Source organism: Quercus lobata, chromosome 6 (assembly GCF_001633185.2).
Source record: "Quercus lobata isolate SW786 chromosome 6, ValleyOak3.0 Primary Assembly, whole genome shotgun sequence".
NCBI classification, from domain to species: Eukaryota; Viridiplantae; Streptophyta; class Magnoliopsida; order Fagales; family Fagaceae; genus Quercus; species Quercus lobata.
The window spans coordinates 48913748-48985836 of NC_044909.1; the positions used below are offsets into that span (position 1 = coordinate 48913748).

General features: G+C 34.8%; 4 protein-coding genes and 1 non-coding gene across 14 annotated transcripts; 2 read left to right on the forward strand and 3 right to left on the reverse strand.

Moving 5' to 3' along the window:
- Positions 1–975: 975 nt before the first annotated feature.
- LOC115993712 (chaperone protein dnaJ A6, chloroplastic-like) lies at positions 976–10792 on the reverse strand. The gene is made up of 4 exons (XM_031117668.1): positions 10562–10792; positions 8544–8701; positions 1572–1713; positions 976–1388 (listed from the first exon to the last, which is right to left on the reverse strand). Exons 2-4 carry the CDS (start codon positions 8648–8650, stop codon positions 1263–1265), a joined length of 375 nt encoding a protein of 124 aa, XP_030973528.1. The 5' UTR covers positions 8651–8701; positions 10562–10792; the 3' UTR covers positions 976–1262.
- Positions 10793–17760: 6968 nt separating this feature from the next.
- TRNAY-GUA lies at positions 17761–17848 on the forward strand. Its single transcript is given in 2 exon segments — positions 17761–17797; positions 17813–17848. It is a non-coding gene; the product is annotated as a tRNA-Tyr (tRNA).
- A 721-nt stretch (positions 17849–18569) lies between these two features.
- On the forward strand, positions 18570–22424 carry LOC115995355. 2 transcript variants are annotated; one of them, XM_031119879.1, is made up of 2 exons: positions 18570–19576; positions 22295–22424. In XM_031119879.1, exons 1-2 carry the CDS (start codon positions 18715–18717, stop codon positions 22345–22347), a joined length of 915 nt encoding a protein of 304 aa, XP_030975739.1. In that variant the 5' UTR covers positions 18570–18714; the 3' UTR covers positions 22348–22424. The 2 variants fall into 2 exon arrangements, 1 of the variants encoding a protein (XP_030975739.1); XR_004093330.1 differs by lacking the exon at positions 18570–19576 and adding an exon at positions 20920–21261.
- A 1001-nt stretch (positions 22425–23425) lies between these two features.
- On the reverse strand, positions 23426–27344 carry LOC115995354 (monoacylglycerol lipase abhd6-A-like). Its single transcript, XM_031119878.1, has 4 exons — positions 26637–27344; positions 24285–24377; positions 24104–24171; positions 23426–23901 (listed from the first exon to the last, which is right to left on the reverse strand). Exons 1-4 carry the CDS (start codon positions 27261–27263, stop codon positions 23739–23741), a joined length of 951 nt encoding a protein of 316 aa, XP_030975738.1. The 5' UTR covers positions 27264–27344; the 3' UTR covers positions 23426–23738.
- Positions 27345–38904: 11560 nt separating this feature from the next.
- LOC115994351 (pentatricopeptide repeat-containing protein At4g39952, mitochondrial-like) lies at positions 38905–46884 on the reverse strand. 9 transcript variants are annotated; one of them, XM_031118463.1, is made up of 9 exons: positions 44319–46884; positions 43861–43973; positions 43565–43709; positions 42710–42864; positions 41452–41537; positions 41252–41347; positions 40498–40610; positions 40239–40352; positions 38905–39199 (listed from the first exon to the last, which is right to left on the reverse strand). In XM_031118463.1, the coding sequence occupies exon 1, from the start codon at positions 46855–46857 to the stop codon at positions 44524–44526; it is 2334 nt and encodes a 777-aa protein (XP_030974323.1). In that variant the 5' UTR covers positions 46858–46884; the 3' UTR covers positions 38905–39199; positions 40239–40352; positions 40498–40610; positions 41252–41347; positions 41452–41537; positions 42710–42864; positions 43565–43709; positions 43861–43973; positions 44319–44523. The 9 variants fall into 9 exon arrangements, with proteins under 9 accessions (XP_030974323.1, XP_030974322.1, XP_030974325.1 ...); XM_031118462.1 differs by having other exon boundaries at positions 41252–41351; XM_031118465.1 differs by lacking the exons at positions 41252–41347; positions 41452–41537 and adding an exon at positions 39276–39334.
- Between the last annotated feature and the right edge of the window lie 25205 nt (positions 46885–72089).

Consider the following 72089-nt stretch of genomic DNA (forward strand, 5'->3'; position numbering starts at 1 on the left):
AGTTGTCTTATTATCATTCAAAGAAACTAAAACAAGTGGACCATATCATGCAATCAAGAAAAACACAAGGCACATGGGTTCAAAGTTTACTGTACAAAAGCTGAAAAGCATCATTCAGAAGAAAAAAAAAAAAATATTAGAGAGAGAGAGAGAGAGAGATAACGGGCTTGAGAGTTTACACTTGAGTTTAACTGTTGAGAATTGGCGTGAGAAGAATAATACGGCTGGAATAAAAAAAAAAATAGATATTTATAAGAAGGTTTAGAGGTTTAGGGTTTGTAGGGTTTAGAGATTTATGGTTTGTGAAGTTTTAATTTTCAGTTATATCCCTTGTAAATTTTTGTAATTACTTACTTTTCTTTTTTAATTTAAAATATATTATGTATATAAAAGGTATTTGACAAATGTAAAATAAAATAATTATTTATATGTTATACGAGTTAAACGGGTTGTGTTAAGTGGGTCATTTCGGGTTTGACACAAATAAATTGACGTGTCAAACGTGTCTATTGCGGGTTACGCGAGTTGACCCGCTTATGACACGTTTCTTATCGTGTCGTTTTCGAGTTGACCCGTTTATGACCCAAACCCATTAAGGCCCAACCCTAACCCGAAAAAAACCGTATTGGGTTCGTGTCGTGTTCGCGGGTTGGGTTGAACATTGACACCCCTAGTCAAAAGCAGCTTACTGTGTCACATAAACATTTATATCTGACCTAATACTACTTTGGCAGTTTCAATCTCCAACCATCTCATACAACATCCTAATGCCCATTTTTTCAATCTCAGTGCACTGGATAAAGATCCCCAGACATTATCAATAAGTTTAGTGACTAGAAAATGATAGTATGTGATCCACCATAGGGGAAACAATTGGTAATATGTATAAATTATATATACATATAAGGAAGCAGGGGGAGAAAATATTTTGATCAGAAAAATACTCATATCATTAACAGAGTCTCATTCTGAAAGTCTCTCCTGCAAAGTCTATAAGGTCTAAATGTTCTCCTTTTTCAAAAAAAGAAAAAAATGGGGAGGGGAAGCCAAACTCCATAAACAACTCCAAAGCAACATCAGTCAAATTAATAAGGATAGGGATGAGATAGTAATGAGTTGCATGGCATAATATTGAAGTATTTGCTTTGCTAATAAACATGGAGAAGTCTACTCTAATTGGCCTGATCTCTCTGCATACAGTTAATCTTAAAGCCATTAAGTGACAACTTGTATAACCATTGCAAAGATGAATTGGCAACTATTCAAGCAAGAACATAAAAGCAAAGAAGTTCATAGAACAATCTGCCAAAAGGGTAAAAATTGTATATACCGCTTTTAATTTCAGATTTACTGGCATTTCTTGACACCCCAAGAAGAGAATAGAAATCCTGTACATAAAAAGATATTAGTACCTTAATCTGATAAGTAAAATAGAGCATTCCTTCTAATAAAATTTAAATAAATAAATAGGGAAATATAGATACCCTATTTTTAAAATAAAAATAAAATTTTGAAAACTATTTAGCCCCAACTATCATTTCAAAGAAAAAACAAAACAATTTTACACTCACAGAATCTGCTCTAACTGTGAAACGTGCACCCCTACGACGTTGTGAAGTTTGAGATGACCCTGGATACGATACCACAGGGAAGGAACCACGAGAAAATAAGCTTGAACTTGGTGCCGACAAAAAGCTTATACTGCTTGTAGTACTGCAAAGAAGTTGATATAAGCACATCAAACATTTCCACAATTTACTAGATCTGAAAATGTTGGTAACATTTTCTGACAAGTAAATAAAATTTAATTTGAAGAGAAGACCACATGTACATGGAGAACAAATACTCAGTAAATTGTAAACAGCCAAATAAAAATATCAGAGAGCATTGCCAATACTCAATTTCCATCACAATAAGTCACCAATATCTGATACTAAACCCAAACAATAAATCTCCACAAAAATTAAAATCACATCAAATTCAAACAAGAGTCTCAAAGAGAGAAAGAGAGAGAGAAGAGATCAGAACCAGTTTACAGTTATAAAACACAGACCAGGATAATCACACATAGAAAACAAGCTGATCCACATTCTAACATACAAGCAATTATCACTCAACAATTGGAAATTGTGATGGAATCTTATTTTATAAGGAATTGATAATCAAACCAGAAAATCTCATCAAACCGAAGTTTTATCAAAATCTTGTCAAATTCAAGGAGTTGTCAATCTGGAATCCTATTTTAGAGAAGATGAAACAAAGACTAGCATGCTGGAAGAGGCTTCATTTATCTAAGGGGGGTAAGGTAACACTTACCCACTTACTTCCTTTCCATTCTTCCTTTACCTAGGAAGGTTGCTAATTGTATGGAGAAATTACATAGAGATTTTGTGGAGTGGAACTAGTGGAGATTCTAAATTACTGAAATGGGCTAAGGTTTGTCATCCAATGCAGGTAAGGGGGCTAGGTATAAGACGTTTGAGAAGTTTTAACTCTACCTTGTTGGGCAAGTGGTTGTGGAGGTATGGTTTAGAGACAGATGCTTTATGAAGGAGGGTTATAGAGGCAAAATATGGGCATGTTTAGGGTGGTTGGTTCATGAAAAATGTGACAAGTGTGTATGGTGTTAGTCTCTGGAGGTTTATTAGAAGTGGCTGGTTGAACTTCTCTAAACTCCTACAGTATGATGTGGGTGATCTACTAAAGTGAATTTTTGGAAGCATGTGTGGTGTGGGGATATTACCCTCAAAAAGGCTTTTCCTGAACTTTATTGTCTTAGTAGGGTAAGGGACTCTTCAATGGCAGAGGTTATGTGTTGGTCCAGTGGGAGGATTCATTGGAATTTTCAATTTCGTAGTTCACCGCAAGATTGGGAGGAAGACTCTTTTGATCAGTTTATGGACATTGTTTACTCTTCAAAAGTGTGGAGGGTTGGCCCTAACAAGGTTTGTTGGAAGCCAACAAGGTAGAGGTTGAGGTTAGAGGTTTCTATCTTTCTTTCTACACTCCTACTCTTTCCTTCCCATGGAGGTTGGTGTGGCAATCGAAGGTTCCTCCAAGGGTGGCTTTCTTTTCAAGGACAGCTTATTTAGGTAAGATTCTACATCAGTCTACCTCTCTACCATTCCATTCATGATTCACGTGACACTTACTTTTATATCCATTTCTTTAACCAACTCCCAAACACCAAGTCAAAAAGATACTTTGATGAAGTCTTTGTCTCATTCCCACTCTCTCCTCACTCTCCTGTTACCAATGTTGTATCATAACCAAACAACAAATCCAACTCAATTTAACGCGTATATTGATTTTTGTGGATTAGCGTGTTGGGTTATAGGTGGGATCCTTTTGAACAGAGGGAATTGGAGGTGACACAGGCATTGAATGAGGGAGAGTTTCTGGGGCTTGAGGGGAAGAACTCGAAATGGGTGGTGAACTTAATGAAAAGTTTCTGTAAAATTGTGGGTTTCCCCATTGTAAAACATGAAGATCAATGTCTGGCTTTGTTTCGTCTTCTAGAACAGGACTGCATTGATGTGGTTAACGTTGGGAAGTCTAAAGGGATAGGAAATACAAGGCAGAAAGGGCTCAGGGAGCTCAAAGGATTGATTTCTTCAATTAATTATGATGGGGTACATTCTAAGGGAGGGACAGAGTTTCTTCAGATGGTACAGGGGTGTAGACTAGTTTTAAATGAGTTTAAGGCTTTTATCTTGGAATGTTAGGGGATTAAACAATCCTCAAAAGCGAGAGGTGTGTAAGAATCTTCTCAAAGAGTGGAAGTGTGATATTGTTTGCTTTCAAGAAACTAAGCTGTTTTCTTTAAACTCTTCTGTTGTTCGAAGTCTTTGGGGTAGTTCGTTCATTGACAGGGTTGCTCTAGATGCGGTCAACACTGCAAGAGGGATCTTACTAGTCTGGGATAAGAGTCTATGAAAAGATTGACAATTCTATAGGTCAGTTTTCGATTAATGTTTTACTTAAGGGGGTTGTGGACGATTTTGTATGGGCTTGTTCAAGAGTGTATGGTCCTAATGATGATAGCCAACGGGGTGCGTTGTGGGAGGGGCTCATAAGGATACACTCCAGATGGAATATAGCCTGGTGTGTTTTTGGAGATTTTAAAATCATTCGATATTCGAGTGAGAGATTTGGTTGTAGGCTTTCAGTCCGGCTATGTTTGCGTTTTCAGATTTAATTGAGGCTAATTACCTTGTGGATTTACCACTTGAAGGGACTTCTTTCACTTGGTTTAGAGATTCGAGGACAGATTGTATGTCAAGAATTGATAGGACCTTAGCATCGATAGATTGGGTAGATCATTTTGGGAATGTGTCTCAAAGGGTACTCCCCCGAGTAGTCTCTGATCATTGCCCACTTTTGGCGGTTGCTAGTTGTGTCAAGAAAGGTCAAAGTGCCTTTAAGTTTGAGAATATGTGGTTGAAAGAAGAGGGATTTGTGGATAGAGTTCGGCAATGGTGGAATGGGTATTGTTTTCTGGGTTCTCCGAGTTTTATTCTGGCTCGTAAATTAAAAGCTCTTAAAGATGAATTGAAAAAGTGGAATAAGGAGGTTTTTGGGGACTTGGCCTTTAGGAAGAAATGCCTTTGATCTGAGCTATTGGATTTGGATGCAAGGGAGGATTTGTTTGGTCTTTCGCAAGAAGATCAAACGCATCGTGGTCAGATTAAAGGAGAAATTGCACTTTTAGCCTCTTTGGAGGAGACTTCTTGGAGACAAAAGTCCCGGATATTGTTTGTGAAGGAGGGTGACAACAATACTCGCTTTTTTCATCGGGTAGCAAACTCGCATAGAAGAACTAATCATATTCGAGGTATAGAGGTAGATGGGGTCCTTTATGAGGATGAGGAAGAGGTGCGGTCTAAGGTGGTTCAGTTTTACTAGGGCTTGTACACGGAGCCAAATTCTTGGCGTCCTTCTTTGGACGGTTTGGAGTTTGCTTATATTGAGGAGGATGAGCGGCTTGTTCTTGAGAGGGCTTTTTCTGAGGAGGTGGTACAGGTCCTCCAAGAGATGGAGGGTGATAAAGCCCCAGGTCCTAACGGCTTCACTATGGCCTTTTTTCAAAAGTGCTGGAGTGTAGTGGAAAAGGATGTTATGGCCTTCTTTGATCATTTTCATAGAAGCTCAGATTTTGAACGGTCCTTGAATGCTTCTTTTCTAGCTTTAATCCCCAAGAAGAATAATGCCCTAAATATCAGAGATTTTAGGCCTATCAGTTTAGTGAGCAGTGTGTATAAGTTGCTATCTAAAGTGTTGGCTAATAGATTGAGGACGGTGTTGGATAAACTCATTTCAAAGTCTCAAAATTCTTTTGTTGGTGGTAGACAGATTTTAGACTCTGTGCTTATAGCTAATGAATGCCTAGATAGTAGACTAAAATGTTAGATTCCAGGAGTGGTGTGTAAGTTAGACATTGAGAAAGCCTATGATCATGTAAGTTGGGATACTTTGTTCTATTTTCTAGAGAGGATGGGCTTTGGGGGTCGATGGAGAAGTTGGGTAAAGGCTTGTGTTTCTACTATTCGTTTCTCAGTCTTGGTTAATGGTTCTCCTGCTGGTTTTTTTGGTAGTTCTAGAGGCCTTAGACAAGGTGATCCGTTATCTCCCCTCCTTTTTCTTTTGATTATGGAGGTTTTAAGCTGGATTTTGAAGAAAACTGAGGACGGTGGCCTTATTCAGGGTTTTCATGTGGGTACTATTAGCTCTACTAGCATTCGTATTTCCCATCTTTTATTTGCTGATGACACCATTCTTTTCTGTGATGCTTCTAGGGAGCAGTTGCTATCCATTAGGCTGATTTTGTCTTGTTTTCAAGCTTTTACTGGTTTGAAGGTGAATGTGGGGAAAAATAAAATTGTTCCTATTGGGGAGGTGAGCAACATTCACAATTCGGCTAACATTCTTCATTGCAGGGTGGGCAATTTGTCCATGATCTATTTGGGAATGCCATTGGATACCTCGTATAAGACAGCCTCTATTTGGAATCCGATTCTAGAGAGGATGGAGAAGAAGTTGGCAAGCTGGAAGCGGCTTTATTTGTCAAAGGGTGGCAGACACTCCTTGTTGAAAAGTACATTGTCAAGCCTCCCGACCTATTATCTTTCCCTTTCTACTGTTCCTAAAGCTGTGGCAATGAGATTAGAACGTATTCAGAGAAATTTTTTGTGGGGTTCTTCAGCAGAGTGCTTCAAATACCCTTTGGTGGCTTAGGAAAAAGTTTGCTTACCTCGTGAGCTGGGTGGGTTGGGAATTCGAAATTTGGTGTCGTTTAATCAAGCTCTTCTGGGTAAATGGCTTTGGAGATATGGTCATGAAACTACTCATCTATGGCGGAAGGTTATAGCCACGAAATATGGGGTGGGGAAAGGGGGTTGGAGCACTAGAGTTTGTAGAAGGGCTCATGATTGTGGTTTATGGAGAAGTATTCGTGACGGGTGGGAAAGTTTTTCTAGGCATGTGTCTTTTGTGGTGGGGGATGGTTCTTGTATTCTTTTTTGGCATTATAAGTGGACTGGGGATAATTCTCTCAAATCTCTTTATCCTCAGCTATTTGTGTTTTCAGCCAATAAGGAAGCTTTTGTTTCTGAAGTGTTAAGTCCTCTAGCTGGTGATAATGATAGAGTATGGAGTCTAAGATTTTATAGGGAATTTAATGATTGGGAGTTGGCGGCTTCCTATTCCCTTCTTCACTTCATTCAATCTAGAATTCCTAGGGGTGGAGGTAGTGACAATCTTTCTTGGTGTCTTAATGGAAGTGAGAAGTTTGATGTTTGGTCTTTTTACCTTAATATTCGAAACGCAACTCTTACTTCTTTCCCTTGGAAAGGCATTTGGAAAGCAAAGGTTCCTAAAAAGGTGGCATTCTTTATGTGGACAGCAGCTCATAGTCAGATCCTTACTTTGGATAATTTTATGCTCCAAGGCCAAACTTTGGTAAATCATTGTTGTATGTGTTGCTGTAATGAAGAATCTGTGGATCACCTGCTGATTTCTTGTCCGGTTGCTCATTCTCTATGGATGTATATGATTCCGCTGTTTGGGATTGATTGGGTCATGCCAGGTTCCGTTATAGACTTATTTTTTTGTTGGTATCAATGGCTTGGGAAACATAGTTTTGTTATTTGGAATCTAGTTCCGGGTTGTTTAATGTGGAATGTTTGGGCAGAACGGAATCGACGTTCTTTAGAGGATATGGCGAAATCATTGGATCAGTTGCTAGATTTATGTAGACAGACCCTCTTTGATTGGGCTTGGTGTTAGGGCCTCTCAAATTGTTCTACTATCTCGGATTTTCTTTTGTCTCTTAGGATAACTTAATGCCTGTTTGCTGTTCTTTCTCCCTCTTTTCTTCTTGTTCACTATCGTGAATCTTGTATTTTGTTTTAGCTTTTTCTCTTTTAATAAAATTTTTTTCTTACCTATCAAAAAAAAGAGTTGGGTTGTAATTTTATTTGGAGTCTTGGGTTGGTATGTGTTTTGATTGATAATTTTTTCAATCCATGTACCCAAACCAGACCCAACATATATATAAATTTATTTTATTACCTATATTTTATAAGTTTAATTTAATTAATTTAGATCTATTTTGATAGTAAGTTTTAGTTTAATTAATTTTGATATTTTTTTTATAGTTAATTTTAATGAGTATAAAATTTTGGAATAAAATTTAGGCATATTATATGAATTGTAATAATTTTTTTTTTTTTTTTTTTTTCCGATAAGATGAATTTTAATAATTTATTATAAAACAAATGCTTAAATAGTTGATGAAAGCCTAATACAAGTGTAAGACCAAAAACAAGTTGATTCAACCACTAAATTCCGTTGTGCTAACTTTAATGGTGCATCTAGAACTCCTTCATTATACTTTGAAGACCTCTTTGTGAAGATTCTAAGAAGACTTTAAGACTACAAGATTTTATAAAGGAGAATCTCAATTATGACAATTTCTATGTAAAATTAGGAGAGTGTAGTTAATTTTCATCAGCACATCACATACTCAAATTCTCTTCAAATTAGCTGCCAGTTATTGTTTCACACTTTTTTTTTTTTTTTTGATAGGTAAGAAAGATGTATATTCAAAAAACTGCTAAATGCAAAGTAGCACCAGCATATCAAAAGTACAAGAAAAGATAGAAAAGCAAAAACATAAAAAAATAAAATAAAAAAAAAACACTAATTACAAAAGAAGAAGAGAGCTAAGGAATAAAGGAAGAGAATCACTAAAAATTCTTTTTATAGTGGAATTTGTATTCACACTTAGCTAGTAGCCTAGTACGTTTCTTCTATTTTGTAGTGGAACCTTAACTTTGAAATTCTTTTTATAATTGGTATGTTACACATGAACCTAGTTGCTCTTGAACCCACGATCTCATCCTCCACCTTGCACATACAAGGGAAGAGGATGCCATTTAAGCTACTTTTCAAGAAATATAATAAGAAAGAGGTTTCTATACAATCCAATTATCTAGGAAGTATAATCTATTGATGATAACTTAGACATATAGACTGATACTCACCAATATCGGGATGTTGGAATCTTGTTTGTGACATAAGACCTCAGCATACACTGAGGGCGAATTCCCCATTGAGCAACCCATGTACTTCCACAAGGTGAAATTGCCATCAATTTTGTTGGCTAAAAAGAACTATTTATGAGTTTACGCCTGATGAACTTCTGCCAAAAGCATAACATATAAGTCAGGATATTAGTTTATAATACATCAAAAGAAACTATACTGGTTAATGAGAGCTTCTAATTTAAGAAACAAAAATTGATTTAATGGATGAAACTCAAAAATAGGACTAAAGGATATATAATACCCAGCATGATTGTGTAGGCAACACAGCCCCCTTAAATAGCCCCATACAGAAGTTTGGACATGCAAGGACTTGTGCAGTACAATTTGCTTGCTCAATAAGCATATCAATACATGGCACACATTCATGAGACTCACTACGACCAATTTCTTGACTTTTTTTACAATTTTAAAAACTCAACTTTTTGATAGGTAAAAAATAATAATATTAATAATAATAACAAATAGTTGGGCTTGTCACTACTTGAACCCCTACCCTTGGACTTGCAAGGTGATGAGCCACAAGTGCTTCCTACCACTAAGCCAACCACGTGTAATTTTAAAAACTCAAATTGCAAATGAACATGTGTAAAATATTGTTCCCAGTCAAAGAAAATAGAGCTTAAAGAGAGAGCACGAACACAAGAGCAGAAGATTTCATAAGTTTATTCAAGCACATAAAATTTTTAAAGGAAAAAAAAATGATTTAGCACAAGTCAAAACGTAATGAATGGTTGAACAATAATGTCCTGAAATTTCTTGTTGTACCAAATTTTTTTTTTTAATTAAAAAAATATAAAATTTTTGGGCATGTCAGAAAGCATCTTCAACAAAGGATACTTCTGCTGCCATCTGGTTTACATTGAAAGAGGGTAAGATTGGTAGGTGAGCTCCCTGGGTTGACATTTTTACTCAAAATGAGCAAGATTTGATGAGTCATTAATCCCACACCTAAACTTTCGGGATGCAATCTCTGGTTTCCTATGAAGTGGAGCACATCTATGATTTCATGATTTGCACAAGATTAGAAAGGCAGCAGATAGACGTGACCTTTTATTTTATTATTAGGAAGTGCAATATAAGTCTTCTTAATAATCAGACTAGCAGCACACGTTTACAGAAATACACTGATTTTTCTTTGTCAGCTCATCCTGATTCAAAAGCTAAGAACCATGGGCCGCAATTGTAATCTAACTTCTGAAAGCCAAGATATTTGGCAAGTTTACAGTATCACAGGGTTATATATTGTCTACAGAACTTGGAAACAGTCCAATCTGAGTTGAGCTGCAACTCCAAATGGCAAATATAAAAGAGAACTAAATAATTAATCTTCGTTCCCCAACTTCGAAACACTCCTCTTTTCTTTTCTTAACAGCAAACACTATGTTACTTTATACGCAACGGTATTAACATCCACCAAATCACAATCTAATTTACTTAACAAGTGACCTAACATACTCACCCAATGTATAATTACATTTCCCAGTCATTTGGTATCGTCAATTTTCTCCATTTTCGAGTACCAGCTCCCTCCCATAAACAACAAAGTGCATCCAAACAGGGCCTTTTAACACATATTTCTCTCAAAGAACTAACTCTATGAGTGTCCTCCACCTACTAAGAACTAAAAACTCCTACTTAGTTATCATTCTCAAAGAAAATTTCCATTTCAAACCATGCCAAAAGTCCTTATCCACTAGGGTTTCATTTCACATCCACCATTAACAGAACCAAACAATTAATTGAACAAAAACAATGACAATACGAAGCAACATACTGTTTCTCAATTCAAAGAACAAGCATAGCATATCGATATCAATCCAATTCAAGCAATACAACACAATACAAAACAGAACAAAAAAGCAAGCATTTATTCGAAGTTGCGAACTTTTCATGTGCAGTAAAGCAGTGTAGAAGAAGTTAGGGCATTTATTCGAAGCTGCAAATGGAAGACGAACCTGTGTTTGGCTTTGCTCTTTGTTTCGTTGAATCTCAGTAACTCTTAGGTCACAGACTCTCTCTCTCTGAGAAGTGAGAGGGAGAGAGTGTGTTGGGGTTTTGGTTGCGGAGGAGGATGAGGCTCTAGAGAGCTCTAATTGGAGAGCAAAATAAGGCTGATAGTGATAATATTGTCATTTCAATGGGGTTGGGTTTTGGGTTTTTAATGTGTTGCTTTCTGCGACCTAGTTGTTTCGTGTTTCTGCGGCTTCTCTACCGTTCGATTGTGATCTTGGGTTGGAGATCTGACTTCTCTCAAACTAGTCTGTCAAAATGTTGATATTTTATTGGACCAGAGGTGGACAGGTCTAACTTTATGATATTTTATCTGCTGGTTCTAAAATAAAATAATAGAAATCTTGGATCAAAAAAAAAAAAAAAGAATAATAGAAATGTAAAAGATTTTTGCAAATTATTTCTATTGTGAACTAGTGATACCAAAGAAGCTTGTTTTGGTTCAGAATAATAAGGATGGTGACAACTTTTTTGACAATTGCTCGAAGTGGTGGGTTTTTATTTTTCATAATTCTATAGTTACAACAAATCTTGGATATATTGAAAATATCAAAGGTGTTAATTGATCTATAAGGTTATTGACCGTTGAAATAGTAGCTTATGATTAAAATAAATAAAAATGGTGTTAATGATCTACGATTAAGTTTGTAGCAGTTTTTCAAAAAAAAAAAAAAGTTGTAGCAAAGTTGTTATTTGTAATTTTATTGAATCGGCATCTCCCATGCATAAAGTACTTAGAGGTCTAGGAGGGAAATGATTCGAACTGCGGGATTAGCAGCATGTTATAATAATCTCTGAAAAAAAAAAAAAAAGTCAAACCCAAAAATAGGAAAGTTGAGACCCAAGTATTGTATTGTAAGTGTTTTGTTACACATATGGCTAGAACATGAGATACCACCTCTTGTAATAAAGTAACTATAATACTAAACTAAATAGTCCGAGCTCCTATAAACTTTGATGTGTGGCTCAAGGAAGGCCCAAATTTTTATTAAATTGTATACACAAAGATTTACGCTAATCAATAGTGTAGGGATGTTAAGCCCAGCGATATATATCTCTATGTGTATATTGGGCTGGAGGTCCAGCCCAATTCGAGGACATTAAGTGGTCTAAAGAAGGGCGAACATAATCAGAGGAGTTTGTGTTAGTAAGTGAAGAGGTTAGTTTTGATCATATGGGTCCATGAGGGTAGTCCGATGATGAATCCCTCCCCGACTAAGCAAAGCTGAGGTTCGAAGTGGTAGTCTATCATCCAGAGCAGTGTTCCAGGAGATTCTATTGATATGGATAAGCATCACAGAAGCACAGAATAGAGGAAAGTCCTAAAATATCTAGAGAAAAAGCTGCTACCTCTGTATTGAATGTTCTGCATCTAACCAACTGGCCTCATTAATGTGGAGGTAATACCTGAACAATAATTTTTAACCTTACAGCTACTACCATAAATTTCAGGAAAGTACTAATGGGACAAAGACCAAACATCAACAATCTGCCCTACACGTGGAGGGTAAAGAGAAAATAAGGAAGATAGTATAAAATAGAAAGAATACCCTAAAGAGGGAGATCGAAAAATTAAGAGAAAAACATTATAACAATCAAAAGTTGAACTTGTAATTAAACTTGAAAAGAAATATATAAGAACTAGTCTCCTTGGATTGTGCCGATGACGATTTTCTTTAAATTAAACTAGTCTATCTTCACTTTCTTGTCATTGAGATCCACTTTACTTGTTGTCTAACTCATTAAAACCCAGTTTTCCAACCCACTCTCTATAAATTCATTGTATTGGGCTTTTTGGACCTAAACCCATCCATCCCTTGGGTTAGGGACTCAAACTGCGTCCTTACACATAGATTCAAGCTTATAAACATATTGCATTCAAGATAAGTATATATAATATTATATGTTTATATATTTACACAAACTTTAGAAAGAATTATACAATTTTATAACTAAATTTTTCAGATATCAACATATTATTTATAAATGATTGATAATATGAATGATATTTTTAGTTGTAAAAATTAATATAGTTTTAAACAATATAAAGTTGATGAATTTTATAAGTTCATAAATGAAAATTATACTACTTAATTAACTCAAGTTATATAATTTCATCTGTAACTTAGCTGTTATTATTATTAACATCAAATTTTGAAAGGATATAGATTTTGTTAGTTTTGATGTTTACTAAATATATATTGGTAAATAAAATGAACATATTATGAATTTTAAATACTTTGTTTGGCTCGACTCAGTTTGTTTTCAACCCTAAGTTCAATGATATTGTTCAATCTCTTTTATGGAGAAAATTAATATTCAAAACTCTCTCTTGCTTATTGTGTTTGGAGCATTCCACTTGTTTCGATAGAAAAAAATTGTTGGAAAATTGACTTTTTTTTTTTTATGTTTGGTTGTTGTAGGGACAAAGTTTGGAGCCCAAGCCCGAACTGTATGGAATCCTGGTCCAAAAAGCCCAATACGATGAATTTTGTAGAGTATGGGTCAAAGAACTAGGTTTAGACGAGTTGAGCAACGGCTTGCATGGGGTTAAGAAACAATCAGACAAGAATAAAAGCTATTATGATCAAACGACCTTCCATCCGAGGAGACTAGAGTTTTACTTAGAAATAAAGATCACCACATTAGGGTTCTTTTACATGCTACAGTATTCTTTTCTTATCCCTTTTTTGCTCTCCCCTCTTCATGGGGGTTTTTCCACATTATATAAGTCCTTCCTGATTATCTGGACCTTACACTTGTTGATCACCTGGACCCCCATTTGAGCGCCTATCCCATCAGACACCCCTTTCAGTCTTCTGTGAGTTGTGGCAGCCAAAGCAATACTGTTCAGGGATCTTCTACACATTAATACGACTAGAAAAGTAGCTGCAATGCATTTAATGTGGTGGTGGCAGCTTTTCCTTAGATATTTTGAGTTTTCTTCCATTTCACATGTTCAGAGGACGTACTTCAACTGCTTGAGTATACACTTGGCCTGGGTCTGCCATGTCCAAGGAGGAGTTCCTCCTCGGACCTTCTTCTCTTTGTCTCCCACTGACGAAGCTTGTAACGTAGATAATCTAAGTTGTGTTTCTCTCCTCAGATTTGTTAGTGTCTTCGAACAAGGCTCAAGACCCAATACATTATTTTGGGCCATAGTCCCCACAGTTGCAATCCTAAAAATACACTAAAAACATGTTTTTCCTTTTGTTTGACTCGAACTACAAAGCATCAATCTTTTTATTGTAATACCAAATAATTATAAGAATAATAAGTTTCATTCACAAAACATACCCCTAATATGAAAACATTTCCTATTTTTTTCCATTTAGGAGAGAGAGAGAGAGAGAGATTTGATTTTTATTTTTTGCTTGAATGAGGAAATTTAACTCAATCACCATTAAGTGAATTAGTCTTATTAAAAAGTAAGAATAATGATTTTTTTATTGAGATGAAGAATAATGATTTTTTAATTATATATATTATGGGGGCCGATCAATTACTAAAGTTATTAAAGTCAAGTTAATTGGGCCTGTGGACCATCCGAGGATGCAAACCTGCCCGATGAGGCCCATATCAGATTGAATGGGTAACCAAACGAAGGGAAGAGTGAATATCACGAAAGGTGAGTTCAGTATTCGTCCGATGACAAAACCCTTCTCAGCAATATAAGTCCGAGGACGATTAGGATGCCATCTTGTTACAAACATACCTCGGAGCTACGTCACCACTAAAGGTGGGATAAGGGGCCAAAGGTGAGAGAGAGAGAAGGCAAACAAATATCTATGGTAACAGCTGCCTCCGCATTAATTGCCTCTCAACAAACTCTCTGGCCGCATTAATGTGGAAGTGATGTCTGAACAGTGATGAAGTAGCCTTACAGCTGCTAGAAGGAGGTTCTAGAAGGTGTTAGATAGGACAAAAAGAGATCCTCTGAACCCAACCTACACGTGTGTGGTGAAGATGGACTAAAGAGGGCGGTATATAACATGAAAGAAAAGCATGCAGAAAGAGGATCGGAACAGAGAGAAAAACAAAGAGAAGACTCAGGAAGAAAACTTAAAAACAAAAGAACTGTATTTGTTTCAAAGAAAAACCGATTGTTATATCAGTTCTGATCCATCTATAAACGTGAGGTTAAATCTTTTTACTTTTATAGAGGTTAATCTAGTTCTTGAACACTTACGCTCTACAAATTTTATTATTTGGGCCTGTTAACGTACGAACCCAAGACTGGTTTGGGGTCGTTATAAATTGAGTCCTTACATATATAGAACAGTAAACTAAGTATTACTTTCTAAAAAAAAAAAAAAATTAAGTATTATATAATTTATATTTAAATATAAAAACGCACATTAAAATGGTTGTCTTTTAGATCTCAAATTTTATTTAGTCAACCCTGCTTGTCATCCATTGATTCAATTAAAAATAAAAATTTATTAAGTGACTTGATGTACCTGACACCATAACATATTAAAAAATATAAAAAAAAAAATGATCGGCATGGTAATAAAAAAAATGGGTGAGTGGCATACCATGAATTTTTTTTTAAGTTTGAGGTAGAGAGTCCGTTAGGATACTGCTTATTTTTTTGAAAATTTAAAATTTATTGCTAAAAATATTGTAGTAAAATAATTTTTAAAACACAAAATACTGTAGCAGTGAGTGATTGCTGCGTTTTTCATGGGTTTGGTGGTCCATGAACAGTGCCATAGAACCCACCAAAAAAAAAACAAAACACAACTTAATTGCTGGGCAAACGCACGCATATTACTCGAAATATTTATATAACTAAACGAACTGGAAAAATTGTGAGGTCAATCATAAGAGAGTTTTTAAAAATTATGGGCCCGTTTGTTACTGTTGTTTAAACAACAGTTTTCAATGTTTAAACAATATTACATATATTTTCACATATTTTTTTATTTACACATATTTTCAAAAAATACAAACAACGTTATTAGAATTCTTTTACCAAATGACTCCTATAACTCTTTGCATTTTCATTATTTTTAAAAGAAAATTTTAACAAGTTTTTTTTTTTTTTTTTGGGTTAAAAGGGGAAACATAAACAACACTAAGCAACAAAAACAGGGGCAGGACAGAGCCTACTAACAACTAGCCCAACGGCATCATCCTCCAACAAGGTAGATAACTCCACCGGAGGATTTGAAAATACAACAAACTCACTGTCTAGCAGTAATCCTATTCTAGCCAAAAAATCAGCGCACTTGTTAGCCTCCCTGTAGATATGCCTGAATCTTCTCTGAGGAATTTGGTTAGCCATAATTCTGCAATCTTCCATGATAGTTGAGACAAAAGCATTACAAGAAGAGGGAGAGTTAAAGGCATCCACAATGGCTTTAGCATCTACCTCAATAATAACAGAATGCACATTAGCTTGCAGACACAGATGCAGACCATCACGCAGCGCCCATAATTCCGCCATAAAACTATTTGTACTCCCAATCCTTCTAGCAAAACCTGTCACCCAACTCCCATTTTCATCTCTAATTAGCCCACCTCCACTTGCTAGACCAGTATTGCTTGTTGCCGAACCATCCGTGTTCAAGGTGAGCCAGCCAACCATCGGTTTCTCCCATCTAACACTCCTTATAACTGTCCTTTTGGTGGCCAAGCCATTGTTCGCACAGAAATAGAACTCCGAAGCACGATCCATCACTTCTTTGCTTAGTCTGGGATTAGGATTTTTCTAGTTGAAGATGCAAAGATTCCTCTCCTTCCAAAGCAGCCAAATGCCAAATAAGAAAATAAGATTCCACGGTAGGGAACCAGATTGGTGATAAGAGCTAGATGTGGCATTATAGAAAAGCCAATCCTGTAAGCTCAAGGAGAAGAAATTATGCTTGATTACCCGCCTACCCAAGTGCAGCCACAAATTCTTACTAACGGGGCAGTCACGCAGTCTGTGCAAGATAGTTTCTGCCTCAACATGACACTGGGGGCAGCAGACATCAACTTGAAGACCTCTATCCGCTAAACACTGATTAACTCCAATGCTATGGTGCATACACTTCCAGACAAAATTTTGAATTGTAGGCAGAATTTTTAGCTTCCAAATCCACTTTCCATTGAAAGGGGCATCCCTCAAGGAGTCCGTGGCCAACCCATAAGCACTCTTAAGCTCAAAATCACCCTTGGCCAAGTACTTCCAGGCCAATCTATCCTCTAATCTGGCAGAAAAGGGGATTGGGATGGCCTTTATATCATTGAAAACTTCCTCCAAAAAAATCATTTGGATTAAAGACCAATCCCAACTACTAGTAAGATCCACCACCTCCTTTATCTTTAGATTGGCGGCCTCTCTAGACAAAGGCCCCTGAATGGTCTTTCTAAGGCATAACAAGTTTTTAAAACACCATAAACGTGTCTTTCTATGGCCCTAAAATAAATTAAAAGATCCTTTTTCTTTTTCATTTTGTTATTCCTATGAACGTAGCGTTAGAAACTGTTCAGAACTTATAACTTAGAGAAGGCCCTATAGGGGTGAGGATGGTCTGTTTGTGGCCGAGGTCTTATTTGAGGCTAGTTGGAATTTGAGTTTGCTCTCTTTTGTCTTAACCCACTCTATGGACAGTGACATCAACAACAGTTCAACACCACCCGTCCAACTATTTGGTTTTTCAGTTGGAAGTATAAGAGCTCATGCTGCTCATCCCATTGAATCATCTAATTCCTTTACAGTTTTAAATCCAAAAAAAAAAATAATAATAATAATTTATAATTGTAAGTGATAATTGATTGACGGTTGATGACTTGTAGCATCAGTCATCACCCTATTCTATTTTATGTAAGGACAAAATTTGGATACAGTATCTTAGATGCTATTCTTTAAATTATTCTCTTAATATTCAATTATATGGTTATTTCATTAAAAAATATATTTTCATCCCATGAAAAAAAATCTACATCGTAGTAAAAAGAAAATGTAAAAAACAGCATCTAAATATTATACCTAAATTTTACTCTTTAGCTAATTAGCCTACTCTTTGAACTTATTTTAAGTTATAACTGCTAATAATAGAGCCGGTGTCCCCAATATTAACTCATGCATGCCTGTTTTAGTCATTTTACCTAAATAGAACCTTTATTAATTAAATATGTGGAGAAATATCAACAACCGACCTTAGCTCAGTTGGTAGAGCGGAGGACTGTAGTTGAGATCAATTGTTATCCTTAGGTCGCTGGTTCGAATCCGGCAGGTCGGATTTTTTTTTTTTTATATTTATTTCTAAATCTTTCTCTCGAAGTTTTCCCCTTACTTTCACACAAATACTTTATACCTTCTTTTGCTTTTTCCCACTGGACCTTTATGCCTTTAGTATAAATACCATGCCATAACCATTACATGTGTTAAATCAAAGGTGAATTGATATTGTAATAACTAATAACCATTACATATGGAATAGATTCGAACTACTTTACAATAAGGCTATTAATTTGATTCCAATTTTTGGTTTGTGCTTTGCTTCACAGCTAGAAACCAAACTACAGAATACTCCCATTAGGCAAAGTAAGGGAGGTTAAAGCTTTGTGAGAGAGAGAGAAGAAAAAGGGGGTGGGGTGGGGAGGTTGAAGCTTTATTATAGTCGATGAATCATAACTAGCTACAGTAAAGTATTTGCTAAACCACTTGAGAGTCATATTTGATAAAGAGTAGTGTTTATTACATACAGTGTGTGTATAATATTTTTATAAATTGAAAACATGACTTTAACTCACGTTTTAAATTTTAAAAATATAATCGTGTGTAACACACTATGTGCAACAATTATTACCCTTTAATAAATCAAGCATGCAAAAAAGCAATTTCTAGTTAATTGAAGATGTGCAACAGTCCAAACAGTAAAAAGAAAAAAAATAGAATAAATGAAAAAGTTTGAGAAGAGATAAAGAAAACTTTCTATTCATTTTTATGGCTCATGGTTCTTTTTGTGGTTGGTGCGCTTTTTATATTCTTGAAATGTGTTCAGACCTGTAACTAAAACAACTAGGCTAAACCATCCACCACCACTTTCCCTCATCAGAAAAGAGAGAGCCATAGAAAGAGATCAATCAAATTAATTAAGCTAATATGGATCTCCACCTTCTTCTTCTCCTCTTCCTCGTGATAATTCCATTCACACCAAAGCCAACCATAGCTCCAAACCCAGCATGTCAAAGCTCCTGCGGCTCCGTCCAAATCAAGTACCCCTTTGGCACCGGCTGCGGCTGCGGCTCGCCACGGTTCCAGCCCTATGTAACCTGTACACCCGGCGGAGACCAGCTCCTCCTCGCCACCCACACTGGCTCATACCCAATCACCTCCATAGACTACAAAACTTCCTCTCTAACCATAGCCCCCCAAGACATGTCAACATGCACATCCATGCACCACTCCTCCAATTTGGGCCTAGACTGGTCCAGCCCATTTCAGCTAGGCCCATCAACTTTCATTCTCATTTCATGCACATCCCCTACGTCTTCCTTAACCCTAAAGAACACCCCCATATGTGACCCCTCAAGCGTTCACCTCTGTGATTCACTCTACACGTGCCCGGCCGTCGTCTCCCTCGGCTTGCCGTTGTTCCCGTCTACGAATACGTGTTGCGTGTACGCGCCGGCGAACTTTAACGGTAAAGGAGAATTGGAATTGGATGAATTAAAGTGTGATGGGTACTCGTCTGTGGTGTCGTTAGGAGACTACCCAACTGACCCTTCACATTGGGAATATGGGGTGGCCTTGAAATATATCAATGACATATTGGATAATAGCGTTATTGATAGCAAATGTAATTCGTGCGAGATGAGTGATGGTATTTGTGGGTATGCGCCACCAAGTAATTCGTTTGTCTGTGTCTGCAAGAATGGATATAATTCAACAACGGATTGCTACAGTAATAACTTATACGGTCAGAATGTGGAGCAATTTTGGAGCACTGCTTCTTTTCCAACAGGTCGGTTTTTTTTTTTTTTTTTTTTTTGTGTGCGTGTGTGTGTTGTGATTATTGCTTTATTCAGTGCACTAGGTGCTTAGCCTTGAAGCAAACCTACTACTTCAAGCTTTTTGTTATTCGTAGCAGAATTTGCTAGGATTAGGATCCAGTGCAAGTCACTTTATCCCTCTCACAAATTTTTTTCACTTTTCACTTTTTACTTCTTTTTTCTTAGCACTTTTTAATTAATGGTTGAGATTTTTTTTTTTTTTTTTTTGAGAATCAATGGTTGAAATTAAAAGTTGCTTTTTGTAACTATCAATTTCAACCATTTATAAAAATTGCATCAGATGCAATACCCACTTGATCTCAATCCAAATTACATGCGTATATACCACATAGCAATTTTGGAGCACTCTTCTTTTCCAACAGGTCGGTTTTTGTGTGTGTGTGTGTGTGTGTGTGTTGTGATTATTGCTTTATTCAGTGCACTAGGTGCTTAGCCTTGAAGCAAACCTACCACTTCAAGCTTTTTGTTATTCGTAGCAGAATTTGCTAGGATTAGGATCCAGTGCAATTCACTTTATCCCTCTCACAATTTTTTTTCACTTTTCCACTTTTTACTTCTTTTTTCTTAGCACTTTTTAATTAATGGTTGAGATTTTTTTTTTTTTTTTGAAAATCAATGGTTGAGATTGAAAGTTGCTTTTTGTAACAATCAATTTCAACCATTTATAAGAATTGCATCAGATGCAATACCCACTTGATCTCAATCCAAATTACATGCATATATACCATATAAGGAAAAGGCTCTAGCCACCACTAGCGAAGCCAGAGGGGGGCACCTGCCCCCTGACTCCTCCTAAAATTTTCTAGCATTAGTAGTCTAAAGTAATTACTTAGAGCATCACCAGCAGTCTCTCCAAATTTTTGCCTGTTTGGAGAGTGAACAGTGCATTTTACCTTTTAGTTACTAACTCTTTCAAATACATTTTCCAACAAATTTTTTATCCCATTCTCTATCTCATTTAAATATTATTTCTTCATTCATTCTTTATTATTTTTTTTATCATCATTTATTCTTCCTATATTCATTCCTAACAATTATATTTTTCAATAAAAAGTGTTATATTCACAACATTTTTCTCAATACTTTCACAAGAATCACATCAAAATCTTATGTGAAAAGTTGTTACTAGTTCTAATTTGAACCCACCACTGAAATTATTTTTTTACTCATCAATATTAGCTAATAACAATCTATTACTTAAAATTTATTGTGAAAATATTGTAGTAGCATTTTTAAATTGTATTTTTCTTTTCTTTCTTTCTATCATCCATACGTTTCCTTTTTTTTTTTTTTCTTTTTCTTTTCCCTTGATTTTTCTCCACCACACACGTATACCCATTATCTCCATCCTCTCCTTTTTGTTTTCTCTACTTTCCAGTTTCCACTTCATTCTAGAACCTCCCTCCCTCTTTCTTTCTCCAGCTTTCTTTCTCTACTCTTTTTTTTTTCTTTTTCTACTCGATTCCAAAACATTATCCAACTCTCTCTGTGATAAGAAACGGAGAAGGAGGTAGAGAGAGAAAGAATAGATGGGTTAGATGGCTCCGCTCCGCCGCGCCTTCGCTCCGCTCTCTGTGCCTCTGCACCTTCTGCTCCGCCGCCGCTGCTTGTCTTCCTCCCCAACGCAACCCAGATGGTAGATGGCTTGTGTCTTTTTTTTTTTTTTTTTGATTTTATTGTTATGGTTTGATTCATTTTAAGATTATGTTTTTGAGTTTGTATTTTGATTATGCTTGAGTTTAGAGATGTTTAAGAGAAAGATGGTTGTGTTTGTAGCCGTGAGAGGAGAGAGAAAGGGAGGAAAGAGAAAAAAGTCTTTTTTTAATTCAACCGGTATTATTTTAAGGGGAAATATTCTTTAGATATGCTACAGTGATTGCTACAATGCTCTCCATAGCAAATCTATAAAAAAAAAAAAAAAATTGGAGATGCCGAGTCTGTTGGAGGGGTTTTTTTTTGTGTGAATAGTGGTTTTTTTCTCCAAAATTTGGAGATGCCGAGTCTGTTGGTGAGGCTCTTACTAACATGGAGAAAAAAAAAAAGAAAAAAAAGAGTTCTACTAGGTTGAAAGTGACTCTGACACAGAAAAAGAAAGGAAAAAAAGTTCTCAAACACCAAACCATTTAGGCTTTTCACCAATTTCAGTATTCTTATAAGTAGCTTTTGTCTTGTCCTACGTATTGCACATATTTCACTATTTTTTATTTTTTTATTTTATATCATTATTTACACAATTTTCACTATTTATGATACTTTTCACAGCATTTTATCCTTGAATGATGTTAAAGATATTATAAATTTTACTACTTTTCACATTTTTACTCCATCAATTTGTAAATTTTTTAGTAGTTATGAATTGGTTATTTTTGTTTATTTATTTTAATAATATGAAATATATATTTATATTTGCTTACAATTGTTTATTTATTTTGTTATTATTGTTGATTAATATTTTTTAGATTAATTTAATTTTTAATATTGTCTTTTAATTTTGTCTTCTCTATACTAAAATCCTAGCTCCGTTACTGTTAGCATTTGAAACATACAAAATAGATAGGTTATATGCAAATTGTGGCTTAACTAAAAGTTTGCTTTTATGTTAATCTCAAGTGGACCTAGAGAGTCTGTGTAATTTCTTTGTTTCTTATTTATCTTTCATAATGTTGCAGGGAACATTTGGTTTGGGTTGTTGGCAGGCCTGATATTCCGCTTCGCAGTTTAGCTGAACCGAGCAAGTAGCTCTTGTAAGTTGTAGTGAGACTCTGATGTGTCTGAACTAGTACTTTTTTGTGTGCAAAAGTGGTAATTAAACAGACTAGGCCAAATTTATCCAATGAAAAAGAAAAGGAGTAAAGGCAGCTAATGCTCAAGCATCCTCCGTGTATGAATGTGAACCGTACACGTGGAATAGTTGCTATGTTCCAAAGCAAACGTTACCACCACTGGCTCCAAATTTTCTACCAGCTTTTTTCATTGTTGCTGTGGCGTTAAGTGCTTTTTCTTTTTTCTTTTAATTTGATAATGTGGCGTAAGAGAATTTAGGCTTTTTTTTTTTCCACCTAAAAGCTTAATTGTAATATACTTATACCTTAAAAAAGAAGATAAAAATTGATGTCTGTGAACAGTGACAACAAATAAGCTAAAAAGCTATTCAAATGACGCTACTAAACATATAATCAAATACTATGATTGATACATGATAAATATACAGAAGTAATATATGAATCACAATTTATTATTACAAGAAGGTGTGAAAAAGTTGTGTTTTTAGCATTGTTTAAATTGTAAACACTTGAACTTCCAAAGTTCCAAGCTTACTGATCCAAATTGAAACAATAGGGTATTCAAAAAGCCAAAAAAACCTCTTAAGTGGGGTGAGGTGAGAGAAAACTAAATCAAAAACTAAGTCCCTCGTCACTTAGATAAAGAGAGGTTCTACATCTTATAATAGAATGTCTTGGACTCCAATTGGTAAGAGTTTATTTATTTAAAGAGTTTAGTCCCAATGGGGCCTTTGGTCTTATTGTTGCATCTTGAATTCCCTCCTAAAATAGGATAGGCAAATAAAGAGAAAGCAAAAGGGAAAACAGGAAGAGGGGGGTTCCCCAAGGACCACAATGCCAAAAACTTAATCAACCATAACCAAGACAAAATCTAGCTTAATTTCATATTTTTTCTAATAAAATGATGTAATATGTTACCTCCACAATATTTTTACAACACTTTCATAACAATTCCTAGGAGATAAGTTGTTACTGATTCCACCTAAAATTTGTTACGAAAATGTTGTGAATATATCATTTCTCAACCAACAATAGTCTCTAATCTTTTAAAAAGAAATTTCAAAGGGTTCACATCTTTTGCAAATGTTCTGGAATCAGATTCTAAGCCTCTAACTTTCCAGTTGTGACGATAATCGCTAATATACTTTTTGCATTGATATACGCTTATCTACCTCTTACCTCATAATAAGTAATAACTAATGAGTACTTTTAACTAAACTTCATAGCGTCCATGTTTATACAAAACCACACAATCAAGTATCATAAAAATGTAGGTTCAACTGAGAAATCATACATTCCTGAATTCTCTACACCATTTCAGGTAGACCATTTAGTCTACCTTGTGGCCATTGTTGTGGTTATGTTGCTTAGGTGGAGGAGGTATATCCATGAGAAAAGACTCTATGTGCTTGCACATCTCTTTGGGTTTCTCAACGTTGATTGCATGCCCTGCATTCTTCATGATTACTAGTTCCGCATTCTCACCCAAATGCCTGTATAGTGGGGAAGATTATGTCAAAATCCAAACCTTAAAAACAACCGATGAGTTCGAAGGGCAATACAGATACCAACTTGGTTGATGAGGACATGACAATAGAATGTAAAAGTGTTCTGAAGTACACAACTACCGATATAGGTTAGAGAAAATCAAAGGATGAATGATATTATTGAACTTATTTAGTTCTTCATATCTACCTTTTTAATCTGTGTGCCAATTCCAGCGGGAATACCTGGTCTTCTTCTCCCCAGATTAACAATGTAGGCTGCATGAAGAAGAAGAAGTTATATATGCCTATAAAATATTCTCAGAAAAGAGGTTAGAAATATATACAGAAACCAAGCTATGGTGATTGTATAACATGTAATATGTAATAACCTGGGTTATCTTGGGAAGATCAGACGATTTCCTATCCTTGTGTAACGCGTGAATCAATCCTTTCTGCTCTTCATAGTGTTCTTTACCCAGCACCTGCCAGCGCAAGCAATTACCAACACAAAAAGTTTAAGCTAAAACTAGAGATGAATTGTCGCCAAATATTATCAACTTGTGTCTGTCAATTTTGGATTACCCCCAAATAAATATTTCATGTCACAAGACCAATTCCCGGTCCTTGCTACTATTACACTACCCAGACCCAGGGAGAAGATTTGGACAATCATATCAAGACAAATAAGCTCAGTAGCATTTTAGAGGCTTTGAGATATATATATTAGATACTCAGAAAAATGGAACTGTTTAGAGACAGCTTTAGAGTCTAACTTCAAAGGAAACCAGTTGCAGAAGATGCATCCTATATGCACAAGCACAAAAAAAAGGTACACTTTGGTGGCACATAAATATCATGATAGGTTCAAGTTACAACTTTTATAACTTACTCTCTTCAAAACTGATGTGCATAGAATACAGTGTTATCTATAAAATGCTTAAATATCAAGTTTTCTTTTCGTATTTTAATATCATACATATAAATTTATTAATTGAATAATAAATATCACTAGACAAAACAAAATTAATGAGACAGTATGATACTTGTTGGTCCTGTTATAATACAAAATTAAATATGGGGATAAAGCTAGTATTAATTAACATAATAATGAGGATTCCTAATGGTTGATAGTGCGCCACCTCTACCTCATCTCTAATAAAGACATTGTGAAAAGGAGTGTCACTGTGTCGGTTGCTTCCATGGGCATCTAACTCAGCTCAGTGGATATTTGTTGCGTCCCTGCCTTTTCTTTTCTTTGACAATGGTCAATAAAGCATTTAAAGTTTAAACCGTATTAAAAGAACCACTTGGCTCTGGATATAAAGGCCTCTCTTTTATGCCAACAATAAAATCTTAGCAAAGAAGCCATACCCGTTAGTCCAGGGACGGACCCAGGTTGGGGCCCAAGGGGCCTGGGCTCCCTTGGGTCCAATTTTTTTTTTTTTTTTTTATATAATAGTTATTATATATTTTAATTTTTTAGTTGGGTCTTTTTTTCCTCAATAAACTTAGCTAGTCTCATCTAAATAGCAACTATTCAACCCAAAAACTTAATAGAAACAATAAAAATATTCATAATGGCGATTGTATTTTAGCAAAAAAAACTATTTTACTATCAAAAAACCAAAAAATCATGTGTTATTGGAGAAGTTAAAGCTAAATTTTTTTTCAACTACATTAAACTGGTATAAATACTAGTTGATTGTAGCAATTTGTCAAAAATAAAATACAATATTTTATTAAGATTATATATCTTCCTTTAATTAAAAAACTCAAATTCTCTCTTTTCCTTTATTATTTTAATGAGTTGTTTATATTATTTTAAATGGAGTGTAAAAAAAATAGAACATTTGATATTAGGTGTATTGTAAAGTAAGGTGATAAAATAAATAAAGTAATTTTTTAAGACACCACCATTATGAATGCTCTAATTTCAACAAAATATATATATATATATATATATCCTAGCCAGCCTAGTATTAAAAAAAAAAAAATTGTTTTTGTTTTTGTTTCTGTTTTTATTGGTAAATAATTACATCTTAATGTATTTAAGAATAATAATTTTGTGTATTTATAATTTTTTAATACTTTTCTTTATACACGCCCCCGCTAATTTATTCCTCACTTTTCTCTATCCCGAAGACCTTTGATTTCCCCAGCCTTAGAGCTTGAGGATTAGGAGGAGCATATCTAATAAGTAATAACCAACTTAAAAAAAAATATATATATATATATATATATATAAATAAACACCTTCAATACCAAAATTATAACAAGTCAACATATCCTTTCTATCGATATTTGTGGGAATCTTACCATTAACCAACTAAATAAATAAAGATATCATTTGGGACAGAAAACATAAAAAATAAATAAACAAACATTTTCAATGAGTTAATGGTATTTAATAGGTACTTCTCTAATTGCGCAACTAACCATAGTAGTATTCTAGCCGGTAAATGTGGGGGGTTGTTTGCTTCAATGTGACGAAGGATCACATTATTTATTGATTGTAATAAATTGCAAGCCGTCTAAAGTACAATTTAGAAAATAATTAACCTAAACAAACAAACAAACAAAATGCCAAAACAGAGACAGCTTTCCAAATTTCGTACCAAAAAAAAATCAGAACAAAATCCAAAGAGTATTATTTACTCAAAAATAAAATAAAATCCAAAAGAGTATTATATTAAACTAATTTAAAAAACAAAAATAATTGAAGAGGGGAGGGACCCACTTACATTGATGAAATCATTGAGAATACAAGAAGGGGCCTTCAAATTGGGTTTAACGAACGTTAATCTCAGCAACTCTCTCATCTTCTCCGCGTTTTGCGGTAACAGAACACTAACGGCCTCGTCCACGCTCTTCACCTTAAACAGGCCTCCCTCCATGTCTCGGTCTTCCATGCACACCCCGGCGCAGCAAAGCACCACGCGCTCCACGCGCTCCTTGAACCGCGTGGCCATGTTGTACGCGACGAACCCGCCGTAACTGAGTCCGACCACGCGCATGTTCTTGCTCGCGCCTTGGGCCTCCATGAGGCCCATCACGCACTGGGCCTGGAATGCCTCGGACCTCTCGGGTCGGGTCGAGCGGGACTCGCCGAAGAAGACCAGGTCCGGGACGTAGAGGTTGAAGTGGGGAACGAAATGGGAGATGAAGCTGTTCCATTGCCACATTGCGTTGGCGCCCATGCCGTGGATCAGGAGGAGGTTGGGCTTCGATGGGTTGTGGGCCTTCGGGGCCCAGCAGTGCATCACCGTGCCTTCGCCGAGGTCCGTCGTCGTCGACTGCAGCCCCGCCTTTGAGAACGAGTACCGGTGGTACCATTCAAACGCCTTAGCGATGCTAAAGCAATTTAACATTTTAAAGTACAGGAAGGAGTGTTTTGTGTTTGTGTGTTTTTGTTTTTGTTTTTGAGAGTGGATAGAGCGAGTGGTGAGGTGACGAATGTGGCAGTCAATTATAGGGCTGTTTTAAAGGGCAGAAATGTAAGTTCATTTTGCTTTTTCTTTTTTTAATTTTTTTTGACTTTATATTTATACACTTTGTTATTTAATTAAAAATATACTTCTACGGAAAAAAAAAAAAAAAAACTTTTAAGAAAGAAACCGAAAGAACAACACATTGTAATTAAGTTTTGTCCTTATATAGGTGTGTAATGTTATAATCACAAATTATTTTATGATATTTTTATAAATTATTGTTGTGATCAATTTCTTACTATTCTTATTTAGATCTACCAATAATATCACTTTTTTATTTATCAATAATCGTTCACCATTCTATCAAAATAATAATAATAATCATTCACCAGGTCAACAATTTATAAAAAATTTATAAAAAAATTTGTATTTTTAACATTTTCCTATAATACTCTCTTTTTTTCTTAGACTAATATTTTTGCTACAATGCAAACACATGTCCAAAACAAAACACGTGTTTGAATAGTAGCATGGTCAATATAAAAAGTCAAACGACACAGGCTTCATCCTATTTTTACGAGGCATATATTTTAAATGAATGTAAATAAATAAAAATAAGCGAAATTAAGGTAAAAAAATTATTCTAATTTACCGGAAGTTCAGTAAAAAAAAAAAAAAATTTAAAAAAGTGTCATTTCATTGTGGAGAGTTCCTGCTTATTGTGCTCACCACCAATAGGTCCAATACCATTTACCCTTTATTAATTGAATTAGGCGTTTGGCTACCTAATATTCGTTTCATTTGCTGGATTACCTAACGATTTTTTTTTTTTTTGGGAGAAACAGATTACCTAACGATTAGATTAATTAATAAGCTCCTTATAAATGACGAATATTAATTTGGGAAGTGCAGTAGAAGAACAGAATTTATTCGTTTCCATTACGTACAAGGGACGGCCAAACAATGCATTATTTACTTGTTATTACTTATTATGTGTAATTGCCTAATTGGTCACTAATTGCGTAATTTGTTGTTTTTTGTTACACAGTTGACAATGAGGAGTGTTGGGTAAGACTCAGTTGGGAGTTGGCTGAGGCATCAGTTATATCTGCATATATCCATTAAAAACGACAAATAAAAACAATATATCCGGCCATTAAAAATTACAAATAAAAACAATTCTTGTTTGTCCTATTCCTTAAAATACAAAAAAAGGGGTCCAATCAATTATAGAAAGCAGCCCATCGATTTATGTAGGACCGGGGAGCTTATGATCCGGCCCGAGCTCTATTCGAGCTCAGGGCCCGTGCCGAGGATGTAGTGTGCCGAGGACGAGTGATCAAAAGTCAAGGGGTTAAGGGGAACAGCTGAGGACGACCCTATCCTCGGCACTCTAAGATTTTGATGAGAAGAGCGACGTCTTAGTGAAGGTCATCCCCAAATAGTCTCCTGAAGGGGATGTGAGTGGAATAGGGCCCACGTGGAGGTACGGTGCAAAATAGGTTTAAGGAAAATACGTCCCCTCCGTATTAAATGCACTGGCCAACGTCCTGATCATATTAATGAGAAAAGACGCTTGGACGGTGTAACTTCGATTCTCGCAACTAATAGAAAGTAAGAAAGGACAGCTGATGGGACAGGTACAGAAGTAAGAACCTGCCTGACCAACGAGTGGAGGGCTAGGATCAACCAAGAAGGACTATATAATGTAAAAGTTAGTGCACAAAGAGGGGGCTGGGAAAAATGGCCAAAAACCAGAGCCTCCCAGCCCGCCTCCAGAAGAAAGATTCTTAGGGCGAAAATGACTTAATCAAGTATGAGTACCACGAAAAACTCACCGTCTGGTGACTGAGGCCTAGCCTTTCAAACCCACGCTCTACAAATCATATTGTTTGGGCCTTTTTACGTACGAATCCAATACTGTTACAGGTCGTTACGAATCGTGTCCTTACAATTTACATTGTGAAGGCAAAAAAATAAAATTTTTCCTCGTAAAAAAATTTTAATAGTATTTTTTAAACTAATATCTTTGGAGTATCCGATAACTTTTTCTTTGATTAATTACAGTTAAGTTGAAATTAACTTGGTGTATCCGTTAACTTTTTTCTTAACTAATTATAGTTAAGCTGACATTAACTTAATTGGAGTATCCATTAACTTTTTCTTTGATTAATTATAGTTATAACTTTGAGTAATTTTTAAGTACTTTGAAGAATAATATTTCCTTCTCTCACATTCATAGTGGGGTCCACTTATTAAATTCATGATATGGTCCACTATGAATGTGAGATAAGAGAGCGCCATTTTTTCATGCTTTAAGAGTACCTAAAATTTTTCCTATAACTTTTTCCTTAATCTATACTACTATTTAAGAGGCTTCTACTATTTGAGATTCTTAATTTAGATACCCAAAATACCTTCAAATTCATTTGTTTCTAAGGCTTAAATCATAGGGTTAGACATGTAAAATTAGTAATTTAAAAACTCCTAATTTTGAGCTAAATTAAAATTTTTTTTTAAACAATTTTTTCTCTCAACTCCACATTTTTCTCTCACGTTAGTTGTCAAGTACTAATACAACTTCTTCTTTTTGAAAAAAAAAAAATAAATAAAACTGCTTTTTTTCCCACAAACATACCATTTTTTTTAAAGAAATACTATGTCCATAATATTTTCACAACAAATCTTATGTGGCAAGTTGTTATGGGTTATTATTGGTGGGGTAGAAAAGTAATTTAAAAAAAATTAAAACTAATAACAACTAACTTATAATTTGTTGTAAAAATATTGTAAATGACTGGACATAGCACCTCTTTTTTTTATCATTAAAAAATAAAACTGTTTTTTTTCCCACAAACATACTCTTTTTTTTTTAATAAATGCTATGTTCACAATATTTTCACAACATTTTTATAACAAAACCTATGTGGCAGGTTGTTACGGGTTGTTATTGGTGGGGGAAAAAAGTAATTTAAGTGATAGGTTCAAATTAGAACCAATAACAACTAACCACCTATAATTTGTTATGAAAATGCAATGGATGACTGGACGTAGCACCTCTTTTTTTTTTTTTTTTTCATTAAGCTGTTTTTTTCTCACCTTTGCATTTCTCTCTCACATTTGTAGTCAAATACTAATACAACTTCTTATTAAAATAAAAAATAAAATAAAACTGCCATGAGTAAAACGTGTAAACTCAAAAAATAAAAAGCCTCATCACAGGCACTAAGTGCGTGTGATGAGACTAGTTAATTATAGTTAAGTTGACATTATCTTAGGATCCGTTTGGTTGGGAGGATGGAAAAGTGAGAGGATAAAAAATGCAGAAAGGATAAAAAAATGAGAGGATAGAAAAGATTTTAGTTTCTTTCATTTATGTTTGATTAGGAGGGTGGAAAAGCGGATAAATGAAATTTTTTTTTTATTTTGTTGAAAATAAAGTTTGTATAAATTGACCATCATGTCTCTATTAAATAAAATAAAAGGTAATATATTATACTTTTTTTTAAAAATTATGTATAAATAGACACTAATTAAAGTATAACAAAAGCATAACAAAATGTTAAAAAAAAAAAACCAAAATTAATAAAAAAGTAAACATATGAGCACAAAAAAATAAATAAAAATAAAAATAAAAGAAGAAAGCTGCACGACCAGAAAAAGTCAAAAAAAAAAGAAAAAAAAGAAAAGAAAAGAAGCTACGTTACAAAAGAAAAGAAGACAAAAATAATAAAAAATGAAAACCATCACGTCAGTAACAAAAAAAGAAAGAAAAAGGAAGCCAACACGTCAATAACAAAGGAATAAAAAATGAAAGGAAAAAATAAAAAGCTAACATATTGTAGACTTGAAAATGAATTTTAAGAGTATTTTTAGAAGCTCATTTTATGAGTTGTTTTCTTTCTCGTCATTTATTTCCCTTCCTTTCCATCTAATTAAATACACTTTAAAAAGTTTTCATTCCTATTTTCTCTCTAAAAATTTTCATCATTCCTATTTCACCTCAAAACAAACACATCCTTAGAGTATCAGTTAATTTTTCTCGTAATTAATTATAGTTAAAGCTAACATTAAGGGGATGTTTGGTAGACCTACTCAAATATATATTTTCAATTTTTAAACAATATTATACATATTTCTATACATTTTTTTATCCACATATATTTTTACACATATTTTCAAATACATATTTTCAATTTTTAAATGTATATACTAAACACATCCTAACTCACCGAATAATGAAGGCAACCAACCAACCAGGATCTCTACTCTACTGGGATTCAAGTCAAACTTGCGTAATAAGATGCTGCAAATATGGTGGGGCAATGCGCTGGTGCACTAAAAACATGGCACGATGCATGTCTTTAAAAATGGTCATGACTCATGCGTATCACATCACGTCAAGTGCATGGAAGAATTAGTCTACCATGGTGATAAAATTTCACCGGTTTTGTACAAGGGACCTAGTTGGAGGCCCCCAACTTATGCCAATTCGTTGCTATTTTCTCAACGGTTGTGTTTCCTATTTTATGCCATTAAAAGTACACCCAAGTTTGATTAGGATCTGGTTAGGCTTTGACACATCCTGCCTAATTCCAAGAAATAGATTTGTTTAATTAGCAAACTCACAGGCTGTTTCATATCATAGATTTGGTATCAAAACTTACATTTAAATATTTAATGGAGTTGGCCGGAGAAGAGTTTGTGAGAAGGTAAAGCTATAAGATGCCACCAACAAACTTGTAGTTCAATTGGAACCTACCCTAATTTTCGTGTCACAGGTTCAACTTTGTCCCCGCCTCCGGTGGCAGAGCCACATGCATGGTTGGGGGCCATGGTCCCTCCAAAATTTTTAATTTTTTTATTTAAAATATAAGTATATCTTATAAATCTCTAAAGGTTATATGAAAAAAAAAAAAAAATTGGAGTTTCCCCCCCTCCCCCCAAAAAAAATAAAGAAAGCATTGACCTAACTAATATCATCTAGTAACCCTTTCCAAAAAGAAAAAGAAAGAAAGTTTAGAACTAATATACAATTGTTATAAAATGAAATAATTAGGTAGTAAATTTTGTGAGTAAATAGTGGAACTCCTAATTTTTAGCTCAATTTCAAATTTCATTAATGCTTACAAATCATTAACATTGATAATATATGCAATTTGGCTAAAATATTCTATTCTCGAGATTTTATTAAAAAGAAGAAGATAAATTACAATATTGGTCCTTATCTTTTACATCATATTTCAATTTGGTTCCTAATATTTCAATTATGTCAATTTGGTCCTTAATCTTTTCAGTGTTGTGTTAATTTGATCCCTGTTGTTAAGTGTTGGTTGAAAAATGCTGATGTAGCTAACTGTCCAAATAAATTTTTTTTTTTTTTTTGGGTCAACTAACACTGGTATCGCCATGTCATATTACATTTATAAAATAAAATAAAAAAGTAATTTTCCCCTGCTATTAGGATGGCATTAACCAATTTTGCTTTATTTATTTATTTATTTATTTATATTACAAACAGAGTTTATCACAAAAGCCCTACAAAACGCTGGGCTAACCCTTTGATTTTGCTTTTGGATTTATAAGAATTTTTTTTTAAAGTAGAAGGAATAATTAAAGTACACTTTAAGTGTATTGTTTCCTCTCAAAAGTAACAAATTATAAAGATAAGAATACAAAATTTTCACAAGGAAGAAGGTATCCCGTCATCTGCAAATGTCCGCTGAACCAAATAACTAAAAGAATAAGTATCTTTGCCTATCAATAGGAAGCTCAACCCATCAAATTTCCTTTGACACCAAATCATCTATATGAGAGACAACACTACATTCCAAACCCTTTTGCTATTCGATCGCCCAAAAACCCATTTTAAACAAAGAAGCAACTCAAACTTAAGTTGCCATGCCGCCACCATCTCAAAGTCCAACCTTCAATAGATCTCAACCAAGCCCCAAAACACTACTTGAAATGAACAAATCCAATGACCCATTTCAACCGAGAGAGACACAGAGCAAATGAGAGAGAGAGAGAGAGTATACCATCAGGCCAGTAGAGGAATCGGAACAACCTCAACACCGGTCCTCACTGCCATTCCTCATCGTTAAGCACTACAGTCAGTGATCTTCAGGCCTCACCCTTTCTCTCTCGACCAAAACATGAAGTTTTGGATTGTGGGTCGTAACTTGTAAGAGCATCCACAGCAGTGGAGCTAAAAATTTATCTTTTTAGTTCCACCAAAAGTTACTTTATATATTTTACCTACACACGTGCTGCAGCAACGAATCTATTTTAGCTTTTAACACAATAAAATAATATAAACATCAAAATAAAATAATATAACCATTACAATAAAATAATATATCTCACTCCAAAAAAAAAATCCACAGCACCAACCACAACCACAACCACCTCTACCATCAGCCACAACCACAACCACCACCAGTCCACAGCAAAAAAAAAAAAAAAAAAACCCAAATCTCCAATCTTTTTCTCAACCCAAACCAAACAAAATCATCAATCATAGACAATATAAAAAATCACCAAGCACAACATCGGCGAGCAAGCACTCCGATCGGCGGCGTGGGTCTGAGGCGGATGGCGGTGGGTCTGAGGCTAAAAGAGTTGATCGACGGTTAGTCTGAGCTATCGACAGCTTGGGACAGCGTTGAAACAGACGTTGACGATCGGTGGCGACGATTGGTGGCGACGATCGGGTCTGAGCTGAGCGGCAGCTTGGGAGGCGGATGGCGGATGGTGGATGGCGGTGACGTTGACGATGGTCAGGCTGGCGGTGGTCAGAGTGAGCTTGAGACTTGAGCTTCAGTGAATGGAGAGACTTGAGTGAATGAGGAGAGAGTGAATGAGACCGGAGTGAATGAGAGAATGAATAAAAAAGAAGAAGCAAGTTGTATTGGTGAATAAATTTTTTATTTTTTATTTTTTTTTAGCTTCAAGCTACAGTGAACATCTATAGATAGATGTGCACTGTAGCAAATCAGCTAAAAAATTTAGCTATTGCTCCACTGCTGCATGGGGTTTTTTTGTGGTTTGGCACATCTAAAATAGTAATATAGCTATTTAACTCCACTGCTGCAAGTGCTCTAACAAATATGGGTTTTCTATATGAGACTTAGGGATTTTGATCATGTTGAGTAAATTTTTTTTTTTAATTAAATATGACGTGGCAGTAAGTTGACATGGCAAAAAAATATTATTTTATTTGGACCATTAGTCACATCAACATTTTTCATCCAACACTTAACCACAAGGATCAAATTGATACAATATTGAAAATGTTAGAAACCAAATTGACACAATTTAAAGGTTATAAACCAAATTGAAATACAATGTAAAAAATAAAGACCAACTTTGTAATTTACCCCAAAAAAAAAAAAAAAAACTCATATGAGACTTCAATTGTAACGTTTTTGTGGGGCCAGAAAATCTGCAATCCTGGCCCACTTTGCATTAAGGCCCAAAGCCTAAGCCGAGGAGAACCATTGTCGAGGACGCATAATGAAAGCCCAAAAAAGGGGCCTAAGAATCTGGCTGAGAACGATCTTATGCTTGGCACCCCACAGAACTCCTAAAGGAAAAGACGAGCTCAGTGCAGAGGCAGGATAAGTGGAAAAACTGCCAATACAGTGATAAAGGACTCTGCGCCTGACAGGTCCATGCTCTTCACCATGCTGTTCAACTTTTACAACTGCTCCCAATCACTCTAGGTATGGGCTGATAGGACAAGTTTCCACCCCAGAAAATGAAACTGACACGTGGATATTGAAAGGAAAGTAAATACCAGTATAAAAGAAAAGAAGAACGGGGGAGGAAGGGATCTCCCCCCTCCCCCTGGAAAAAGGAAGTCCTAAAGGAGGGACAAGGAGGAGAGCATTAAGCTCCTCGGATGGGGTCCGAGGACAAAAACCCTACAGTCCGCACCGATGGAAGTTTTAGCTAGTCACGTCAGACCCACCCTCATATAAACTTCCATAAAAGCCACGATTAGACCGCCGTCTGGTAACCAAAGCCTAACCTTTCAAACTCATGCTCTACAAATTGTATTGTTTGGGCCCTTTATGTATGAACCCACTATCATGTGTGGGTCGTTACAAATTGTGTCCCTATAATTGGCATCGTCTGTGGGAAAGGCTTGCGCATTGGCATGGACGGTGGGTCGAACTCTTGTTAACCCAGGGCCAGCAAAAACCCCTCCATTACATCCAGCGGCCTGATGTTGTTGCCCTAGTGTGAAGTTCTACTAGGGGCTATGCTTCGAAGCACTAGCAACAAGGACAGTTCTAGGGGCTTCCACCATCAGTTCAACACCCCATGCCTTGGCCGAGGGGCTAATTCTTGGTACTTAAAAGAAAAAATACGAGTTTTGGACAGAACCAAGGCCTTGTATGGTCCTCGGACTCAAGCCTATGGGGAAACCAACTATTTAAAAGAAAAAATACGAGTTTTGGGCAGAACCAAGGTCTTGTATGGTCCTCGGACTCAAGCCTATGGGGAAACCAACTACTTAAAAGAAAAAATACGAGTTTTGGACAGAATCAAGGCCTTGTATGGTCCTCGGACTCAAGCCTATGGGGAAACCAACTACTTAAAAGAAAAAATACGAGTTTTGGACAGAACTAAGGCCTTGTATGGTCCTCGGACTCAAGCCTATGGGGAAACCAACTACTTAAAAGAAAGAATACAAGTTTTGGACAGAACCAAGGCCTTGTATGGTCCTCGGACTCAAGCCTATGGGGAAACCAACTACTTAAAAGAAAAAATATAAGTTTTGGACAGAACCAAGACGTTGTATGTTCCTCGGACTCAAGCCTATGGGGAAACCAACTACTTAAAAGAAAAAATATAAGTTTGGGACACAACCCGGACGTTGTATGGTCTACGGACTCTGTCCCATGGAGGGATTACCTATTAATAGTTGAGTTAATCCCTAGACCGAATGGAAGTCCCGGTTTGTCCTCGGATCCTCAATATCAAGGGAACTAATGCGAATGTGTTGGGGCCCGGTACAACCGTACCTCAGTCCTCGGATAAGAGATCAGGTGTTATCAAAAATACGGCCAAAGTTCCCCACAACTCGGCAACCCTCTCGGATGGTTTATTTTGGGTTTCTCATTCTTGGTTGACTACCTCACGCGCATTACTGACCACTCAGCTGTTATCCCGGTTAATCTCATAAGTTTAATCCCCTATTGGTTGGTGTTGTTACATTTGATAGTCTAAATAAGTTCAAATTAATAGCTTTTTGTTACAAGGTTTCCTGCCCTAAGTATTGTTAAAGAGAAATACACGTGAAATACATCCATTCACAAAGTAATTACTGCAGAAAAGAAAAATATTTAGAAGGAAACAGAATTATCTTTTATTAAGACAAAGAAATGCTACAATGTACAACGTACAATGAAGGAGCTTAAGTAAGCCTATACTAAAGGCTAACCACATAAACAAAAAGAAAAGATACAAAGGAGAGAGGTGCTGAGAAGAGAGATGCAGCAGTTCCAAAAATTTTGTCTAAGGAAACCATTTCTCAATACTTTTACATGCCCATAACTCAGGCAGCAAAAGAACTTGACGTGGGATTAACACCTTTGAAGAAAAGGTGCAGGGAGCTGGGTATTCGTAGGTGGCCACACAAGAAGTTGATGAGCCCCCATATTAGCAACGCTCGCAATAGAGCGGATAGTGCTGATGACGGGAAATCCCACTGCTGTCGCACCAAAAATCTGACACGACCAGTACCTGCTTCGGATTTTGACTGAAAGAGGCGGAGGAATCGCTCCCACCTTGTGAAAACGGAGAACTGTCTTAAGTCTCTGTCTTCCCTGCCCCAACCGCGCTATCCTGAGACTCGGAGAGACCCAGTGCTTCTGGAGCGGGTGTGGTTCCTTCATCCCCATTCGTGCTTCAAACACCACTCTAAGGTTTAATTGCACTAGTAGTAAAAACCTTAAGCACAACTGAAGGATTAGGAATTTGAAGAGAGTGAGGGGTTTATATGTAAAGAGAGTAACCTTCTATCCTGCTTCTTATATAGAGGGGAGGTAAGTGGCATTTAATCTACGAAGATTTCTAAGAAACACTACGAACGAGGCAGTTTCCGCTCAACTCCCAACATCATTTGCAACCATAAGACTCGGGTAGCCTCGTAAAGGGGACATATTAAAGACACATCTCGAACAACGAACCGACAGGAGCGCATCGTAAGTAAATGTAGAAGAATGTCTCGTAATCCGACGCAACTCCCAGACAAGAGAAGAGACACTGATATTAATGAAGGATAAAACCGGGCGAGTCATGGGCTAGGTCCAACATTGTCAAAATCCTCCTCCCCAACTAAGAGGTCGGGCAGCAGGATTTTGAGGGGCTATTGTGGGGCCAGAAAATCTGCGATCCTGGCCCACTTTGCATTAAGGCTCAAAGCCTAAGCTAAGGAGAACCATTGCCAATGACGCATAATGAAAGCCCAAAAAGGGGCCTAAGAATCTGGCCGAGGACGATCTTATACTTGGCACCCCCATAGAACGCCTGAAGGAAAGAACGAGCTCAGTGCAGAGGCAGGATAAGTGGAAAAGCTGCCAATACAATGATAAAGGACTCTGCGCCTGACAGGTCCATGCTCTTCACCATGTTGTTCAACTTTTACAACTGCTCTCAATCACTCTAGGTATGGGCTGATAGGATAAGTCTCCACCCCATAAAGTGAAACTGACACGTGGATATTGAAAGGAAAGTAAATACCAGTATAAAAGGAAAGAAGAACGGGGGAGGAAGGGATCTCTCCCCCCCCTGGAAAAAGGAAGTCCTAAAGGAGGGACAAGGAGGAGAGCATTAAGCTCCTCGGATGGGGTCCGAGGACAAAAACCCTACAGTCCGCACTGATGGAAGTTTTAGCTAGTCACGCCAGACCCACCCTCATATAAACTTCCATAAAAGCCACGATTGGACCGCTGTCTGGTAACCAAAGCCTAACATTTCAAACCCACACTCTACAAATTGTATTGTTTTGGTCCTTTACGTATGAGCCCACTATCATGTGTGGGTCGTTACAAATTGTGTCCCTACAATTATAATTTTGATTTGTCAAACATGGATGAAGTTTTGCAAACAATTTATATATTAAAAATGAAATTATCAATAATTTTTCTATAAAAATAATAATTAATGAAGTTTATTACGTGAAGAATTATTGTTGACCATAACTTTGATGGAATATACTATATTCGGTTTTTTTTTTTTGTTCTATATATTTGTATATTGTTAGCCAATTATACAACTTTTGTATACTCATTAGAGTGTAAGAAGATTATAAGTTTCTCTTAAAAAAAGATCTTGTATCAGGGTATATATACATAATAAATAACCATGCCTTTTTTGCCCCCTTTTCCTTTTTGTTCTATGGTAAAAAAAAAAAAAAAAAAAAAAACACACAACACCTTGATCCCTTCCCGTCAAATGACATTATAGCACAACCAAGATACAATGGCATTTTGCATTTGTAAGTTTGTACTCAGACTTTTCACAAGCAGGCAAACAACTCTAGATTTGCTCATATTCTAACAAATGATAATGAAAAGAGAGTCAAGTGGCTTCATTATTTTCTATGCTCAATATTATCCAACAATACTCCATCAAAATCAAAAATTAAATTATTACACCAACAACAACAAATACACAGTTATAACATGGACCATGGAAACAACTCACCTCAAACTATTATTGAGAATGACATTCAATGCTTTTTTCCAGCTGGTTAGTAACATCAAGTAACCACTACTGCATCTATTGTTTAAAACTGTAGGAAGCAAGAAGGACCTCCATTTGATAAACTGCTGACCTATCTTTGCTTTCCTCGATATTTCACACTGTTGGTTGCAAAAAAGAGAGCAATAATAATCAGAATATTGTCAGTTTGGGAGCATAGTAGGAAATGGAAAGTACCTATTGTTTCTAAAAGAGATATAAGGTAGTTCTAGATATTATTGATGAAGTGGGTTCCACTGTAAGCAAAGGTTAAGCTTCTGTTAAAATCATACAAGCAACAAGAGGAATGCGTATGTTGTGGAATGCAGCACCCAAAAATGTAGAAATTAATTCCAGTTTGCTTTATTTGACAAGAATGTTTGCAAGATGAAGTAGGTTCCTGGTCTCATTTGGAATCTCCAAATACCAGACTGAAAATAAATGTTTCAATTACAGGCTAAAACAACAGAAAAGCACACATCAGGGGAAAGTATTACTGCAAACATTATTCATTTGTAGACAACTAAAGTTACTAAATATATCCAGGGATACATAAATTGCTTAAAAAACATAAAATAATTGAAGGTCAATAACCGATCTCAGCATAGTGAATCTTATCTCGATAGATTAACAACTAATCTTAATGGGTATAGAAAAGTCATATATGTCCCACATCAACAATTTTGACTTGCTTTCCTCAAGTTGTCAGAAACTCCACTTAGTAACAATTGCAATCAATTGCAGTGATGACTACAGACTAGAGTTTGGATCTTTTCCTTGAGCAGCCACATAATTTATTCGATTTCCACATAACATTCTCTCCTTAGCATTCCTAGCAATTATCAAACAATAATCAACAGGCAAAGGATGGGGAAATTAAATTTCTGTCATGAAATTGAAGGTTTTCTACTCTGAAATTGATGCATAAAGATCAAAAAAACTGAAAAACATGACTCTCTCTAACAGAAATTAAAAAAATGCAAAATTGTTTAGGGGGAAAAGAACTCTGAGATTAAGAGTTAATTTCCCCTTCCCCTCCATAAAAATTAAAAAATAAATAAATAAAAGAAAGTGAAAGCACATGAAAATGCACTTAAAGAATACAAAAGCATACCAAAACAACATAACAGATTTTCAATATATAAAAGATAAATATCTCACCTTGTACTCAAACCCAAAAAGATCAAATCATCTTCTTTTTTGAATGGAAAATGACAACACCTCCTATAGTCGCAAACAGCTTACTCACTTTTGACTACAAACCAAATGGATTATCTGGGAAGGACAATGGAGAGTGTAAGTTTATTTGGTCGATATGGAGAGTCAAGGAAAATCTATTGTTTTCCCCCTAAACTATTGAATATAGATTCTATATTGTTACTAAATTTCCAAAGGTATGCTAATGAAGCACTTAAGACACCTGCTTCCTGGACCAGGCCACATTTATCGTAGAAAATTCGGCATATGTTGAACACACCATCCCTCTCATAGTCTCTATTCAAATTGCTTGCTTGACTGATTAAGGTCACTTTCCTGTTGTAAAGGCACAAGTGAGAAGTTTTTACATTATAGATATGAAGGTATGAAAAATAGACAGGTTTCATGCATAGATAAGGAAAAGAACTCACAAGTCACAACCCATATACCCATACAAAAAGGTTCAAAGAAGTTAAAGTCAATTAAGTAAAACAAAAGAGTGCAGTGCTACATGGTCCATGATCTCCCAGAAACAAAGCATATCAACTCTATTTAGCGCCCATTTGGTTAGGCGTTTTGAGAGTTTAAAATACCATTTTTAAAACTCAAAACTCTGTTTTGCAACCACAACTCCTCATAGCTTTTTTACAAAGGCTCATTTTAAACTCAAAACACCGTTTTTAAACAGCTTATACAAATGCACCCTTAATATTACTTCAGGTCACTGAAATGATCTGTACTGATGCAGTGACTGGATGGGACCCAGCCAAAACAAGCGATCCATCCTGAATCACTACTTTACTTGAATTTTCTCTTCTTCTTCTTCTTTTTTGTTTTTTTTTGTTTTTAATGTTTTGCCTATGATGGGGGTTCCATGTTTGACTTCTGTGTTGCCCCTGGCCCCCCACCCCCCCCCCCCCAAAAAAAAAAAAAACCAAGGGGAGGGGGGTTTGGAACACAGTGAACAGGAAGATTACCAGTGAGCCACAGTAGTGCAACAGCAATGTTAGCCACATTCTGAATTGAAACAAAATTCAAGCCCCTTGTGTATTGATCTATTTCCATTTCTGTTGCTGGCTATCAGAATTGAGATGGATTAAAAGCTCCTTATATAATTGTATAATTATCAAGCCAAGGAAGAGATCCCTCTACAAGAATCAAAGGAAATTCGTCTAACCTAGCTAGAGTGTACTCCAACCAGCTCTCTTTGCCACATTCCTGTCATTCTCCATTTCTCTTACCCTTTCAGCCTCCTCCCACCTCCTAACAGAATTATAAATGTTGCACATCATTATATAGTACCCATCATTTCTGGGTCAGTCTCAATAGCATACTTCACAATCCTTACTCCTGTCTCAATTTCATTACTCTATAGCATTACTCTTTAAAACGGGAGGGGAGCCAATCCCCTTATTTTATGCCATTAAAGGTACAGACAAGTTTGATTTCAAGTTATAGTTGACTTAGGGCAAATTAAATTAGGGCAACTTGTTTCTTAGTTGAAAATTTTCAAGATAATATTAGGGGATACAATTTTTTTTATTAGACATTATTTTCACATCTGACACCATTACTAACATATACTAATCATAATTATTCTAAAAAAAAAAATTGTGAAAAAGGAATTGTATCTAAATTTATTAGTGGAAGAGTAGGGAGGGTACCATACCTTACTCTATAACTCTATAAACAGTTAAACTCAGCCTTCTTTTTCTTTTTCTTTTTTGAGAATCCTATAAACACAACTTTATTTATGAGGGACACCTAGTTTACTAGGATCTGGGTAGGCTCAACACATCCTGCCTAATTCCAAGAATTACATTTATTTGACTAGCAAACTCACTGGCTGTTTCAATTCATAGATTTGGTATGTCAAAACTTAAAATTTAATGGAGTTGGAGAAGGGCTTATGAGAAGGCTAACACTTTAAGGCACCACCAACAAACTTGTAGTCTAATTGGAACCTATCCTAGTTTCAATGTCACGGGTTCAATTTTGTCCCTGCCTCCTCCCTCCCCTCGAAAGAAAAGCTTAAAAAAGAGTATAGGGCACCATCATTTAGGCTCAAGAGTTCGACATAGGGGAGTTAAATACCTGGCTTTCAATTTAATAATTTTTTAAAAAAAGATGCCTATTTTGCCCCCTTTTCCTTTTTGTTCTATGGTAAAAAATAGACCTTTGATCCCTTCCCTTCAAATGACATTCTAGCACAACCAAGACACAATGGCATTTTGCATTTTGTACTCCAACTTTTCACAAGCAGGCAGACAACTCTAGATTTGCTCATATTCTAACAATTAATGATGAAAAGGGAGTCGAGTGACTTCATTATTTTCTATGCTCAATATTAATGCTCCACCAAAATCTTAAAATTAAATTATTACACCAACAACAACAAATACACAGTTATAACATGGACCATGGAAACAACTCACCTCAAACTAATATTGAGAATGATATTCAATGTTTTTCTCCTGCTGGTTAGTAACATCAAGTAACCACTGCATCTATTGGTAAAAACTGTAGGAAGCAAGAAGGAACTCAATTTGATAAACTTCTGACCTATCTTTGGTTTCCTCAATAATTTACACTGCTGGTTGCAAAAAGAGAGCACCAATAATCAGAATATTGTCAGGTTTTGGAGCACAGTAGGAAATGAAGTATCTAATGTTTCTAAAAGAGCTACAAGGTAGTTCTAGATATCGTTGATGGAGTAGGTTCCACTGTAAGCAAAGGTTAAGCTTCTGTTAAAATCATACAAGCAACAAGAGGAATGCATATGTATTAGAGGCCAAGACAACAGAAAAGCATACATCAGGGGAAAATATTTATTCTATTGCTTTGATGACTACAAACTAGAGTTTGGATCTTTGCCCTGAACTGCCACATAATTTATTCGATTTCCACATAACATTCTCTCCTTAGCATTCCTAACATATATCAAAAAATAATCAAAAGGCAAAATATGGAGAAAAGCATAATTTAAAAATAAAATATAAAATAAAGCAAAACAAAACAAACAAACCATGGTTGCAGAAATTAAATTTCTGTCATGAATATGAAGATTTTCTACTCTCAAATTGATTTATATGGATAAAACAAACTGAAAAAATGAGGCTCTCTCTAACAGAAATAAAAATCAAACTGCAAAATTGTTTAGGGAAAAAAAAAACTTTGAGCTTAAGAGTTAATGCCCCCTTCCAATCCAAAAGAAAAGAAAGACGAAAGTGAAAGCACATAAAAATGCCCTTAAAGTATACAAAAGCATATTAAAACAACATATACCTCACCTTGTACTCAAACCCAAAAAGATCAAATTCATCTTCTTTTTTGCCACAAGACGCCACAATCCTTCAATGGAAAATGACCACACCTACTATAGTCGCAAACAGCTTACTCACTTTTGAATACAATTCTACAAATCAAATCGATAATCTGGGAAAGACAATGGAGGGTGTAAGTTTTTTTGGTCGATATGGAGAAAATAAGTCAAGGAAAATCTATAGTTTTCCCCCTAAACTATTGAATATAGATTTTATATTATTACAAAATTTTCAAGGGTGTGCTAATGAAGCACTTAAGGCACCTGCTTCCTGTACCAGGCCACATTTAATGCAGAAGACTTGGAATATGTTGAACCCATCATCCCTCTCATGGTCATTATTCAAATTGCTTGGTTGACCGACAAAGTTGGCTTTCCTGTTGTAAAGGCACAAGTGAGAAGTTTTACATTATAGATATGGAGGTACAAAAAATGGACAGGCTTCATGCATAGATAAGGAAAAGAACTCACAACCCATATACCCATACAAAAAGGTTCAAAGAAGTTAAAACTCAATTAAGTAAAGCAAAAGGGTGCAGTGCTACACGTCCATGATGCAGTGATTGGATGGGACCCAGCCAAAAAACTGATCCAGCCTGAGTCACTACTTTACTTGTATGTTCTCTAATTTTTTTATGTTCCATGTAGTTTATGACTGCTGAGTACCCCCCCAAAAAAGAGAAACCAAAGGGGGTTTGGAACACAGTGAACAGGAAGATTACCAGTGAGCCACAGTAGTGCAACAGCAATGCTAGCCACATTCTGAATTGAAGCAAAATTCAGGCTCCTTGTACATTGACCTATTTCATTTCTGTTGTTGGCTTTCAGAATTGAGGTGGATCCTAAAGTTCCTTATATAATTATATAACTATCAAGTCCAAGGGTAAGAGAGATACCCCAACAAGAATCTAAGGAAATTCATATAACCTAGAGTGTACTCCAACCAGCTATCTTTGCCACATTCCTTTCATTCATCATTTCTCTTACCCTTTCAGCCTCCTCCCACCTCCCAACAGAATTATACATGTTGCACATCATTATATAGTACCCGTCATTTTCTGGGTCAGTCTCAATAGCATACTTTGCAATCCTTACACCGGTCTTAATTTCATTGTGAATTTTACAAGCACTTAACAAAGCACCCCACACCCCACCGTCAGGAGAAAATGGCATTGAAAGGACCAATGCTTCAGCTTCTTGTAGATTACCTGACCTTCCTAGAAGATCTATCATACAGGAATAATGCTTCAAGTTGGGTTTTATGGAATAGTCTTGCATTCTATTAAATAGACACTTCCCTTCTTTGACGAGCCCAGCATGAGTACAGGCTGAAAGAAGAGCAAGGAAAGTGAGTCCATTTGGTTTAACATTTGATTTCTCCATCTGCTGAAATATCTCGATAGCAGATTTTGCATGACCATGCGTTCCATAACCTGAGATTATCACATTCCAAGATATAACATCCCTCTCTTTCATTGTGTTGAACAATTTTCTTGCTTTTTCAAGTTGCCCACATTTTGCATACATATCAACCAATGCAGTGGCCAGAGAAATATTAGACTCAATCCCTCTTTCCTTAATGTAACAGTGAACCCTTTCTCCTTTCTCAAGAGATGCAAGATGAGAACAAGCTGAAAGCACTATTACCAATGTTGCTGAGTTGGGTTGCAAGTTTTCTGAAATCATTTCTTCAAATAGGGCTACAGCCTCTGCATAGTGCCCACAGTAAGTATAAGATGAGATCAATGTGTTCCATGTGATGATATCTCTCTGTGTCCCACAAAATATTTTCCATGCAATATTCAAATTGCCAGCTTTCACATACATGTCCATGAGTGTACTAACTACCATGACATTTTCATCCATTGAATGTTTAATTATGTAGCAGTGAAGTGAACGGCCAAGATAGGTTGCTCCCAGTTGGGAACATGAAGAAACCATAGAGACCAAGCTATTTGAATCTGGTTCAATGCCAATCCATTGCATCTCTCTAAACAATTCTATGCACTTAGCTTCCAGCCCTGCCTTACCATAGCCAAAAATCATATTGTTCCAAGAATCTTTGTTTGCTTCAGGTACTCTACGAAAGAGCTTCTCTGCAAGAGATAATAATCCAAACTTGCAATACATGGACAATAATGCATTATGAACCATCATATCCAATACATAATGCTGCCTTATGATTAATCCGTGAAAGGCTTTTCCTTCAAAGACAATCATGGAATTACCAAATCCCAAAAGTATGGAACTGATAACTATTCCATCTGGGTATATTTCATTCTCCTGCATTTCCAAAAACAAACTCAAGCCCTCAGCCATAAGCCCAAATCTTGAATAAATACCAATGAGTGATGTCCATGAGAGAAGATCTTTATTAGTTACTTCACAAAACGAATGGTAAGCTTCTCCAGGGATCCCACACTTGGAATACATGGACAAAAGCGAAGATTGAACAACTTGTGAACACCCAATTCCAGTTTTTACTATTAAACCATGTAAGCATCTACCTTCAACTAAAGCACCCAGGTTCCCACAAGCTTGAAACCCACCTTCTAATGTTCTAAAAGTTGGTCTCTCACCATCCCCACCCACCCTATGCATCTCACAAAGACACTCCAAACCCTTCTCACTCTCATTATTCTGCACATACCCAATCACAAGTGCGGTCCAAGCAACCACGTCTCTAACACACATTTCATCAAACATAAGATATGCATCATCCATTTGAGCACACTTGACATACATATACACAAATGAAGACCCAACCGCGGAATTCTCCGCAAAGAGCCCAAGTTTCAAAACCAACCCATGAATGTTCTTGCCATGGTCTAGCAACATCAACTCAGCGCAAGTAGAAACAACCATTGGAATGGTAAATTGGTCAAGTGTGGTATCAAATGCTCGCATTTGGAGATGAAATTCAAGGGCTTGAGAGTAATTGCCATTAGAGAAGTGGGATTTGATCACAGAGTTCCAAAGAAATGTGTCTTTAGGAGACACTGAGTCAAACACTTTGGTGGAAGAAGTGGGTTTGTTGAGAGAGGAATAGAGAGAGATAAGCTTTGAGGCTATGAACAGGTTGTTTGAGTTGCCACTGGCGATGATGAGAGCATGAGATTGAAGGAGAGATTGGAGCGTTGAGGTTTGGTTAGAGAGGAAGTAGTTGAGGTGACAGTTAAGGTAGTTGGAAGTTGAATATGTAGAGAATAGAAGAGAGGAGGGAACGCGTTTGAAAAGGTGGGTGAGTTTTAGACACAGCATGGGAGCTCTCTAACGACTATGCTGCCAGAGCTGGGCTTTTATGTTTGTAAATGGGATTAGCCAGCTTTATACAATTAATTTTTTTTTTTTTTTTAATTTCAACGTATAACGTACGCTCCTAATGATAATAAGATATCAATTAATTTTTGAAGTAAGTGAAAATTGAATTTCAAATTTTTTATCCAACTAACTTTATCAGTTGAGTTAATTAAAACTCACTTAATTCAAAGTTAATAAAAGATAATAGGATTATTTAAGGACATTGAGAAAGAAAAATGAATATATTAGACATTGGACTATTACTGAAGTGATGTGAAAAATGATATCCAAAATGAGGACGGCATGATTACAAACTTCAAGTGAACTATTTTATATTAGATTTTTATATCATTCTTCATTTCTTCTTCTTATCAGTCTCTGGCATGTAAGAATACTAATACTAAAAAAATATTGACCAAAACTTGTAACTAAAACGAATTCACCTGCCTAAAACTAACCAAAATAAAATTCAAATAATACACTAGAAGGCACCAAAAGACGTATGTAAAAAAATTATGTTAAATGAACTTTTTTGTCCCTTAAAAAAAAAAAAAAAAAAAAAAAAAAAACCTTGGGTCAGGAGCTAACCCGCCACGTTACCTTTTTCTTTTTTTTTTCTTTTTTTAAGCAAAAACATAATCCTTAAGCCTCTCTCCCTCTCTTTCTCTTCTCTCCTCACCTGATCTCTCCATCTTCGAATCAAACCCACAACCTCCATGACCGGAGCTTCAAAGCTCAACACAAGCCACCATCACCACTGTCATGGCCGGAGCTTCAAAGCTCAACACAAGCCACCAGTCTCGTGGCCTGAGTTTATTGCCCAACGACTCTTTCTTGTGGAAAAATGGCTAGTGCTTTGTATTTCAATACAATGGTTTTTTTTTGTTTTTTTTTTAAATTATTTTCTTTAACCCAAAAAAAAAAAATCAATACAATGGTTTTGTTGTTGCTAATGTAATATAATTAACTCAACTGAACAAAGGGCACCATATGACCAATTGTGTTTCTTTGGTTGTCTACTTAACATAACCCTTAAACTTTCCTATGTTCTGGATTGTCTGTATGATGTTTGGTTGATTCAATAATTAAAGTAGACTTATAATTTCTTGTGCTGCGTGAATTAATTTTGTAATACTGTTTCAATAATTAAACTAATGAATCCAACTATCCAAGTGTCATAGCTGGAGGGTTAGTATCTATTGCTTGAATTTAGAACTAATATTCTCGAATTTGATCATTGCTAGAAATAATGAGATAAAACTAATGTTAATTTATATTTGGCATCTGAAAGTTGTTTCTGTAGGCATTTTACTTGAATTCCAGCAAAATGAGGCCCATTATGTTTTTTATTATTTTTGTTATTGTTTCCTTGGTGGAGTTATATACTTGAATTCAAGCCCTGGGTTGGCTAACTTTTGTAACTGGTGCAGACCTTCTCTGACTTGTCTCCCCCAGGATACAACAGCCCAACAAGTATTGTATGGCTAGAACAACCTCTGCACAAAGTGTTCAAGCCCAAAACTCCACCAGAAAGAACACCCTTCCTTGTCAATAATCTCTCTATTTTTTAGTGTGTATTGTAAATTGCAGTAACATGGATTGGGTCTGAATGAGTCTATTTATAGGCTCAATGGGCCTTACGAAGGGGCTGATTCATTTCCATTTTTGATACCTCCACTCTTCACCTCCCCCTTGCGCACGTATCTAGCCCAATATCTGAGACAATTCATGTTAGCCCATTAATCACCACAATTAAAAAGAATAAAATAGTCTCTCTCCTTTTCAATGTGGGATTAAACATTTTTCACAACTCTTCATCTTCCATATTCACTCCCACATCTTTACATTTATGTTATAACGTTTACTCATTTTAATTGTTTAATATTAAAATGCTCCAACAATCCCCCACTCATTTTAATATTAAATTTTAGTTAAAGAGAGAGATTACCAGGCAAAGATGGGTCACTATGTATCATGAAGGTGTGCTCTGCATTGAACCTTCACTTAGTAAAACAGCGATCTCAACTCCAGAGTCGTAGTGGTCTCCGACTTGAACTAGGACTGCTTTAGGGAAATTAAGCATCACTGCTTACACATAACAACCCAAGTGTTGACATGAGCTTTTATAGCTAGCACTTTACGGCCATGTGCTGATCCCGGTTTCATGAGTGTATTTGAGATTAAGTCCAAATCTCATAGGGAGCGGCCCCACCCCCACACTCACATAGGTGAAATCTATCAAGGGTGCTCCTATAATTCTGACACCCCACTCATACGAGCTACAAATTTCATTCAGAGCTTTTTACTCAACCTCTCCACATTATAGGATAAATGCACTTACATCATAGGGATGAACAATTAAAAAATTATTTACAGAATAAATAATTAAAAAATAAATAAATAGTGCATTTCTTACGACCATCATATGATTCGTTTTTCCCATTGAACCCAATTCTCAAGATCTCTGGTCCTTGGGTTGGGTATCCACATACATGGCTCATGATTCTATAGACTTTAGTCTCATCTCCCTCGATGTATTCCAGACTCTTACTTTTGCCAAGGCCTTGGTAAATGGATCTGCAAGATTATCATTAGATTTAATATAATCCACAGTTATGATGCCACTACTTAAATAAGATCGCACGGTACTGTGCTTTCTTCTTATAGGTCTGGATTTACCGTTGTAGTAACGGTTTTTAACTCTACCAATTGCGGCAGTGCTATCACAATGAATTAATATAGGTGGAATTGGCTTTTCCCAAAGTGGAATTTCATATAACAAATCTCTAAGCCAATTTGCCTCTTCACTAGCTGAAGCTAATGCTATTAATTCAGCTTCCATTGTTGAATTAGCAATTATCGTTTGCTTTTTAGATTTCCAACAAATAGCACCACTACCTAAAGTAAAAATATAACCAGTGATAGAGAGAGAATCACCTGACAAAGTATTCCAATCGACATCACTAAAAACTTCAATCACAGCAGGGTACTTTTTATAAAATAAGCCATAGTTTTTGGTACCAATTAAATATCTCATGACTCGCTCAATAGCTAGCCAATGATCTTTACTAGGTTTGCTAGTAAATCTGCTAAGCACTCCTACTGCATATGCAATGTCAGGTCTAGTACAATCAGTAGTATAACGCAAACTACCAATGATACTAGCATAATCCTTTTGATTAAAAATCTCATCATCATTATTCACAGGAAATAAATGAACACTAGAATCAAAAGGGGTAGCTACACTTTTGTGATCATGAAAATTATATTTTCTCAATATTTTCTCAACGTAATGTGATTGATCAAGATATATTCCATCACATGTTTTTGTAATTTTCATGCCCAAAATAAAATTAGCCTCACCAAGATCTTTCATATCAAAATGGCTTTTAAGCATATTTTTTGTTTCATTTATAACATGCATATTTGAGCCAAAAATCAACATATCATCCACATAGAGGCTAATAATAACATGTAAATTATTCCATGATTTAGAATAAATACATTTATCACATTCATTTGATTTATAACCATTCTCAATCATGCAGGAATCAAACTTTTCATGCCACTGCTTAGGTGCTTGTTTTAAGCCATATAGGGATTTAGTTAGCTTACATACCTTGCTTTCTTGGCCAGGCTCTACAAAGCCTTCGGGTTGATCCATATAAATCTCTTCCTCTAGGTCCCCATTTAGAAAAGCAGTTTTTACATCCATTTGATGAATTTTCAAATCAAAAATTGCAGCAATGGCAATTAACAATCTAATAGATGTAATTCTTGTTACCGGAGAAAATGTATCAAATAAATCAAGATCAGCTTTTTGTTTAAAGCCTTTTGCAACAAGTCTAGCTTTAAACTTATCTATTGACCCATCCGGTTTCAATTTTTTTTCTAAGGACCCATTTACAACCTATGGTCTTACAACCCGGTGGAAGATCTACTAATTTCCAAGTTCTATTAGAAATTAGAGATTCCATCTCATCATTTACAGCCTCTTTCCAAAATATAGCATCAGGTGATGTTAAAGCCTCTTTTAAATTTTGGGGATTTTCCTCAATGTTAAAAACATAATAATCAGGACCAAAATCCTTTTCAACTCTAGCTCTTTTACTCCTTCTAGGTTCCATTTCAAAATTTTCTTGATTTTGTAAATGTGAAGTAGAAGAACTAGGTTGTGACAAAATATTTTCTTCACCCCCACTATTTTTCAATTTAAAAGGAAATTTTTCTTCATGAAAAATTGCATCACTAGATTCAAAAATTATTTTGTTTTCAAGATCAAAAAATCTATAGGCTGCACTATTAATCGCATAACCAAGAAAAGCACAAGTAGTAGCTCTTATACCTAATTTAGGCATTTTAGGGTCAGTAAGCCTTACATAAGCAAGACAACCCCATACTCTCAAATATCCCAAATTTGGCTTATGTCCTTTCCACATCTCAAAAGGTGTGGTGTATGACTTTTTATGTGGCACCCTATTCAAAACATGACATGCAGTTAAAATAGCTTCACCCCAAAAATGTAAAGGTGCACCAGATTCAATTAACATGGCATTTGTTAACTCAATTAAAGTTCTATTTTTTCTTTCAGCCACACCATTAGAAGCAGGTGAATATGGTGCAGTAGTTTCATGGATAATTCCCAAAGACTGAGCAAATGAGTTGAATGCACTTGATTCATACTCACGGCCTCTATCACTTCTTATTCTTTTTATTTTTCTACCGAATTGATTTTCAACTTCTTTTAAAAAATCTTGAAATTTTTCAAAAGCATCACTTTTATTTTTCAACAAATAAATAGTTGTATATTTTGAGAAATCATCAATAAAAGTGATAATATATCTATTTCCTCCACGAGTTAAAATTCCCTCAAATTCACATAAATCGGAATGAATTAACTCAAGCAATTCTGTATTTCTTACAACATTTTTATGAGGCCTTTTTGTAATCTTAGCTTGACTACAAGTTTCACATTTTTCAAAATCTTTTGACAGTCATGGAATTAATCCTAAACTACTCATGATTCCCACATATCTACTATTTATATGACACAAACGAGCATGCCAAAAATTAATAGAAGAAAGTATATAAACTGAACTGGTAGATGCTTTATTATTCTTAACATTCAATTTAAACATTTCATCACAAGCATAACCCTTGCCCACAAATAATCCATTTTTTGTGATTACATAATTATCAGATTCCATAGTTTGCTTGAAGCCAGCCTTGTTAAGCAAAAAACTTGACATCAAATTCTTTCTCATGGACAGAGTGTAAAGTACATCTTTCAATGTTAGCACACGTCCAGAAGTGAATTTCAATTTAACCTCACCACTCCCAAGAACCTTGGTTTTACTAGAGTCACCAAGCATAACAGTTTTTTCTTCTTCAAAAGGAGTGTACAATTTGAACCAATTCTTATCATAGCAGACGTGCCTATTAGCACCGGAATCTGCCCACCACCCTTCAACATATTGCACCATATTGATGTCTGTAATCATAGCCACTAAAGGCTCTTCGATTACGTTAGCCTGCGGGACAGATTCACGTTTCCGAAATTTGCAAAATCGAGCAATATGCCCACTCTTGCCACAGACAAAACAGGATCTATTAAATTGATCTTGTGAAGGGGGTCCTTGGTTCTTATTGTAATTTTTATTTGGGTTTCCCCTTCCTTGAGGTCTAGTATTATTTTTAAAGGCTCTTTTTTTAGGCTTCAATTGAACATTTCTAGGAAAATGATTTTTGGGCATATTATTATTGGATGAAATAAGGTTTACCTTTGTGGTGGAATTACCATTGCTCTCTTATGTCATGAGTGCATCTTATCCTCTAACCTCCTCCTCTACACGGATGCGTGTGATCAAAGTCTCCAAGGATGTCTCCTTTTGTTTGTGCCGCAAAGTCTTTTGGAACTCCCTCCAAGATTGTGGTAGTTTATCAATTATGCCAGCTACCACCAAATTGTCTCCAATCTTTATGCCTTCGGATCTCAATTCTGCCACAATCATTTGGAAGTCTTGTGCTTGATCTACCACCGATTTTCCATCCACCATTTGGTAACGGAAAAATCTACTAGCAGCATACTTCTTTGCACCTGCCTCCTCGGTATCATACTTGCTTTGTAAAGCTTTCCAAATTTTCTTAGCAGAATTGTAAGTTGTATCATAATAATCATAGAAATGATCGACAAGACAATTCAATAGATAAGAGCGACAATTATATTCATCTTTTGTATACTTATCTATTTTTTCTTGATGGAGAATATATTCTTCCTCACTCATCTCATCGGTAGGAACTTTTGACGGATTCTTGTCAGTGAGGATGTAGGAGATTTTGAGAAGACTCAAGTAGAAGAGAACCTTTCCTTTCCACCTCTTGAAATGGGCTCCCTTAAAGCGAAAGGGCTTGTTGAGATCTCCAACAGGCTCATTTGGTTTCTCTTGTGTAGGCTCCATGTGATGAATTCTCCTTAAAATTGTTGGTGCAAACACAATAATAATGGAAATAATATACAAAGAGAAACTGAATAGTACTTCTAAATATTATTAATATAAAGAAAGGAAATACACAACACTATTTGGACTGAGGCGCGGCACTCGCTCTCTTTAAGGAGATTCAAACCCAATATCTGAGACAATTTATGTTAGCCCATTAATCACCACAATTAAAAAGAATAAAATAGTCTCTCTCCTTTTCAATGTAGGATTAAACATTTTTCACAACTCTTCATCTTCCATATTCACTCCCACATCTTTACATTTATGTTATAACGTTTACTCATTTTAATTGTTTAATATTAAAATGCTCCAACAAAAACCATTCTATTGAATTTTTTTTTTTTTGGTTAAAGAAAATAATAATAAATAAAAAAATAAAAACAAAAAACCATTGTATTGAAATACAAAGCGATAGCCATTTTTCCACAAGTCTATGCTGCCATTTACAAGAGCAAAAGACCCAACTTCTTGTAATAAACGTTCAAAATTGGGCCGATTTCTCACCCCTTTCTTTTTTGTAATCATATATGGAACCCAACCTTATGGGCCTGACAATAAATCTAATATGAGTTGGACCAACCCCATTACAAACAAACGAAAACAAGCCTATTTAGGCATTCAACATATAGATTCATAATTCATAAATTTAACTTGAACCTTAATCGTATGTTCATTGTTTATTAATTTATGTTTCAATACTTTTGATTATCTAATTTTTAATCTCTCTAAGAAAACTAATTTTGTATTTTAATTTTTTAATTAGATCTTACTCTAAGGAGATTTTCTTTTCTTCATTAAAATCAACATTTATTTTTCCTTTAAAAAAAGCATTTATTCCTCACTTTCAAATTGGTTGATTTGTTATAAAATAGTAATTGGCAAATTTTTTTTTAAGGAGTAACTAATCTGTTCCTATGTATAATAGAGAAGTGAGATTTGATTATAGAGTTCCAAAGAAATGTGTCTTTGGGAGACACTGAAGCAAACCCTTTGGTGGAAGAAGTGGTTTTGTTGAGAGAGGCATAGAGAGAGATAAGCTTTGAGGCTATGAACAGGTTGTTTGAGTTGCCACTGGTGATGATTAGAGCATGAGATTGGAGCGATCAGGTTTGGTTAGAGAGGAGGTATTTGAGGTGGCAGTTAAGGAGGTGTTCGCGGTACGGTTTTGGGTCATTTTTAGCACTGCACTTTATTTTTGCGGTCACATATGTTGTACAGTGCAATGCTGTACGGTTTAGAGTTTAGCCAAAATCATAACCGCACTGCACCTCACCTTATTTTTGCGGTCATATGTGCGGTGTGGTGTATAAGATGCGGTTTGAACAGCTTAAAGTCAGTATAATTTTCAAATTTTGGGCTTTTCCTACCCAACCCAAAACTAATTTTTCCTTTTGTTTTGGGCCAAGTTTTAAACTATTTATTGAGCTAGTTTTTCTTTATTTTGGACTAGCTTTCCTAGTCAACACTTGCTAGGGTTGTCAAACTTTTTTTTTTTTTAACTAGGGTTATTAAACTATTAATAATATATTTAATATTAAATATATAAAGAGGGTGCGGTTTGTGCAGTTTTCTTATTACAAAACTGCAAACCGCATTGTACCATGGGGTGCGGTGTACTATTATTACTCACAGTGCGGTGTGGTTATGCCATTTTGCGGGCGATTTTTTTTCAGTTTTTGTGGTTTGTGCAGTTTGGTGAATACTCCTAGTTAAGGTAGTTGGAAGTTGAATATGTATATATAAGTATTGATTTTAGCAATTTTGGTTTAATAAAATAACACTTAGCCCCTCCTTAACAATATCATCGTTCCTCTTAAAGGTGATAAACAAATTATGAATCTAAAATCCAAAAATAATTGAAACTAGCAAACCTAAAAAAATTAGCCTAATAACAAAAATCAGCTAAAGAAAAGTTAGCCCAATCAACCAATTTTACCCCCCCCCCCCAAAAAAAGTTTGGCCCTTAAAAAAAAAAATCAAAACTAATCTACAAATTAAACTATTTAGTCATTCCATCAAATTCCAGCTATGAATGTCATTAAAATTAGCTTTTGCAACAAATCGAAGAAGAGTTTTTAACTAACGATTTGATAATATTCATTGATGGAAAGAAACATAGTTGCAATATTTAGTACATATTCAATCATAAATGATTTACAAGATTTTAAAATAAAAATGTTGAATTCCTTTTTTATAAATAATTACATTGTAACAATAATTTTGTGTTTTTGCTTTTGTAAGGGCAAGCAAACCAAGCATGTTTATTTGATTATGGGCCATGCCCGAGGACGAGCAAATACTCGAGGACGGTTAAAGGGTTTGTGTAAACCTAAGTCAACAGGTTGAGGAGAAAAGAGGAGAGTGACGAAGCAATTGAGGTTCCCGAGGAGCTAAGCCATCTCGGGAGAGCTTTAGGGAGTTAACCATTTTGGAAAGATAAGCTTCAGGGAAAGTGGCAGAATTGAGCCAACAACAAAAGAAGAAATATTTAGGAAGGAGACTGTCACCACCACATTAAATGCACTACACCAAATGAACTCGCTGCATTTATGGAGAAATGACACCTGAACAGTGTCATCCCAACTCACAGCTCCTCACAAAGCTTTCAGGATGTCTTGATGGGATAAGCATCGCAGGAATTTCCTAAGAAATCAACAGGTGGAAGGCAAAGATGTAGAGGTGAGGAACTATATAAGGAAATGACCACCATAAAAATGAGGCATGAGAAGAAGAAAAAAGACTTCTATTCCAGAAAAAGCTTGATTAATATAAGAACACTCCATCCTCGGACTTGACCGATGAGTGATATTTTTACCAATTTGCATGTTTGATCATATTGATTTGGATCCTATTCATTGAGGCCTGCATTTAATTTGCTAAGTAGTTTCCTGGTGAGACCCACTTTCTAACAAATTCATTGTTTTGGGCTTATTGGGTTGGCATCCACTGTTCTTGGTGGGCTGAGGTTCTAATTCTAGTCCTTACAACTTTATTGATAGTTTATTAATACTAAATAAATACTCATTTGAAATATATACACACACACTAACTTTAAGTCATGACTTCGTCACAACTAACATATTTCTTTAATCTCAAATCACTTTGAATTTCTCCACCACACAAGAGCTCATTGTAAGTTAATAGTTTTTAGCCTTTTTTTTTAAATATTTTTTGCTTGCAAATCAAATGAGGGTATAGACCATCTAGTAATGGAGTGTGACAAGGTATATGTATTATTGGGTTGGCATCCACTGTTCTTGGTGGGCTGAGTTTCTAATTCTAGTCCTTACAGCTTTATTGATAGTTTATTAATACTAAATAAATACTCATTTGAAATATATATATACACACACTAACTTTAAGTCATGACTTTGTCACAACTAACATATTTCTTTAATCTCAAATCACTTTGAATTTCTCCACCACACAAGAGCTCATTGTAAGTTAATAGTTTTTAGCCTTTTTTTTTAAATATTGTTTGCTTGCAAATCAAATGAGGGTATAGACCATCTAGTAATGGAGTGTGACAAGGTATATATATTATGGAAAGCTTTTTCAAGCCGTGAGTTAACCTGGACTAACAAGGATTGCTAACTCAGCAGCAGCCCATGAATCAGTTCAATGGGCTTTCCTTTAAAGAACAATTGTATGCAGGAATTATTATCCTCAGAAATTTGTGTTGGCTTTGATGCCTGTATTGTGTAGTTTTGGACCATGAAAAGTACAATTGCTCCAAATGATTCATGCATGTCAATGTCATGTAAGTATCAAGTCAGCATCAAAATAGTTGGGGCTAACACTAATTTAACTAAAAAAGTAATAGTCATGTGTTTGCAATTAATTGCGTTTGACCCCTCGAATTTGTGATGGTGATCATATATAGACTTTGGACTGCGTCATATACTCCTTTATTTCTTAATCTCGTTAACCAAAAACAATGCAAATGGTACCAGTATTGACCATTTACTCATCTTAATCAAAACAGGCATTCTCGCAAATGGTTTCTCACTGAGATCCCATTACACGACAAACTAAAGGCCTAACATTTTTGGCTTTTTCCAATATCTTATCATGATAATGCATATATGTCTGTTCCACTAAGTTACTTCGAATGCAAAATTGCTAATTTCCAAAAGAGACAACAACTTGATAATGCTATAATAAGTCTCTATCGTGCAAGATTTGAACCTTTTGATGCAGATCATGAATCCCACTTCTCTGGATTGCCAATATATATATATATATATATATATATAATTCTGTTTTTGAGTAGAATATAGAAACGAAATTAGGAGAAAAATGGTAAAGATTAAGATCCAATTTTAGTATAATACCTGTTTTTTTACATACTTTTCAAAACAACACATATCAAATTATTTATTTTACACTACATTTCATTAAAATATCTATTTTCCTTGATTTTTTAAATTATTTATCCTTCTTCACACACAACCACCATTTACTCTTTTTCTTTATTCTTGAAATACATAAAGAAATAATAAACAACTAAATACAAAATAAATAATGTCAATATAAATTTACACCGTTATTGTAATAAACTTATAAATTTACATAATTATACACGGATTGATATTGATCATATCTATGCAAAACTGTGCACATTTTATTTTATTTTTTTCTATTATACACGAACAGCCTGATTTGAATGCCTTAGTGGGTTTTCTTGGGTCCTACAACTTGGAAAAAAAAAAAAACATCATTACGATCTATAATAAGGGATAATGTGGTATAATTATTATTAATGGACCATAAAAATGATTAATTCTGAAATGTGTGGTGAGTCTCGTGACTGGTGGGCACTCTCGAAGTTTGATACCTTAATTGACTTGACTTGAGCATAATGGTAGGTAATGTTTGCCTTTACTGGACTGTTCAAACTAATTCAAACTATGGTAGGTAATGTTTGGTGGTTCGTACCCTTTTTTTTTCGGTTCCTCCCTCCAAGAAACTTTAAGTTTGAGGTTGGTATGTGTAAAACCGAAAAAATGGTTGTTTATAACTTTAGAAAAATGCTAATAGATACTTTTAAGGTATTAGTTAATAATTCAATTAAATAAAGTTTTTAGGGAAAAAAATCATTAGTATTTTGATAGTTTTTTCTATTTTTCATAAAAGTGGTGTGAAAACTTTTTTAAAATAGATTGTTAACCAATACCCTAAGAACACCCATTAGCATGACCCATAACTTTATATCAATAACTTTTTGAACATGTTTCACATTTTGCTACCATAATAACAGGAGAAGAAAATGTAGAAGAAAGAGGAATGGTAGGAAAAAAAATAGTGGAGATAATTAAGTTAAAAAAAATTAAAAAAACTCTGGATATTTTTATAAATTATAAATTCGCTAGAATTTAAACTTAAGATGTTTAATTAATTTTTAGTATAGGCACAATTTGAATTTCAAATATCATAATTGATGACAATAAACTTTATTGGCTATGTGCATTAGTGATATTAATTCTTGAAAAGTCTTGATATATATATATAAATATATATATATTTTTTTTTTTTGAGAAGATTGAAAAGTCTTGATATTAACCACCGGATCTTTGACAAATCATGATGACAAGACCCATTGACGATGTTAATAAACTTTATGGATGAAACAGTCCCCTCTTTCTCTCTTCTCTTTGTTTTTGTTTTATGTTACACAAATGAATTTTATCTCTCTCTTTGTTGTTCATCAAAAAAAAAATCTCTCTCTCTTTGTTTTCTGTATTATGTTACACAAATGAACAACCATGATGGGAAAAACTATAATAAATCCAGCATGACAAGAGAAGTAAGGATGGCAAAAATTTTCTATCCCACTTTACTCTACGCAGGTTTTCCTTGTCTCGAAAAGATGACGGGAGAGGAACAAGTTTTGCTTGTCCTGTCATGTCTTGCCCTATCCCGCCATGAAAGTGTTTATTATGTTTTGATTTAATATACATTTATATAATTTAATTTTTTATACATATGATAACCATAAGAGAAATATTACGTACATAACATTTTCACAATAAATCATAAGAGGTATATTGTTATTTACTATTATTAGTGGGCAAAAAAATAATTTTAGTAGTAACTTAGACAATGTCATTTGAAAAAACCTATACTTCATACATAAGATTTTTTTTTTTTTTTTTTTAATTTAATAACTGAAAGAGGAGGAATTTAAAAACTTAAATATCATCATTTGAAATACTAAAAAAAAAATCAATTGAGCAATACAATAAGTATTGGTCAATGGTCATAGATAACATTTGTATATTTGCCTTACATTTCAGTAGTCAACAATGTTGCTTTCTTTTTAGTTATAAGTCATCCATTAATTATTGGCGTGAACATCTTGTGGAAAGTTTAAGTAATCAATATTCAATAGTATACTAGACCGTATGCTTTAAGCTAAAAAGAAACATATTAGTTTAATTAAATTTACAAAAGTAATTCATATTTTTCTACCTGATCCATCAATTTTAATATTTCAAAAATTACAGATGAAAACATTTTAATTTTCCAGCATAAAAAAAAATTACTTTGAAAATATCATGACATGGGATTGGATATTTAGTAATATAGAAAGAAATAATAACGCAGATATACACATAAATCCATTTGAACACAAGTAAAAATTCAATTGGATGGACCCATGTTACATTTTTTATTCTTCTTTAATTTGTAAATGTTCTTTTTTTTTTTTTTTTTTTGGTGGACTGGTTTGCGGTAAGAGCATTCACATCAGTTCTTCTAAATTTTCTGTCTATTTTACTCGAAAAAACCTATTTTTTCTATTTTACACATCCACTTTTACAAAACACCCACATTATTTTATCTATTATACACATTTATTCAATAAAATATTCATTATTTTACTAATTTTTATTATTCACTCCCTCACTGCCCCTCTCTCTCACAGACCCACAGCCACCATCACCACCCAGCCACCATCACTACCATCATCAGAAACCAAAGAAAAATCAGATCAACCCACACATACCAATCAACCCACATACCGATCAACCCACACGAAAAATCAGATTCAACATCAGATCAACCAACACAGATCAACCCACACAAAGAAAAATCAACGCCGATCAAAACGCCATCGTCTCCATGCCTCCACGCCTCCACACATACCCAGATCAACCCACAACCCAAATCAACCCAGACCAAGCAAACCCACACAAACCAAGACCAACCCACACCATAAACTCAGATTAAACCACCATCGAGATCTCTCCACGTCGCTGCCATCGATCATCGACCCAAACCCACACTGCCACCATCAAGACCACGCCACACGCCACGTGCCGATGTTGCCACGCTGTGACCCACAGCACCGATCTCGCCATGCTGTGAACTCCGGTGGTATGCTTTGAACGAGAGAGAGAGATGTGAGAGAGGGAGAGAGAACTGAGGATGAAAGGATGGGGAGAGTTTTTTGTGAGAGAAATAGAGAGCGCACAGCGCCTGAGAGAGAGGGAGGTGAGAGTCAGGTGGAGAGGAGAGAGAAAAAACTATTAAAAAACTAAATACACATGTTACAGTGCTCGTGTAAATTTATATGGATACTGTAGCTCGTTGAAAATTTTAGAAGACTTTACACATTTTTAAACGAATTGATGTGAAGTGTTTTTTGGTTCAAAATGTATAAAAGTGACCAAAATGTGTATTTTACACATTTATATAAGAGTTGATGTGAATGCTCTAAGAATTTCCATACACAGAACTATAGTAGATAATTTTTGGAGTTGTTAGGATCACGAGTCCTTAATGTTTTTGTTATTTGCAAATTGCAATAATTGAGTTCTTGTGGTTGTGGAATCCATGCTCTTCTCCCAGTCAAAAGTGATGCTGAACTTGTGGGGCCTGATATATTAGATAAGTTGTTTTTTATATTTATTTATTTAGATATACAGTATTAGATAACTTTTTTTTCTTTTTCTTTTTTCTTTTTTTTGAGAAGAAGATAGATGAGTAGATAACTTAGAAAATGGTTTTGGAGACAAGATTATAAAAAGTGGGCCTTCAGTTTTTATATATTTTTTTGGTAAATAATTCTTCTGTTCATTATTATTATCACTTTATGAAAACATTCTCTTATTATTAATTTATTACATAGTATTAACTATTTGGAGTTTATAATTTAAGGCGACTTCAAGGACTCATAATTTTTACACATAATTTTCAAAACTATTCTATATAACATATGGTGATTGGCTGTTATTTTCATATAAATCTATTTTTTATCTTTACTACTCACAAACAACCACGTAGATAGTTGTGGAGCAAAAATGTGACATAGATTATAGTCCTAGAATTATTGGACACAAACAACCATAATCTTTGGCTTTGTACAAGGAGTTGGTATCCTTTTTCCCATCTAGGAGGACGCATATATAAATAAAAAATATATATCTATTTTGGTTCCTAATTTTTGGTACATATTTCAAAATGATCTCTAAAGTTATATGTATGTTATTTAGCTTTTAACTTTTTAATATTGTGTTAAGTAGTCATTGTCGTAAGTATCCAAAGGAAAAATATGACATAGTAAATCAAGAGACTAAAATAATAATTTTGATGCTAATTGATGAGATTAAAATAAATAGAGAAACAATATTACTAATAGGCCAAGAATGTATTGATCCATTGTGATAAATTAACCAATTAATTAGCCAAGTAAATTAATTAAGTTAATTAACATGCAATACACGTGGTAACACAAACAAATCACTAACTAAGTTAACATGCAATGGAAAATAAATTGACACGGTGATTTGTTTACGAATGGGGAAAACTTACACGGCAAAAACTCCACCGGATGATTTTAAGGTCACCACTCCTGAGAATTCACTATTATTACAACAAGTAGTTACGAGTAAAGGAATCTCAGTACCTATACCAACTTACAGTTGAATCCTTACCTCAATATCCAATTGGACTTATTATGTAGTGACAATCTCTCTTTTCAATGCACAACTCCCAGTATGTGACTAACTAATTCGATGTGCGGATCCTAGTACGCGGCTTACACACCAACTTGAGAAGGATGTTGGCTACAAAATTCTTCAGTTCATCAACACGATGAAGATCATGAAACTCATTGGTTACAAAACCCTACGGTGTACAAACACAACAGTTTCTTGAAGAGAAAGATAAACTAGGGCATATGTCTTTGGTTCACAATATGCTTGTGAAAAACTTTTGCATTGAGGTGCATCGGTTGTGATGGCCCTTAAAATAATCCTTATATATGTTTAGGGTTGTGAGAAAAGAAAGCCTAAACATCTATACACGGATTGGATAAAAATCAGAACTAAAAATCTGATTTTCTTAAATCTCAATAGATACCCTATCTATCGAGCAGCTGTCAAGTATTGGGCTTAAACAGTCTTTTAAACCTCGATAGATACTAGCTGTCGAGTTTTAAAATCCAACACTTCTTCACTTGATTCTTGGATAGACTTGCATGGTTTTAACACTTGAACTTGAAACCTTGTTCCTTAAAGCATTAAGCACATCCTAAATCTACCCAATTACAAGTAAAGTGTGTTTTGTCAAAAGATTAGCCAATTCTATATTGACATATGTTCCTAACATGATTCACACGTGTCCTAACAATTACATTAGTAATTGTTTTGTAATATTCATAAGGCAAAAGAGGGAAAAATCAATGTGGTTGAAAGGAGGGAAAAAGTGTCTAGTCATATGCAACAATATTTCAATCAACCTTAACCATGGCTTGTATTCCAGCGAAGGCATAGAATCCTTTTTCCCATCTTGGAGGATGCATATATAAATAAAAATCTATTTTAATTCCTAATTTTTGCTCCGTATTTCAAAATGATCTCTAAGGTTATAGGCATGTTATTTAACTTTTAACTTCTTAATATTGTGTTAAATAGTCATTGTCGTAAGCATCGGAAGGAAAAATCTGACATGGTAAATTGATATATTAAAATAATAATTTTGATAATAATTGATGAGATTAAAATAAATAGAGAAACAATAATACATTAGGAATTGTTCTGTATTAATTATAAGGCAAAAGAGGGAAAACTGAATGTGGTTGAAGGGAGAGAAAAAATGTCTACTCATATGTTACAATTTTTCAATCAACCCTTTTATGACATTTGCTATGGCCTACCTTAATGGTTATAATTTGCTAATTGTTATCCGAAAATCTAAATAACACAAAATGTATGTCATTTAAAATGTCTTATATTTGTTTGAAATAGAAAGAAAATAAAAAATTGATGAAAAATAATATTTCTTTTTAGTATTTTATAGAATTCCTAACGTTGTTCAGATTATAGGAAAGTCTAGACACATAGAAGTTTTGACAAAAAAATTGACATTTGCTAATGTAGTAGATTGTTAGTGGTAAATAATAAAGTGATGTTAATGATAAACCTAAATGAAAATCAGTGAAAAGTTGTCAACTTAATATGTGTGAAAAAAGTCAACAGTTTTTTTGTGGGTATATAGGGTAAGTGATGTAAGTCATGCATTCACATGAGTATGCATTTTTGGATAATGAACATGTTTGTTATTGATTGGTACCATGCTTAGGTGTTTACCTTTGATGTCGGTGTGTCAAAAGAACATTTGGGATAGCACAACGTTAGCTGTGCTCTAAGAGAACTGTGTCTTCCTTTATTTTAAATTTTGAAAAGCAATAACAATGCATCAGCTACACTCCAAAAATAATTGCAAAGCTCGTACCCATTAAATTTCATCATACTTTCCTGGTTGGGGTGAAAGTTTAATAGTGAATCAAAACGATAAAGGCTAAGTGACCATACATAAAGTATTTTCACAATCACAACAATGGACCACCAACTTTCTCGGCTTCCGCGTTGGGGCCACCACCAACTACTAATGGCCTGTTTGGATGTTAAAAAAAGGAGGGAAGTAGAGTAAAGGGAGGGAAAGTAATTCAATTACCTTGTTTAGAAGTTTTTTAAGAAATGAGGAGGAGGGGTTTGGAGGGATTTGGAGGGATTTCAACTACCTCCAACCCTTCATTTTTAATTCCCCCAAATTGGAGAGATTTGGAGGGAGAGTAGAGTAGATAAATTATTAACAAAATGAATTCTCAAATTTACCCTTTCTAAATTAACCGAATTACAAACCAAAACATTTAACATGGATCTTTTTTTTTTTTTTTTTTGTTCTTTCTTTTCTTTTCCTCGGTAACAACCAATTAAAAAATTTAATGATTTCATATAGTTTTTATGTAGTTGATGGTGGCCCCAACGCCATGAAGAAGTGCGCTGGATTCTCAATCTTCATGGCCTAATAAAAACTATATAAAATCTAACATTCATTTCCTTCACTCTACCTTTCCCATTCTCTCTTAAATCCATTAAGAAATATCTCATTTATAATTTTTCATTTAACATTCCAACTTCGTCACCTTTTTCTTTCTCCTCTTCCTTTTAGATCTTCTCAACCGTCTATACATCCAAATCACAATGGCTCTTCTAACCAACAAACAAACATTCTCTTCCTCTTTTACCCAACGATGCAGATATGACGTGTTTTTGAGTTTCAGAGGAAAAGATACTCGAAACAGTTTTACCAGCACTTTGAATGGTATTTTGCGTCATAATGGTATTAACACGTTCATGGATGATGAGCTCCAAAGAGGAGAAAAAATTTCCACTGAACTTCTTGAAGCTATTCAAAATTCAAAGATTTCAATAATTATATTCTCTAAAAACTATGCAACTTCTACTTGGTGTTTGGATGAACTTGTCAAAATTCTTGAGTGTAAGAAGAATGGTCAAATAGTGCTTCCAATTTTTTACAAGGTTGATCCATCAGAAGTACGTAGCCAAAAGGGAAAGTTTGGAGCAGCGCTCGCAAAACTTGAAAATTCAAGGATAACATTAACAAGGTGCAAAGATGGAGGGCAGCTCTAAATGAAGCTAGCAATCTATCTGGTTGGCATTACAAAAATGAGTATGTATTTAATCACTCCTTTATTATCACCATAAAATTTTACTATTAAAAAACATGAGGAGCAAGGGTAACAAGAGGAGCAACCCTAGAAAAATAACAGCCAAAGATAGAGACGGAAACATGAGGAGCAAGGGTAACACCTTTTTCATTTTATTTTAGAGAAAGTGGCAGTACCTGACATTAGGCCCAACCTTAAGGGTAATTTTTATATTTCACCTTATTATATAATACATGATTTCTATTAATTATATAAAAAGCGGCTATGCCGCTACAGTATTTTGATACTGTTCACTCAACGTATTTCACTATTCATCTACAGTGATATTTTGGTAAGCCACTTTTTTTTTTTAACAGTAGCTAAAGTTTTTTTTTTTTTTTTTTTTTTTTTTCCAGCCTTCCGTTTGTACTTTTTTTTTCTTTTATATATATTATTATACTAATATAACAAATTTCATAATATTTTCACAATTATTAAAGTGTCAATTTCTTATAAATCAAAATAAAATAATAAAATATGAAACTGTGACTAACCACAACTGAAAATAAATGTTTTGTGGTATATATTGAGGTGTCAATTTTTTAAAGTTCAAAATAAAATAATAAAATAAGAGACTGAGAACAATCAAAACTAAAAATAAATGTATTATGAAAATGTTATAACATCTTCTTCTTGTCATAATATTTTCACAATCGCGAGATCTCAGTTCCTTATAGATCAAAATAAAATAAAATAAAAAGAAATGTTATGTCCACAATATTTTCACAATAATTTTGTAACAAATTTTATGTGGCAAGGTATTTTTGAAGGATAAAAAAGTGATATCAGTAGTGGGTTCAATTTAAAACCAATAACAACTTGTCATTTATAATTTGTTCTAAAAATGTTATGGATGTAGCATTTTTCTCAAATAAAATAAAAATATATCTATTCGGATCCTAAAAATAAAAGTATTGTGAAATTTTTTTAATATTTTGTTATATTCTTAGACTTCTTTTTTAGTATATATAGTCAAATTGGGTGAACCAAAATTTTCAGTACGTTTCATGCACAATTTTATTGTATTGTCTTTTTGCTTGTTTTTTTTTTTAATGCATAATTTTAAAGCCAGTAATAATCTTTTACCTAAGATTCGTTGTGAAAATATTGTGGATGTAAAAATTAAATAATAAAATATCAAATTGGGACCTATCATAGCTGAAAATAAAAAATATTACAAAAATGTTGTGACGTTTTGTTATATTCCTAAACTTCTTTTTTGTGTGACATTTTGTTGTGTTCCTAAACTTCTTTTTTTGTTTAGTCAATTTAGTAAATAAGTTCTACGAAATTGTCATAGTACATAGATATTCAAATAACTATTTTAAATTTAAGTACATGACTTCATACTTCTTCAACAAAAAAAAAAATCTATATTAATTCTCTCACTAAAGGGCAACACGTGCCTTGCACGTACAACCCACGCTAGTGTATCTAAAAAGCTACAAAATAACTATTACCGAGCTAATACAAAAAGGATCAATATGAAATATAACTAACATTCTACTTAGAAAAAAGTTTGGTTACAAACTTGGTTGTAGCCAATAGTTACAATTTCACTTAATATTTTTTTATTGATTGTGAATTTTGACAAATTCACTACTGGATTACTTTTTCTTCTTATATCCTTCATGCTTGCAAATCGAACAGTAAATTTGTCAAAATTCTCAATCAATAAAAAAAATATATATATATATATATATTGAGTCGCATTGTAGCCATTGGCTACAACCAAGTTTGTAGCCAAACTTTTTTTTAAAAATAGGATTAGTTATATTTCATATTGAACTAAACTAAGCATATTCTAGAACATAAACCTATTTATATACTACTAGTCTCTAAGCACGCACTGACGCACTCCTTCATCATAATTCAGGATTGATGCATTTTTCAATCATTGAAAAACCTAGTTTTTTGCAGTAAGACTAATAGTAACTTTAGTGTTTCACATGTAATGTCATATTAGTTTATAAACCTTTTTGCAGTAAGATTAATAATAACTATAGTGTTTCCTATATATGTTGAGGCTGTTCAAAACTTGATTTGGACCAACAAGCCCGCCGATCGAAGCCAAGCCATTCAGACTGCCAAATGGTGCTGCCGATAGTGTAAACAAGACGATGGTCAACGGAGGATTTAACTTTCCAATTAACGTCGATCATAATAGTTGTTACTTGTTAGCAATTTAGCATATGTTGTGAGATTTTGACATCAAACTGCACAACCATTTAAAACAATAAAAGGTCGGTGAATCAAATCAAATTTTTCATAAACTAAAATTATTCTATCTAATTAACTTAGATAATATAATTTTAACTATAATTTATTAATTACTAGAATTGATTTTTTAAGGGTAAAGTTTTTCGTAATGTTTATTATATATATATATATATATTAGTTAATTAAATAGCTCATAATTTTATTATTTTGTAAGACCTCCTAAAGATAGGAAAGCAGACAAAAACAGTGTTTTCCCCTCAAAACTAATGAGAAAGCAAAAATAGATAAGCCAACTGACCCAAAAGATAGGAAAGCAGACACATACATTGTGTTTTTTACCCCAACTTGCATCAAAAGAAGACAAATCTTATGTGGAGTGTCAGTCCTATAGGGACTTATAATTTCTCGTCCTTAAATAGGGACTAGGACGGTAGGCCCTGCACAATTTTTAATTATATGTCACATGTCTAGTAATATTGCAAACATATGGTCATGTACAAGTAATTTTTGGACATGTAGTTTTATTTGTCCATGTCATACTAATTAAATAAAGGGAATTTTTACATATTATTGTAGTATGTTTCAAAAATGAATAAGTGTAATTGTAGCATTCATCCACCAATTTTCAAATTTAACTTTTATAATATGTTATAGATAGATAAATTAAGTTTTGAAGTTCTTACATTTTAATTTAAGTTTTAACCGCAAACGCTAATTAACCAAGTAAACTTTTAATAAAAAGTATGCCTAAATTTGGTTTTGAAGTTCTTACATTTTAATTTAAGTTTTAACTGCAAACACTAATTAACCAAGTAAACTTTTAATAAAAAGTATGCCTTTGTATTTTTAGAACTTAGAGCCTCATGTTTCTAAAAAAATTTCTTTAAAAGAAAATACTTTTAGCAAGCCATTTTTTATAATTTATCTTATAAAAATACACTTGACATTCTATAACCACTTCTCATTTTAGTCCATTAAATTTAAAAATTATCATTTTAATCTATTAATTTTTATAATATCATGCATTTTAGTCCTTTTATCTATCACCATTGAAAAGTTTATGTTAACTCCTTTGAAACGACTTCATTTCAAATTTTTAACATTATAAAACACTTTTAAATATTTTTTAATTTAAAATTTTTTTAAAAAAGACAATTTTTAGGAGACTAAAATGGCAAAGTATCACCTCCTAAGAAAGGGTCATGTTTCCTTTTTTTTTTTTGATAAACAACACTCAATAAACATTCATTAATCCAGAACATAGTTCAAATTGATTACATCACATTATATTTGGTCCTTAATAACTAAGGGGGTATCCTCTACCCAAACAATACAATCATCTAAATCTTTGGCACTTTTTGCCAATATGTGGGCTGCCCTGTTGCAACCCCTTCTGGTGTGGACAACCTTCCACGCACTAAATTGCCTCAGAAACCATTCAATGCCTTCAATTACCTTCCTTACGGAGCTTTGAATGGGACCTTGCCCTCGCAGAGCATTCACCACAATCTGCGAGTCGCTCTCAATGATGATGTCTTTGAGTCCAAGATCCCATGCCAGTTGTATCCCCTCCTCCACGGCTTTAGCTTCCGTCTCCAATGCACCCAAAGGCAGCTCCATGCGTTTACTCATCGAACCCATCAGCTGGCCCCTTTCATTTCTGATCACAACACCTACTCCACAACAACCAATACTCCCGAAAACAGCTCCATCTGTATTGATCTTGTACCAGCCAAGACTAGGAGGATTCCATGAGGGCATACCTGAATTGGGAGGCCGGGGATTAACTTGATGAGTCTGCCTCACTTCCTCTGCATACTCCGCTGCGAATCTTACCATTTCAGCTACTGTTTTTCCACTCCCTTCATGTCTGAGTTTGTTCCGATTACTCCATAAACTCCAACCCGTAATTGCAAACAAAACCCAATCAACCGCCGGGCATCTCTCCCTTATTTCCCAAACAATGTCCTCAAAGTCCAGGCAAGGTTCAGGCAAAAGGGGAAGCTTTATCTTTGTTGCACTCCAAACCTTTGCTGCTGTTTTACATCCCCACAGAATATGGCTGACAGTTTCATCTCTTCCACACCCATCACAGCTAGTTTCCACCTCCACACCTTTCGACTTTAATCTAAACTTTGTTGGGAGAATGTTTTTGCACGCCCTCCACATGAAGTGCCTAATTTTGTTTGGGCAGTCCAAGTTCCAAATGAGCTTCCAAATGGCTTTAGATTTCGACCCATCTGAACTTTCTCCTCATTCTCCCTGCTCATTTAGCTTCGGCATCAACTTCTGGGCTGCCCAGTAGGCACTCTTCATAGTAAAACAGCCATTAGGAGTCCAAGCCCACACTATGGAGTCTTTAGGAAGCCTAGGACTAAGAGGAATTCCCAATACAGTTTCAGCTTCATGGGGAAGGAAAGAGTTTCTAACCAGATTAGCATCCCAACCACGGGTCTCCCTATTGATAAGATCCGTAACCATCACAACATTAGTTGAAGGGCCCGTTGGACTGATAACTTTGAATGAGTCCGAATTTGGAATCCATCTATCTTCCCAAATATGAACCTTTTCCCCATTTCCAATTACCCATCTAGAGCCCTTCACTACTAAGTCCTTGGCTGCCATGATACTCCTCCAAACATAGGATGGTCTATAGCCCAATTGCGCCTCCCGAAAGGAACACCCCGCAAAGTACTTTGCCTTAAAGACTTTATGGACGAGGGAGTTTGGATTTTGTTGGATTCTCCAACCTTGCTTTGCTAAGAGCGCTAAGTTGAAAGTCTTCAAGTCTCTGAAACCCATGCCCCCCTCCATCTTTGGAATGCATAGTTTTTCCCAAGATATCCACGCCATTTTTCGCTCTTCATCCTTCTGCCCCCACCAGAAATTTCTCACCATAGAGTTCAACTCCTTGCATAAAGAGTCCGGGAGTTTGAAACAACTCATAGTATAGGTAGGCGTGGCTTGGGTCATGTTTCTAAATGACCTGACATGTTTCATGGAAGTGTAGTCCAACAAATAATTAAGAATAATGTTTTAAAACCTAACTATTATTATATAAATTTTATAAGTTGAGGTGACAAAAAATTAATATATTTTGTTAATAATGACACTGACTATATTCACTAACATATCAATTTGTAAGGATTTTATAATTATATTAGTAGTATTTTTAGCATTTTCAAATATGTTGACACTCCTTCTCAAAAAAAAAAAAAAAAATATGTTGACACTCGATATAAATTTTCATAAAGGCAACAACTAATAGAGAAACCAAAATCCAAAAAATCACCCAAGACATCATTAGTTTTTCTCCACGTACTCAATCATTATTTATAAATCTCGTAATACAACTAATCTCAAGATACAAATCCAATTTTTTGAGCTTGAGACTTGCGTTCCAACATATTATTAGGAGATCTTGAGTCATTATGATTTATGAAAGTAATTGAAGAAATATTTAGATAATGTTATAAACTAATCTCAAGAAAGATTAAAGTATTACTGTAGTAATAAAAAAAAAAAAGTATTACTGTATATGCCCTCTGTTGTGGCACTAGAATCGAATTCTCATTTGTTGTTAAGTATATTTGGTTTGAGAAGTATTTCTCAATCATGGGAATTTTTGGAATGCTATTTTAATGAGCAAGTTAGAAAGCTTTTCACAAATAGATTCTTTGTAGATGGGTCTTGATCTATCGCTCTTATTATAATTAAATTAATATCAAAATATATAATAATTAAATAATTAGGATAAATTCTAGGCAGTGCACTCTTAAGTCTCCTAATGGAGATAATCTTTCATAAAGATCTTATATTTAAATGATGAAACATTTTACGCATGTTTTTTCTTTTTTCTTTTTTGAAAAAAATCGTAATGTAATTAGTGATTTTACTATAAAAGATTTACAAACCTGTGTGTCAATAATTGTAATTGGTCTCACACAACTACCAAAATCAATATGTGGAGGAGGATTTTGTTCCTCGCCACCCGTAAGCTTGTTTGTACACTTTGGGGAGTCAAGCCGGCACGGTTTTGTCCTCAAGCAACATGGGAAGACTTTGAGTGCAGTCCCACATCGGCAGGAGAAGTGCCCCACTCATGCTTTATAAGTGCTTGACACAAGCATGAATGTACCACTACTACTCATGAGTGGGGCGCTTCTCTTGCCGATGTGAGACTGCACTCAAAGTCTTCCCACCTCGCTTGAGGACAAAAACCGTGCGGACTTGGCTCCCCAAAGCGGACAAACAAGCTTGCGGGTGGCCAGGAACAAAATCCTCCCCCACACAATATTTTTCTAATTATTTTTTATTTATGATTTAGATTTTGATATATTTATTTATGAGACATACATAGTAAAGTTTGTAATAGTTAAAATATCACTCTTTTTCTTTATACCACCTGAGGCAAAACCTAGTTGTTGTGTTAAAAGAAATAATTATTCTATTTTCTT

Bases quoted from the DNA above. Each gene is read 5' to 3' on its own strand.
- LOC115995354 (XM_031119878.1), bottom strand. From the start codon at position 27,263: ATGTTAAATTGCTTTAGCATCGCTAAGGCGTTTGAATGGTACCACCGG. The intron at 24,378-26,636 runs GTAAGTGGGTCC...TTGCGCTGGCAG, and splicing joins TTCTCAATGATTTCATCAAT to GTGCTGGGTAAAGAACACTA. The intron at 24,172-24,284 runs GTTATTACATAT...TTCTTCATGCAG, and splicing joins ATCTTCCCAAGATAACCCAG to CCTACATTGTTAATCTGGGG.
- LOC115994351 (XM_031118469.1), bottom strand. From the start codon at position 46,857: ATGCTGTGTCTAAAACTCACCCACCTTTTCAAACGCGTTCCCTCCTCT.
- LOC115995355 (XM_031119879.1), top strand. From the start codon at position 18,715: ATGGATCTCCACCTTCTTCTTCTCCTCTTCCTCGTGATAATTCCATTC. The intron at 19,577-22,294 runs GTCGGTTTTTTT...ATAATGTTGCAG, and splicing joins CACTGCTTCTTTTCCAACAG to GGAACATTTGGTTTGGGTTG.
- LOC115993712 (XM_031117668.1), bottom strand. From the start codon at position 8,650: ATGGCAATTTCACCTTGTGGAAGTACATGGGTTGCTCAATGGGGAATT. The intron at 1,714-8,543 runs GTGAGTATCAGT...ACTTCTTTGCAG, and splicing joins ATTCCAACATCCCGATATTG to TACTACAAGCAGTATAAGCT. The intron at 1,389-1,571 runs GTGAGTGTAAAA...TTTTATGTACAG, and splicing joins TCACAGTTAGAGCAGATTCT to GATTTCTATTCTCTTCTTGG.